Source organism: Malania oleifera, chromosome 3 (genome assembly GCF_029873635.1).
Source record: "Malania oleifera isolate guangnan ecotype guangnan chromosome 3, ASM2987363v1, whole genome shotgun sequence".
Taxonomy (NCBI): Eukaryota; Viridiplantae; Streptophyta; class Magnoliopsida; order Santalales; family Ximeniaceae; genus Malania; species Malania oleifera.
The window spans coordinates 96,325,871-96,397,959 of NC_080419.1; the positions used below are offsets into that span (position 1 = coordinate 96,325,871).

The window sequence follows — 72,089 nt, forward strand, 5'->3', positions numbered from 1 at the left end:
TTGAATTTATTTATTTTTAGAAAAGCTATCTTTTAAAAAATAATAACATTTTGTCTACAAAATTATTTATACTATTCATTCTTTCATATATGATATGTATATGCACTGCTACAACTTCAATAGATTCAAAATAGATTTTATAAATGTAATTTATGTAATTATTTTTCTATTTTTAAATCTAATTTTACTTATATTTATTTGATATAAATTTTAAAATTATTTGTTCTAACCTTTAAAAACAAAAATATTTTTGCCAATAAAATGATTTAGATTATCCATACTTTTGTAAATACAAAAATTATTTTATTACCTTTAGAAATGTTGGTTTGATGGTAATTTACTTTTAAAAATAAGAATACTTTTATCTACATATTAATTTACAATCACACCTTTGTTGATCTTATAGGTCATATACCATTTTGATTATAACAAATACTCTAATATTTAAGGGTTTGATGAGTTTGTGTGCTTGACCAATCGAACGTATCATATGGTGCACGCACATGGACTTAAAGAAGACGAAAACTCAAAATGTTTATTCATTGTAAATCATATTTATCATTTTGGGTCTGTAATAGTAATATAGGAACATGGTCTGCATTAGTTAATGTTTTACCTGCATGGTAGGATGGATAAGCTCAAGACCATAGAAAGACCTTAGGGATGGTCAACAGACACAAGATTTTTTCAGTGTCCTAAAAAAAAAAAAGGCCTAGAATGACCCTAAGACACTCACACGTACATGCATATATTTGGTTAAATTGAATAGGGTGATTGCATGATTAAAAAAAAAATCGAAATGTATGAAAAATACATGTTCGGTCGACCGTACTCTCAAGTACATTTCCTCCCTGTTGACCGAACCAGGACCGGGTCAACAGTTTGACCACTACCCAGTCGACCGAGCCCAGCTTAGTATATTCTACCCGGTCGAACAAACTCCCTAAGAGTCAATACTTTGACCACCTGGTCGACCAAGCCTAAAATGCATGCCAACGCCTTGGTCGATCGAGTTCCCACGTGTGGAACTTAATGCCACGATCGACTGAACTAACTAGTTCGAATCTTCCCAGTCGACCGAACCGCGCGAAAAATGAAAAATCACCTTGGAACCCCGGTGTTCGGTCGACCGAACTTACAGTTCAATAAATCCCCAGTTGACTGAACTTCAAGAAACTAGGTCAACCGAACTTGCCTCGGTCGACCTGTGCTCTCGAGTTGCCCCAATATTTTTGCCACAGTTAAATATTTTAAACGGGGTTAATGGTGTTAAAATGCTTTTAAACTTTCCTAATAATACTTTATGTGTCCTAAACGGTTATATTTTTGGGGAAGTCTATATATACCCCCTCATTTGCAAAAATTAACATGAGATTAGCAAAATAATTAACAAATATTAACTGAATCTCAAAAGGCCTATTTTTCATATTCAAGCCATATACTACTCCTCTTACTCATTCATATTGTAAATTCTTCTTTGTAAGAGTATTCTTGTGTTTATCTCACTAAACTTAAACTCTCTCTTACTTGTTCTGAATAAGATTTATTTTTTATAGAGAGCTTCAAGTTTTTCTATAAGACTTCATAAATAAGCCTTTCGTAGGAAAACTTCGTAGAGATTATGAGTTTTACATCACCACTGCAATACTCAAGAGTTCTTATTACTTTTTGTTTGTGAAACAAATTTTTACAAACCGTTTTCAAATATCCAGTGTGCTTATTTTTGAGAAAAATACTTTTAGAATATTTGCTTGTGAAGATCTTTGTTATTGTTCCTTTTGATTGATATTATCATTTTAATACAAAGATCAGATAAATTTTTACAAACCATTTTTGAATATTTTTTGTGGTTTATACTGAGAAATATTATTTGTTGAGATATTTGAAGTGTCATTGTGATCTTTGTTTGTGCATTGTGATTGAAATATTATTTTGACACAAAAATCCTATCACTTACACTCTCACGCACTAATAGTAATATTTGCATAAATATTTGAAAGTAAATGCTTAGATTACACTGAGCTTATCAAATCCTATTTCTTGGTAGTGTATTGATCATACTATGCGTATTGGAGTACATATCTGCTTTACATGAAAGCATAATCACTGTACTAATTTCTTTATTGAGAAATCTGTTGTATTCCAGGCGTGGCCTGAGGAGGCGATAATCCAGTTCGGAAGGATTATGTAGGTTGAGGTTAACCCTATGTTAATTGACCTAATTGTAAAGGTTGAAATCAGTCATGTGCTAATTGATCTGGTTGTTTAGGTGCCGCTCCACCCATTAAGTGAGCCTATAGTGGTAATCCTTGTACTTATTAGCCAAGGCGGAGACGTAGGCAATTTGGTCGAACCTCAATAACATATTGTGTGTATTGTTTAATTGAACGCATTTTACTTTTACTGCACGTGTATGTTTATTTATTGATTACATAGACTGCCTCTAGGTTGTGTAATACTACTGTTAAACCGATTGACTTAGGTAATAATTTTTTAAATTCTCAATTTACCTGTTGCACCAAAGCTAACAACCTTTGAGGAGTTGTCTGAGTATTTTGCAAAATGCACAAAAGCAAATAGGCAATAAATGTGGGTTAAATTGCTTTGAATTGAGGATGAAAATATAAAATAATTGTCCATACTATTTCAATTAATTAATGGATTGCAAAGGGTCTACATATGAATAACTCATAATGTATTTATTTACCACTACTCACATTTTTTAATTTATTACTTTTAAAATGAATAGAGGGAGAGTATAAGATTTATTTAATCTTAAATTTTAAAATGTACAATAATTAAGGAATATTGAGGAATCAAGAAAATAACAAAAAAATTATAAATTATTTTTAAATTTTAAAAGAAAAAAAGTTTATTAAATTTCTTATGTACCCTTGATTTTGTAAATTATAATTGTCAATTAACTGCATGGAAAGATGATTGGAAACTGCAGGTTGAACTTTCTTCTCTTTCGTAATACTATATAAAGGGGACATTATCTTTCAAAAATGTCAAATTTATACTTATACCTATCAATTATTATTCCAAAATATTTTTCTAACTGTTCACAACTATTCCAAAGTATCCTTATAATTATGTCAAATCTATCATTGTAAAAACTCATAATTATCTCCAAATACTCCTATAAAGACTATAATTATCTACAATTATCCCAAAATGTCCTTACAATATTTACTTTTTCTATTATTTTTTTAATATTTTTTTTAAAATAGAGAGCCGAGCATGCACATAGTTGACGCCCATGGCTAGTAAAAGACACAGAAGATTGTTAGTTCCAAGCATACAATGTACAACAAAAATACAAGGACCCAAGCCCACAAAAGGGCAGGATGGCAGATTTACTTGGAACAATGCCGCGAAATTCCATAGCTGCTTTAAATAGAGCTCACTATACTTGCGCCAAACTGCCCGAAACTCCTCACGGAACGTGTTCAAGCGTGCTTTCAAATTAGGCGTTCTGAAGCTTGCAAGAAGAACAGTTGCTGCACCCAGAGGGGAATTATTAGCTTGCAAAACATTCTCCCTAGAAATCAGTTGGGCAGTGTTGGGGAAAACAAATTTCAGGTCTTGAATTCAGATTTTGTGTGGATTTGAAATCTATTTTCTAATACAAATTTATATTATGTTATATTCAAATCCATCCAAATGCCTGAAGTCCATTCATTTATACACAAGGTCAAAATTTTATAATAGGCAGAAGTGCACAATACCTGGAAGACCAATGAGGAACGCCCATAGGACGTTGAGAAGACCACAAGAGATGAACCACAGAATGAAACTGGCTACAGAAAGAAATGTGGTATGACTTTTGATTAGTCAGCATGAACACAATAATGCATCTCCAGTATCAGCTTCAAGGACTAATAATAAATTGCAAAGACATTACATACCAGCTGAGAGTATGAATACAAACACCCAACGAGGCTGGCCACAAATGTAAATCATTTTTTTAGCTGAAGGACGTGGGCCTGCATATGATTAGCACACAAGACGGGCAAACAAGATGAGCAAAATTCTGTCCTCCCAAAGAACTGCGTAACTGGGACAAACTTACGTGTGAGGAGGCCTCATTTTTGCAGCTAGACGTGGAGAGAACTGCCTCACAATTTTTGTTACCTTCTCACCGAAAGTAGCTGCGAAGCTGCAACACAGATCGTCACTACCAGTAAAATAAGCTTTGCTTGCAACAAATTATGAAATCGTCATAAAGAAGATTAATATATCCACTGTGTAATACAAACCACAAATAACCATAAATCCTTGCATATGGAATTCACAGTACAGCTTTCACCCAATCATCAACCCACCAAGCTGGTTTGCTGACGGGGCTGCCTGAATGCAGTTCTAGCTCCGAACATTTTTAGCATGGGGCAGCCACACTCTACGCAAACATGTGCAGATGCACTGGACAGCAGCAATAGCCTGTAAGACTTTTATCTTTGCACCAGACAATGGACCCTTTCATTTTCCAAGAGCAATTGCAATTGAGAAATTTAATTAAGAATCACTACTTTTGTCAATGACTAGATATAATATAAATATGATTTATACATTTATACTCCCACCACAACATGATGAACATTGGAGAGAAAAATAAAATAAAAATCCCTCACTATGACACCATCCCTTTGAAAGAGTTAAAAGAGAAATGAGAGTGCCTTTAATTAAAATATTTTCTTCCATTATTGTTAAAGAAATATCAAACATGAGGAAGGATAAGGGGAAAAAAAAAAAAACAAAGATTTAGAAATTAGGGTAGCTGATAATCCAGCAAATATGGGGCACGTTATGCGGGGAATTGGCTTTAGAATACAATATTTTCGCTCCTGTTGATCAGGTTTTGTTTGATGATGTTAGGATGGTTGCTTCTCATTGTAATTCTGTTTAATTTTTTAAGGGAATCCTCCTTCACCCATATGTACGTATAAAGAATTGATTGCCCCCGAGAATAAACTTTCTTCCTTTTTTCGCACTGACATGGCTGCAGCAGTCTGAGAATAGTCCAATATTAAAGAACAAGATAAGTAATTCCATAGCTCTATCTCATTTTAGCATTGGAAGAAATGCAGTAACAGTCAAATGTCACACAAGTGCATGGCCACAATGGTATTCACATAAACCATGTTCTGTATAAACAAGAAACCACTTGAAAATATGAACAAAGACATTTCAATTTGCTTCTGCCAGTATGTAAGGATTCAATTGGTTATTACATTGAGACCAAAGCAAAGAGGAAAAGAACACTACATTCTACATTACTGCCTGCAATCCACTACTCCTGGACCAATTAATCCTTAGACCAGAGACCACAAAAATCTGCAATATCTGTTAAAACATTAGCGAAGATCTTCAGATGGAAATGAGATGGTATCATCTGGAAAGTGTAAATGAGATATAGGCACTTCTTTAAGCCCTACATTCATTCCATAAACAAAACCCTCTCCACCCCTCTACTTATCATCCTACTCAAATCCATCCATTACAAGACTCAAAGGTGGCAAAGTATCCTCCATTCTCACAATCAAGACTTAAGTTCCTCAACTATGACAAAAAACAAAACAAAAAAAAGAGCGAACGACATGCAACCCCCTAATCCACTTCCTCCACCTACTCCTGAACTGTTTCCTATCCAAAATCCTATCAACAAAACCTCCAATTAACAAGATCATAAACTTTCTCAAAATCTAGGTTCCAAACAACCCTTTCCTACCTCTCCTCCTCGCATCATCAACTAACCAATTAGCCACAAAAGCTGCTTCTAAAATCTGCCTCCCTCCAACAATCAGATCTGGTGTCAGCTAACACTTCACAAAGCTTATTAGCAAGAACTTTAGGTAAAATTTTGTACAACTAATAACCAAACTAACAAGTTTGAAGTCTCTTGACAACCTTATTGACGAAACTCCTTGAAAACCTTCATAAGATCACATCTATGGGAAAAGGGCCACTAAAACAGTTCTAGAAGTTTTCTCCTCCATCTCCAAGACTACTCTTCTCACTTCCTCCTCTTCAAACAGTTTCCATAACCATAAAGCCTTATCCTTAAAGATTAGAAACCAACCCAAACCTTTTGATCATGGGCCTGTCCTCACTCACCTCTGAGCATAATAACCTATAAAAAGTCTATAAGTTCTTCCACAATAAACAAACAAAAATCCATCTTGCATGTCTCAAAGGAAGATATGAGAAGCTTTTATACTTTGTTATTTCTTTTATTAGACTATAACCATCAAGTCAGTTGCGCCTGCAGATTAAACTTTATCCAAAAATTATTATTGATGCAAGCCCAAACACACTGTAATATTCCTTAAATAACTAAAAGAAATGTGATGAATCTAATTACCATGAAAATGAGATTGATCTATTCAACAAAATAAAGCCTTCCAAGTAATCCTGAAAAGAGTAACCTTTTTGCCAGTGCAGCTGATTGAATCTATGGCGTCCAACGCACACACGATCCCACGAACTCGTACTCCTGCCCCCCAAGAGCTCTGAACACTATTACTTTCATACGATAATCAATCACCACATAACTAGAAAATAACCAATCCATCCTCAATATAATATCAAATCCACACATGTCGTACACTACTAGGTTCCCCGATAGCAACCTTCCCTAAATAACCACTGGGTAGTTTCCTAACATCTTACTACAGATCGTTATACTCCTAGTCGGTGTAGCCACATACAACCATTCATTCAATACTTGGGTTTGAACCTCACACAATTTCACAAAACTAGCAGATATAAACGAATGAGTTGCTCCCGAATAAAATAAAACAACAACTCTATTCGAAAGCAATAATATGGCACATGTCACAACGTTCTCAGCGTGTTCTGCATCTGCTGGAGTAAGAGAGTACACCCTTCAATCCACTATTCTCAAAGAGATTCCTCCCCTTATCTACGTAGTAACGTCGGATCATCAAATCAGACAACAAACAGTGAAAAATTGAAGAGAGAGAGATCCTGCTGGTTCTAGAGAGAGAGAGAGAGAGAGAGAGAGAGAGAGTTTTGGCTTACTTGACTAAGAAGTAAATGAAACAGATATTTATAGCCCCTTTGACCTGACCAACTTCGTCGACGAGATGGTGCCATCGTCGACGAATCATCCATGCATTTCGTCGACGAACCGGCTCCTTCGGCGACAAACCCTATTCCGATATTTTACAACACGTTCGGTATCTCTTCGTTGGCGAGACTCTGAATTTCGGCGATGAAAAGTATGAGGGTTTTCGTCGACGAGAACAATGGTTTCGTTAATCTGCAAAATTTACCTTTTTACCCTTTTTCATTTATCCAATCTACATACCTCAGGTCAGGTTCTTACAATCATGTTAGAATTCAATATTTAAGAATTTATTTACTTTAATTTATTAGATAAATATTGCTTTGGGTTCTTATATTAACTTGGGTATGCTTTTTTGTTGAATTTTTATTTATTAGAATTACTTAGGACTTGATAGTTATAGGAAATAATTTTGTTATTTTAATTTTTAAATAATTACAAAAAATATAGTTAGTTTTTCAACATTGCAATGTTTATATTAAATACATAACAATAAGAAATTTTGACCCAATTTGCTTGCATAAGGTAATTTTGTTTTATTTTAAAATTTAAAGATAATTACAAAAATGCTAGCTTATTTTTTTTATTTACATAAAAATTTAGAAAACATCTTTTGAATAGAGGAGTATAAAATTCAAATCACGAGCTTTGATTTGTGTCGATCATGTATTGACTTTTTTTCCAAAACCCATAAAAATTAAAATTCAAACTTCAAAATCCATAATCTTGAATACCAACCTATATAATTTTAAAAAAAATAAAAAATCATTTTTTTAGTTATTTAAAAATAACTAAATGAATTCTTTATTTCTTACCTTTTAATACAAATATTAAAAGATTAAAAATAAATTAAAATATAATTTTCACAACTGAAAGGATCGTTAGATTCATTTTTTAAATTTAACATTTAATTCATTGAATTTTAGAAATTTCTCCTATTATTTCTTAAAATTTAAATTAATAAAAAATATATTTCACAACTAATTGAGGATTCAACTAGTAATTAATCTTAGGTTTATCATTGTCATCTTTATTGTAGGAGAGACGTGGTTGGGACAAATAAGATGTGTTTTGTGTAGTTGTTGATTGCATTGACCGAACAATAGGTAATCACAAAATATTGAGACGTAAAACGAAAGAACTTTAAATTCAAATATTGTTATGTCTTTTTTTTTTTTTTTCTTTTTCTTATGTGTTAATCTTCTTAGGAACCGGAAAAAAAAAAAAAAAAAAAAAAAAAAATTTTATTTCAAAGCTCATTCAATGAATTTATTTAGCGTGCAAATGATTATTTAGTACAATAAGTATTTCTTTAATTTTAATGACAACTTAATTAATTTTAATAGTGACCTTACTACCATAAAAAAGTTTTAATTAGTTAAATAGAAATATTGAATCATATTCATGAGTAGCTTAAATTATTGTTTAATTCGGCACAATAAAGATATAAACACTTTTTTTATAATAAGGAGAGATTTAAAAAAAAAACCATAATCTTATATTCTCATAATTAAGAAAGTAATATAAGTCTAAATAATTTCCAAAATATAATTTTATTACAGCTGAAATGTAGCACAAAATCGCCTTTACATAATTAATTAACCATTATATGTATAAATAGTTTTTTAGGAAAACGCTTTTTTAACAATTGAAATGTAGCACAAATTTGCCGTTGATACTTGTTAATGCTGAAATCGACTTTTTAAAATACATTTTCGTTATACCCAGCCTTTTATCTTGGGGTATATTTCGGTGGAAATGGTTTGTGCTACAACTTGTGGGTGCGGGGATTTGGTGTGGATTAGAGATCAGGATAGGCTGGCCAAACGGGTCATGACCCATTGGATAATCTGGATTCACCCGTTTAAAACGGGTTTGAGTTTTAAGAAGCCAACCCGTTTAATAATTGGACGGATCACGGGTCAATTTCTTTATAAACGGGTTAAGCTGGGTTTGGGCGGATCACCAATTTGGATCCTAAATGCTTCACCGTCAGTGCGTCACACACATTTCACGAGTTTTTTCCCGTTTTATTATTAAAAAGAAATAAATATAAAATAACACTTTGATTGGGAAAATTTTTCCCAAAATAATGCTCACGTAATCTCGCAGCTTCATGCTGCGAGATTTAAAAGCCCAGCCAATGAGAAGCTGACGCGTGGCACGGTTGCAGAGAAAATCTCGTAGTATGAAGCTACGAGATTTAAAGCCTCAGACCAACAGGGTGGTGACATATGACAGTGAGCAAATCTCGCAGGTTAGTCTTGCGAGATTTACGATTATAATTACTATTCTTTTTTACAAATTTAAATTTAAATAATAAACATTCCCTTTTAATAAATTTAATCATAACTTTCCCTTATAAATATAATTTAAAGTTAAATTTAAAAACGCTCGGATCGGACGGCCCTGGATCAATCCTGTAAAATGCATCGTTGCATCAGAATAGGTATATATATGAAAAAAAAAAAAAAAGGTGTGAAAGAGTCTCAAACTGCATACGACATCAACGCGACGGTCCAGTTGCATCGGCCGAGTGGGTCCTTCTCGGATACCTTGTGCGATTCTGTCATTCTTGATGACATATACTGCACGTGCTCCTCTTTCTACCTTCCCTAACGTCCATCTCATTGTGTATACGGGAGCTCCTTGGACGACCTTTATGTCGAGCATATGCTGGATTTTCCTGTATAGTCGGCAACGACGATGCTAGCCAGTACGCCTCTTGCATAATCGGCTGAAAATCCGCCACATATGTCGCATAATGTTCGGCGGTGCTCCAACAAGGCTCAACGTACTGCATGGCATTCAGTCGTGTCTCCGCACATGCAGCGAGAAGGTGGGAGCGTGGAAAGTGCAAGGCTTGCCACTTCCCACACGAGCAGACGTGCAAATCCTGAATGCGCAGGGTTTGCACGTTGTTTCCTTTATGAGGTCCCAACTGCACAGTCGTGATGCTAAAAGTACCTCTAGACCGGTTGAACGTCGTCACGCGATGTCCGGTCGCCTTCAACTTCCTTCTTTCCATCGCAAGTAATATATGAGAAGTTAATGCATTTCCTCCTGATATTGCATTACGAGCAGCCTCCTGTCGGCTGTTGAAATAATGTGCAACACGATAAAATGTTAGTTGCACAAGGGCAATGATTGGGAGGCTAGGAGCGCCCTTAAGGATGGCGTTGAAACATTCGACGAGGTTTGTCATCATGTTCCCATACCTTCTGCCACCGTCGTGGCACTGAGTCCACATATGAGGAGCGATCTGATCAAAGAACGTCTTCGCGGGTTCCCCACCCTCATCGAAGATCTTCTCCATCCACATGTTAAACTTTCTGACCTAATGCTTCCTTCCTGCTCGCTCAGCCATTCGCTTCAGATTGACACTGTGCACTTTCGTGCTGAAATTACTTACAACATGTCGAAGGCAAAATCGGTGGTGCGCACGCGGTGGCTGCCAATTGGGATTGTGAGACACTGCAGCGATGATCCCTGGATGCCTATCTGATATAAGGCAAATGTCGTCCCTATCAATAATAGAACAAAGACAACACAGAAACCAATTCCATTTGTCCAAACTTTCCTCTTGCACAATAGTGAATGCAAGGGGAAATATTTGCCTATTTGCATCCGGGCACGTCGTAATAAGGAGTTTTCCCTTGTACTTACTGTATAAGTGTGTCCCATCTATACATATCACAGGAGGACAGTGGAGAAAACCCTGAATAGATGTTGCGAACTCCCAAAAGACTGATACAAATGTTACGATATAATCGCTGCCTGGTATAGGTTTCCACCTCCACTTGACGACAGTACCAAGATTATAAGTGCACATTGCTTCCATCCACCTAGGCAAAGTCTGATAAGAATTCTCCCAATTGCCGAATACTTGGGCAATTGCCTTCTGTTTTCCTAACCAAATCTTCTTATATGAGATGGAATGCCGAAACGACGATCTATGAATTCTTTCAATGTAGCGATTGAGGTCGATGCATCACCCCTTATCATAGTCACAATCTCCCTAGCAATAAGGGACGACGTGATTTGGCTATGGTCTTGCGAGAGGAGTTCATTCAAGCATGTGTGCGGACCACCATATTGAGTGATTTCGAAGAATCTATGTTTCTGACGATACATCGCACGCAGTCTCCAACTGCATTCAGAGTTCTTACACCTAACAACCCATAATAGTGGGGTCGACTGCAGGACGTGGAAGTCATGGTGCGTTTGAGCGTGGTATATTCGCATAGCAGCTATCAATTGATCTTTCGACCCGAATAGCATCCCTTTACTCAATTCTGATGATTCATCCCAACGAGTTACCCGTATAGAAAGCTCGTCACCATGGGACAAATCTGCAGCATCTACGTCAATTACACCATACATAGGAGGTTTGTCCATGAAATCTGTCGTATACGTCGCATCGTTCGATTGACGAGGGGGTGGGTCGACATCATCGGGGAACTCGTTCGTCCCTTCACCAATTTCCTCCTCGTACGTGTCATCTTGTAAATGAACATCGTTCGTGATGTTCATCCCCACGTCTAGCGCGTTGTTCACTATTGCAAACAACGATCCTGGTTGTTATGTTGAAACTTCTTCACAAACACCATGATAATTCGTATGAATAGTAGTTCCTTCGTACGTCTGCAGCTCGAATGATGATTGTGGACATTCATTCATATCCACAACAGGCATCCCAACAACATCTGCATCTTCTTCCTCCACTTCAACCACGTGCTTAATAGATGTTCCCGGCTGCCCATCTGCGGCGACACCCATCTGAGAAATGTTTTCGACATACAGTTGTAAAGTCAAATATGTCGTCCCTACGCAGTGCGCATCCAACACCATGCGCAAACCGTAATCACTAGTTACGGGAACAACCTCATAGAAGATTGTATCATGATGCCCCTTAATCGGGTACCTTGCGGTTACCTGTAATGCATATTGATTTGGATCAATATGCAAGTACTTGTATATCTTCGTATGCAATTTAGTTAATTTACACCTATGACCAATTCTAATAGGTTGAACTGGCGGAATACTATAACTAACACTGATTTGTCTGGTTATAATGTTACCCCCTATATACAACAATACCAGAACCGGAATATTACTTGAACTTCCTGCCATCTAGATTGACGCCCGGGAAATATAAAAGACCTACGCAAAACAATAATTTTATGTATAAGTGATATGTTAAGTGAATAGTAAACAAAAATTATTTTCACTACGTTCATATGCATGCAATATTCTCTAAATGTTTCACTTGTCACTTTGAAAATAATCTTGCATGCAATTCTAACTTTTCTACGAAAAATCGTATCGAAATTTCGGTAGCATGCCGAGTGTAATTTGAACATTTACCCATTTTTACAATGACCCTTAAACGTTTGCAGACAATATAATAATATAGTTTAAGCATGCGAGAACCTATGATATCTACCAGCATACAATTCACATCACTGCATCAGCTATGCAGGAGGCATTTAAATTCGCGCTTAGAAAAAAGAAGACTTCTTAGATATAACATATAATATCTTTGAAACTTTTTGGTAAGCAAGCCTTCAATTAATGCGTGTGTCACAAATATTTATTTAATATTTATTAAAAATTAATTAACATTTTATATTTATATTATATAATAAAATTAATTATATATATATATATATATATATATATATGTATGTATATATACATATCTCAAATAAAGATTGCAAAGCTCCAAAACATCATGTGCCATTAAGTGTATATTAAATAATTAACTTATAATTCCTTCAACTTATATGCATGCCACTACCATATTCACATTGCTGCTAAACATTAATAAAAAATTGTTTTTAATATATCATTTATCTCCAATGAACTCATCTTGTCACTAATTTAGAAAGTTATTTTTGATACATAAGAAAAAAAATGAGATTCATTTTTCTATTTTTTTTTTTAAACAAAATTTGGGAGGAGTGAGAATCCACACATCAGTTATGATTAAAGTTTAGGCTATGTTGAATTTTAAATATAAATGAAAAAAATTTCTTGATGACAGTGACTTAGGGATGTTTATGGACTAGTTTATATATATATATATATATATATATATATATATATATTGTATTTTTTATGATGTCTAATATAGTAAGCTTATCGACAAATTTCAGTTTTATTTTGGACACATCGAAAATAAGAATTTAATTACTACTTTAACTTCAACAAGTACTTACAATTAAAGTAAGGTAAGTTTCGATTGTTTCAAATATGTATTTGTATTTATCATGTTTATTTACTTACTAGCTAATTAAGATATTAAGGACAAACATTTTAAAAGTAATTAGTTACTCGAGATAAATAAGGGATGTTATGTACACATCCCGTGTTTTCATTGATTAGTTTGGTAAAATTTTTTTTTGTGTATGTAATTTTTAGTGTTTGATATTATGAGCTCGTGGTGCCGTATTGATATTTAAAATTTAAGTAACTTCATTTAAGCCAATTGTCTTATTTAATGTAACCAATCCTTTTATATTTCAACATAATGTATGATAATCTTGAAATATATAACCCTTTTATTTGCATATATGCATGTCAAAAGAATAAATTTCTTTTTCGATTTGAAAAATTTTGATCTCCGTGAAAATAAAAAGTAGTATCTACAAATGTTGGGCATAGTTTGGTTAACTGAACAATGCCCTCGAACCGTTAACCGAACCAATATTTCGATTCTCTACAAAATGCGAATTGAAATCAGTTCGCTTAAAATGGTAATTGAAATTCGGTTGATAGATTTTAAAATTAATTTCCATGGTTAATTGAACCGAACTATTAAGTATAATTTGAAATTTTAAAGACACTACAAACAGTATTTTTTCTTTGATATTAATGAATATGTAAATTTAAAATATTCAAGATAAAATTTGAAGCATGAATATTAGATCAATATACTTTTTTTAATTTAAAATATTCAAGATTAAATTATTAAAAATTTACATGATATTATACATAATATGCATTATATATATTTATAGTATATCGGTTTGGTTTGGTTAATTGTGATTATTGAATGGGCCAAATACAAACGAAATTGATAAATGAAAAAAATTAAAATTTTGTGACCAAAATTGAACCAAAGAAATGGTTAACCAATTTTTCGATTTGGTTTGGTTTGATGTTGCGGTTCGATTTTTTATTATGAAAAATAGAATCTTAAGTAATATCAGTTAAGCAAATAATAAATAAATTTTCTAAACTGAAATATTCAAAACTACTCAAGTGATACAATTGAAATTAAACATTGAATTTCTAAAAATAGTAATAATAAACCTGGAAATGGAAAAAAAAATTATTTTCAAGAACTAAACAGGCCCTAAGTGTACAGCAATACCAAGTTCTACAAATCATTATGCACACGGAGTATATACACATACTAACAGAGACACAAACGTTAATGAAATTATTAATTAAAAAAACTAACCTTCCTCTAGATGCAGCAACGAACCCAAATAGTCAGAACGAAAATATGATATGAAACCAACTCAAAACATAAAATAAATCTCAATAAGTTAAATAATATTCACGTTTTTTTCTAAATAAAAAATAACATACCCCATCTTCGGCCCTTAAATAGCCTTGCCTTCGCCCGAACGGTCACCTGTCACCTCGAACGGTAACTTGCCACTTCGAACGATCCTCTGCAAGCTCAGCTCGAACGGTCCTCTGCAACCTTTTCTCCTCTGCGATATTGTCTTCTGAGAGAGCTCGGGAAGGATTTGAGCAGACGAAGCAAATCTCGCAGGACTATCCTGCGAAATTTACCACGTGTCACCACGCGGATGGATTTCAAGCGCAAATCTCGCAGCTTAGTCCTGCGAGATTTCCGCCACGCGTCACGTTCCAGTTTGATGCCTTATTAAATCTCGCAGCTCCAGGCTGCGAGATTTCGTCAAGCATCGCCACGCGTCACCTGCCCGCTGTTTCTCTCCTTACCACGCATCGAAGGTAGAGTGACCATGAGTTTAAATCTCGCAGCATGAAGCTGCGAAATTACGTGAGCATTATTTTGAGAAAAATTTTCAACATCAGTTATTTTATATTTTATTTCTTTTTTATAATAAAACGGGAAAAACTCCACATTTCACAGCTTCAGCCTTCAACTCCGTCAACACAAAATACCCGAAGGGCCCTAACCCGCGCCATGGCTCTCAGCCTCTCCTCATCTCTGACCTCTCAGCTCTCACTCTCTCAAATCTCAATCCTCTCCTCTCCTGAGTCTCCTCTCCTCTCATCTGGTGCGCTGCTACGTGCCGGACCTGCCGGTGCTGCGAGCCTACGAACGATCCACTCCACACCTTTAGCAGCTCAAGCCATCGTCTCCTCCAGGCTCCACGGACCACAGCCACAGGCATCTGTCATCCCCAGCTCCACAGACCACTTGAGGCTGCATGTATTATGCATATTTAATATTTATGACTCGGCCTGTTGGTGACCCGCCCGCCCGTTTTGCCAGGCCTAGATCGGGGACTGCTCACTGCCGCTGACTCTATTTGGCGCTGGTTCAAGCCATGGCGGAGATGCCTCACCTGTGTCATGCTTTAGTATCTTCCCTGCTTTGAACCAACGCCACCGCGACCCCCATCCCGACCTACTCTTATTCACCTTCAAAATTTGCCATCATTTCATCTCATAAGCTTCCTTAGTCGTTTACCGCTTCTTAAGCCGCCGGCAATTGAGTGAGAGATAACAAATCATTATCAGTTCCAAAACACTCTCTCTTTATGCTGATTTGCTCATCTAACTGAATCATCTCCACCGAATCCAGGTTTCAGAGTCAAATCAACATGTCGACTGGTATATCTCTCTCTCTCTCTCTCTCTCTTTCTCTCTCTCTCTCTCACACACACACACACACACACACACACAAGCATTTAAGTATTCAAGGGTGATTAGTGTTGAATCTTTCTTTGCCTCCACATCTGTTTCCTGGGGACGATTTCGGTGTGTCAGGTGTAGCGGCTTTGATGAGTGTGTGCTTGTGCTTTGTAAGTACTACGTAACACAGAGCGTGTGTTAATTCTATTGCGTTGACTGTTTTGTGGATGCAATTACAGGTGATGGCGGGTCAGGGAAAACATATGAAGAGGCACTGGATGCGATGTCCTCTTTGATTACCCAACGCAATCGTCTAGGTCCAGGCATGCTGAGCAATCGATTTAAGTCCTATTTCAAATATTTAAAGGTAATTTAAACTTCTTATTGGCTCCAATGGTATAATGTTATGCTGCACAAGTTTTCTCCGATTTGATGGTGTATAATCTGTTATATGCAGATGCTGGACTTGGAGGAGCCAATATCCCAGATGAAAATTATTCACGTGGCAGGGACCAAAGGAAAGGTAACAATACCTTCTCATTTGCTAAAGAAGCAGAGTGAGAGAGAGAGAGAGAGAGAGAGAGAGAGAAGAAGAAGAAGAACAAGTTGATAAAAAGAAAAAGAAAAAAAGGAAATTTTTTTGTTACACTTCATAAATTGAGCATATTATTTTCAATATATTGTCATTGTGTAAAATATGGCATGTTTATACCATATTGTAGAGTTCTTCAATTTGATAGGTCTCGCATAACATTGTACAAGTACCTCTTTTCGTGTTGTTGACCTTTCTTTATTATGACAAGTTCGTTTTGTATTCTGCATCGCGTGGTGTGATCATGCCTTGGGAGCAAAAACGAAATATCCATCTTGGTACCTCTTAATTTATTTTTTTTATCACGCCCTCAGATTTGTTAATGGTACCATTAAATTTTGATTCCATGTATTATATTTTGGTGTTGCTTCTTTCAAATTTTTTTGCTTCTGTAGCTCTATATAATTGTCAGCATTTGTGCCTACATAATATGAATATGTTTATTTAAGCTTGTTGTGTATAGTGGTAACACCATTCATCTTCCCTTTTGGGATTGAAAAGGGATCAACATGCACATTTACAGAATCTATATTACGCAATTGTGGTTTCCGGACTGGACTTTTCACATCTCCGCACCTCATTGACATTCGAGAAAGATTCCGCTTGGATGGGTGAGTTATTTATATTTTGTTAATTGATGTTTTAGACTTAGTGCTTATTAAAATTGACAAGCTAACTGGCCTAATATTATCTATTTATATCTTAAAGTCATGGAATGAACTCATTGAACATTAGCCCTTATTCTCAATGTTTAAGTATAGGTGTTACAGAAGTGTTTGATTTATGTGGTTTTTCTGATGGACTGTACTAATTGAATGATCTGTTCTGACTATGACTCAAACTGATGGCTTGACCTTCTCCTGGAACATGAGTCTCTTTTAGTCTATGCTACTCGTGGTCCTTGGGGAATATTTGGCTTTACTGAAATGTCTCTTATTTTTTTTAGGGCAAATGTCACATGTTCTTGTTTATGGTCTCGAGAAAACCTTTTTCTCAACCATTGGGGACTCTTGTTGGTTTCAATTTGCAAGATGTCTGCGTCATTACTTAAAATGTGGTTGTAAACTTTTCCATTATGTTTGTGTTGTAGCATTGATATATGTGAAAAGAAGTTTTTGGCTTACTTCTGGTGGTGTTGGGCTACGCTAAAGGTATGCTTCTTCTATTGACTTTCTTTTGAACTTTACTCAACTCTTGACCTTCATTTTGCCCTTATATATATATTTTTTGTTGTTCTTAAAAATTTTAACGTATTTTAATGTGCTTATAATTTATAATAAAGTTATTAGGTCGATTGTTGATTGTGGATTGCTTTCCTGACAAAGCATTTTTGTTGTTGCCCAAGTTAAAGCTTTAGGGCTAAAACTAATGCCTGGTCCAATCCAAGCCTTTGCTTGACTAGTTTGAGCTCTTATTCAGTTATTCTCTCATTACGGGTCTTGATTATGTCAGAATGAAGGGACTAGAAAGTGAAATATTTGTGATATTGTCTTAATTACTGATGGGGAAATGTAACTTTTTATTTTTTGATAGAAAAAGAAAATATATTCATTTTGAGGAAAGAATGTACGAAGAGGGGAATTCAATCCTCTTATAAAAAGAAGAAACCAAAATAGACTGGAAAACAATCAAAATAAAATCAACTTCCAATCTCTCTGAAAATCCATGGAAGACATCCCCTATAAAATAGCCAGCTGCAAAAGTCCAGAGAGTAATCAAATACTGAATCCTATCCCAAAGCAAAGTACCAGAATTCCTCTTCCCTGAAAAGATATGAGCATTTCTTTCCATCCTAATTTCCCATTAAACTGCAAAGATGCCGCAGGCATTTTATTTTGCTTTTGGACAATGAAATATTTTTTACTTGTTTTAATTTCAAAATTATTCTGTGAGGACTATCAGTGTGCTTGATGGGTTCATTGCTGATAGCATATGTTGTTGCTGATATGCAGGAAAAAACGAACGAAGATATACCAATGCCTACTTTATTTCACTTCCTTGCATTACTTGCATTCAAGATATTTGCAGCTGAGCAGGCCTGTGATGCTGTATTATTTATCATTTATTATTGTTTTTGCTAGTTTGTGGATCTTGTATTCATACATGAAGTGGAATTGAAAACTTTAACTTTATGTTGTTGCGCCATATTTCTATTCAGGTTGATGTTGCTATCTTGGAGGTCGGGATAGGAGGAAAGTTTGATGCAACAAATGTGGTATGAGAAATTGTTAATTGAGCAAGCAATCTAATTAATCACCTAACCTGGAAAACAATTCATTGGTGATATCATGATAAAATCTAACATTCTTTTAACTCACAATGATAAAATATGGTCATTGTGGTTGGAGGAGGAGCTTGTGCTGGGATGTCTAACATGATCATATTTTTAATTTTTTTCTTACATTTCAGGTTCAGACCCCTGTTGTGTGTGGTATATCTTCCCTAGGGTATGATCATATGGAAATTCTTGGTTAGTTTTCTATTTAATCTCTAATTTTATTGGTCACTGCTCGCCATAATTTTCAATGCATGACAATTATTATTGTCAGTGCTTGATCAGATAGGTTGATTAGTTCTTCTGAAATATAATAATACACAATCATTAGAGTGTTATAAACATGTTGCTTTTGCGCGAACCTTTTCTCAGTATAAAATGTGTAGCTGGTTCCAACCTATGTAATAAGGACTTAAATTGCTGGAACAGAAACCTTGTTCCCCCCCCCCCCCCCCCCCCTCATGTTTCTTTCAAGCTTCGTTGCAAAGTGGAATTTGCTCAACTGGTTGTGTGGCTGACCCAAAAGTTTTATGATAGGTCGTCGGTCAGATAGATACATTCACATGTTCAAAGTATTATGCATGCTCATATTGTTCAAAATCACATGCTCTAATAAATTTCTATGATGCTGTATATTTTGCAATACATAAAGGTGATCTTTGGGTTCCGATTCATAGAAGCTACTTTGAATATGATGCTGCTCTAACAAGAGGCTTAATGTTTTATTTTCTTTATATATTACTGGACTTCAAACAGGACATACTCTTGCCGAAATTGCTGGGGAGAAGGCTGGTATATTCAAGGTGTTCTTTAGAATCCCATTTTGTTAAAACATATAATGTATGCATATGGAAAGTGCTTCTCATATAGAACAAAATTCATTATCTTCTAGTAAATTCTTTCTTTTTTTTTTTTGGGTTTGTTCTTTCTCTCCTTCTTCAATGCAGCATGGAGTTCCGGCCTTTACAGTATCCCAACCTGATGAAGCAATGCGTGTACTTGAAGAGAAAGCTTCCAACTTGGATGTGAGCTGCATTGTTCTTTTCATCCTTTGGTTTGCTTTCACATAGTTGGAAAGTCATAACATATGTAATCAACTTGGAACTAACTCACAATGCCTTGAATCTTCTTACCGTACATTATTTTTTGTTTTGAACTATAATATAGTATCAAGTAGAGATGGATACCCAACCGAGGTACTGTATCTTGTATTCATCAAGGGAGAGAGTTGAAACATGTTCTTGGTAGTTGATTAAATCATAATTTTAAAACCTTCGCAAACCAGCTTGGGAGTTTTAAGCCCCGAGTCTATTCGGGGAGTTTAAGCAAGGGGATAGTCTCTTGGAATTTCCATTTTTGGAGAAATCTCAACGATAGAGAGATTGGTGAGTTGGCTTTTTTAACTAGTTAGCTTGATTCTTTTCATGTTCATTTGGGGAGTGATAGAAGGGTTTGGAGTTTAGATCCTAATGGGGATTTCTCTTGTAAATCTTTTTTCCTTTTATTTGACTCACAATCCTAATGAGGATCGTTTGGGTACATTCTTTGATTTGGAAAACTAAAGCTCCTTAAAAAATAGAGGCTTTTATTTGGTCTGTGATACTTGATAGAACTAATACTAATGATGTGCTTCAGAAGAGAAGGCCTAATGAGGCCCTATTCGGGATGTTTGTGTCCTTTGTTTGAGTAGCAAGGAGACTTGCTTACACTTGTTTCCTCATTGCTCCTTTACTTGGGCTGTCTAGAATAAATTATTTGGCATATGTGGTGAAGATTGGATTTGTTCCACCACTTTGAAGGCGTTTTGCTCCATCACATTTAGAGGGTTTGGATAAGGGAAGGATAGGAAAGCCTTTTGGCATTGCACTATGATGGCTGTTATTTGGTGTGTTGATTGGAGAGAAATGCCAGAATTTTCAAATGGGTGGCCATAGATAATAATTTGATTTGTAGTAGAGTGGTTTATCTTGCGTCTTTGTGGGTGTCAGCTAATGGCTGTTTACGTCATGTTTCTCTGGGAGAGCTGCAGCAGGACTGGTTGGTTCTGCTCCATTGATTTGACTCTCATAATATGATGATTTCCTGATGTAATTTTTTGTTATTTTTGTAAAGGGAGGATTTATTATGCTTCCAGTTTTCCTTGCTTTCCCCTTTTTCTCTTTTGTTGTACATTCTTATCTCTTCTAAAAAATTTCTTTGTTTATCTACCAAAGAAAAAAAAAAAGTCTACATGGACCAATTTTGGTTTTTTTTTTTAGCCATGCTTTCTATTGTAAGCTGGACTTTGTTGTAGGATTTTGAAACTTATGCTAGAAGTCCCACTTCCATTTGCCTGCATAAAATTATTCTAATTTTTATCATGCTGAATTAGGAAGGATCTGTAGCCATAAATTCCTAATGAGTTACTGAGTTAGTGGTGCTATTTGCAGGTAGATCTTCAAGTAGCACCTCCGTTGGATGCCAACTTGCTGAATGGTCTACAACTTGGGCTTGATGGTGAGCATCAGTATGTAAATGCTGGTCTTGCCATTGCACTGTGCTCTACTTGGCTTCAGAGGACTGGCCACATCGATATAACCTATCCTGACCACGTAAGCAAATTTAATCATATGAATGTTCTACTTCCCATGCCTTACTTTGGTAGTTTGGCATAATTAGTGCAATTTCTTGTTTCTGCTAGGGCACTCTACCGGAGAAGTTCATCAAGGGGCTGACAACAACAACTAGTTTGCAAGGGCGGGCACAGGTTGTCCGTGATCAGCTGCGTCAGCATATAAATATTGAGAATCCAGGAGATCTGGTGTTCTATTTGGATGGAGCCCATAGTCCTGAAAGCATGGAAGTCTGTGCAAAATGGTTTTGCCTGGTCACTAAAGAGGATAAACACCAAAAGAACTACTTGAATCATGAGCCACGGGTTGAACCCGGATCTTCAAATGAATTGGTTCATGGATACCCCGATGAAACTTCGAAGAAGAATTCCGCACAGGTGAAAGCTTAAATCTGTCACACATGTTGTTTTATGTTCTTCAGATGTTCTCTTATAAAATTTGGGTGTTACAGCTTGATGTACATTATTGGTCCACAATCTAATAGCTTAAGCTTTAGGTATGGTAATCTAACATGGTATCAAAGTTGATAACCAAGAGGTTTTCGGTTCTAGTCTTGTTGCTCACGTTTATTGTGCGGTGTTTTATTGATTTTCCTGTTATCGTGTGGGTATATCTCCATGTGCTATCAGGTTGCATGCGCAGGGGAGTGTTAAAGCTTGACATACATTGTTGGCCCACAACTTATCAACTCAAGCTTTTAGGTAAAGTGGTAATCTAACATGGTATCAGAGCGTATTTCTTCTCTTCTTCTCTCCACCTTTTAACTCTACAACAATACACATTGTTGCCTTGTTGGCCCCCAACCTAACAGCTTAAGCTTTTAGGTAAAGTGATAATCTTACATTTCGAAAGTAAATTTTGAAATGGATGTTTTCTAGCAAGGAAAGATTCAGCTAGAAACACTACTGAAAATATGTCAACCAATGAAAGTCCTACAACCTAACCTTATAATTGTGCCTGGAGTGCTGCGAGCAAGACTTCATGCTGCACTTTTATGAAACCTAAGTTGTTAAGTTTAATTAAACATTGTAACATGGGTATTCGGCTGTTAAGGCTGTAGTGCTTGATGTATTACAGTTCGACAACCTGTCAGTCATAATTTTGTGGGCAGTAACTATTATCATTTGACACGTAGGGGAAAACATTACTTAATTGTGGGAAATTGGGTGCATTAAGTTCCAAGTAAATAAAATAGCACAGAACCAATAAATCCACCAAAAATACATGCAATGGAATAAAAAAATTGGAGTGAGTGACAAACGACAATTTTTTAATGGTTTAGCCACCAACTTGGCTTATGCCCATTATCCAGGAAGCTTTTCACTATCAGCAGATCAAATACGCATGTGCTCAGTCTTCTTCTTCTTCTTCGGGTGAACATGTGCTCTGTCTAGCAATAACTCAACTGATTCTGGGCCCTAACCAACTTACAACATGTCAACAACCTAAGGTTCTCAATCCACTCAAAATGAAATGTAGCTCTCTTTCAAACAGCTCGGAAGAAGAATAAACTCAAATGCAGCAGGTGCTTCAGCTCAAAGTCTCACAAAAAAATGTATTATAATAAGGTGTAGAGTGAGAAAGAGGAACTCAAAAAACGTTTCAGCACTTTTTTGTGGTCAGTAGAAGATTTCTCGCACGAGCTTTAACATGTGCCATGTTCATCAAATTAGTTCCTGGATGATCCTTCTATGTTTGAACAAATACTCTTAAATACTGTTGGAGTCTCCATTGCTGGATGAGGATGTCCTGGAATTGCTCTCAAATCTAGAAAGAAGATGGAGGGAAAGTGGTAGTGAAGAAGAGTGCAGGGGAAAGGATTTAAGAGTGAGCATGGACACATGAATTAAAAGACTGGCTGGTCTTTTAACTCTGTAGCTGGGCTTGCAGAAGAGATGGAGAAGGGGAAAGGAGAAGAAAATTTTAAAACGAATAAGCAAATTAGGTGCATAATCTTGGAACATAAGGGGATTAAATGACCCTGGTAGAGGAGAATTGTCTAGAGAGATTGAGAGCTGATGTTTTATGTCTACAAGAAACAAAAGTGGAAGTCATGCATAGGCGCCTGACTCATTGCCTTTGCTGTGGAAGGAAGTTTGTTTGGCTCTAAGGAGGAGGTATTTCAGGTATGTGGGATAGCAGAGCAATTATCAAGGTGGAGTCAGTGGTAGGAAAGTGTCTTGCTTCTTGCCATTTCAAAATTGTAGAAGATAAAGTATGGTCCATATGATATGGTCCAGTAGTTTGATAAGAGTAGGAAAAGAATTTTGGAATATGGAACCTCTTTGTTTGCTCTGCTGCTGGCGGTGGGAAGGTGGGTGGGTGGGTGTGGTGGTGTTGGATAAAATAGAAGGGCTTTCAAAGGAAAGGAGAACACTGTACATTTAATGACTCAGATGTTCACTATTTTTTTTGCTTAGTATTTGGATTTTTTTCACCAGAACACAGTGATTAGCTTGATTGTGTATTCATGTGAGACCATTTGACCTCTTTTTGTACATGGGCTAGCATCCTATTGGTGCCTATTAATATACCTCTATTTTACCAATTGGGGAGAAGAAAAAACCAAAGGCTGTAGTAGCCATTTGAAGTCTTGAAAATTAGAGGCATTTGACAATCTGTAATTGCTCCAAAGATGTGCCCTATGCTTCAATAGATTGCACTTCAAAAATTCACATTAAAGGTTGGTTGTAGTAATTAATTTATTTCCTACTAAGTAATTTCAAAAGGTTCTCAAACAAGTTTCCAAGCTTGCAAAGATATTGTTTCAAGATAGAAATGAAAGTAATGAAAAAATATTTGCTAGAGATATTATTAATAACAATTTAAAACTAAAGAGTATTATAGCACATCTTTCACAAACAAGAGATCATGAGATTACCTGAATATCCTGAACTTTCCAACTATAAGATGTCTCATCAAGCTTTAGGTCACAGCATATTTTTGAATTTAGATGACATACAAGATATATTGCATCTGAAGTTCGTAAATTTCCAGCTAGATAATTATGCTAGGAATGCTAGGAGCAGTTGCTCAATACGGTCTCCTCATAAGCCCACTTATGATTGGCCCATTTGGTTTCATATGGGCTACCTATTTGACTCTTAACCATAATTTATGAAAAATAAATTTTAAAATGAAGAATACTAGGAGCATTTGCTCCATGCAATCTCTTAATGCACTCTCCTTATAATTGACCCACTTAGCATTTGAAAAAAAAAGGGCTACATGGTTAACCGCATAACTCTCAACCATAATTATGACAGATAATTTAATATTAAGTTGCATTGAGAATCCAAAACCATCTAAAGTGGTTACGTTCGATTATGCTGCAAGAAAATGGCCAAGTGGCCTAATTGCAACAGGATTGTATATGGAGAGTGTATTCAGCAACTCCAGCATTCTTTTAAAAAATTTGTACTGTTGAAGATCTAAAACTGTTCAACTTGGGGAACCCATGTCATTGTTGGAGAAAATGTTCAAGTGGGCCAATCATAGGGAAAGGCATGAAGAGGCATGGTGCAGCTGTTCCTCTTGCTTGCAATTTGAAAATATTCTTGTAATATTTAAATCAAATCAAATATTTTTCAAAAGAAATATTTGACGAAGTTTATCTTATGTTAAATGGCATTCTAAGATGGAACTGCACATAAACCTTATTAAACGCTAGATTAATAAGTTAGGATATAGGAAATACTTTGCTCACGTTTAAAAGTTGGAAGGATATTCCAAGAAAGCATCTAGCAAGCACGAAATGATCAACTAGATGTCTTCCTAGAAAGTTGTAACTAAAATTTAAAAATGCCAAGTCCTTGTGGCTATAATGTATAGTGAGACATCTCAAGTAGAGAGCGAGGTATCTCATATTAATGCTGCTTCAAAGGATTTAACATGCTTATAAGATACACAAATCTTTGTGGACACATCAATTTCATTAAACAGAAAAAAAACTAAGTTAGAGATCAACATTTGTTTCTCATTTTCTCTAATGACATCAATGCCAAAAGTGGGTGGCACACTTATATGATTTTTTCTGCCGAATAAATGCATTTTCATTTTGATGATGCAGCATTTTTATGATTTTTCTCCAGTGATACGTAGCTTAACAATTACATTAATTTTTCACTCACAACCATCAATGTTTAATATATTCCTCATGTCATGTGATGTAGTGCAGACAATACATATGTTTGCGTGTGCATTTTATTTCTTGTTATAGCCTGTGGATATCTTGGATGCATCACAAATCCAACTCCTGAAAAATTTGAACAAATTTCATGGATAAATGTTATATCAGTTATATTTGGCATAAATGAGAAGTAAGTCTGGGATGAATGAGAATGGCTGGGATACCAATGTTAATTTAAGATGTTCTTTGGGGAGACTATGGAGGTCCATTTCTTAGATTTATCCTTCTTTCACCCCTCACACTAAACTTGAGGTGGGTAGCTGTTCTCATATCCGCTTTTAGGAAGACCATTGGTTGGGAAATGCACCATTTTCCACTTCTTTTCCTTAGTCTCTTTCATCCAAGCTCCGAGCAAAATAAAGCCATTTCTCTCTTTCTTGGTGACTAGAGCAGTCCTTTGGTTTCCTGGAATCTCCACTTCAAGAGACCCCCCAATGATTGGGAGATTGTGGAATTGTCATCTCTGTTATCTTTATTGAATGAGAGTAACATTTCTTCGGGGAAGGATGTTCGTTCTTGGTCTTTGGACCAATCAGGTGTGTATTGTTGTAAATCTTTTTTTGAATTTCTGACTTGTTTCAACTCGCCTTTCTCACCCTATTCTACTATTTGGAAGGCCAAGGTTCCCCCGAAAATAAAGCTTTCACTTGTTGGTTGTCCTTAATAAGATAAATACTAACAACTTGCTGCAAATTAGGAGACTTTTGAAGGCTCTCTCTCCCAATGTATGTGCGATCTGTTGCTAGAACCCTGAGACAGCTTCTCATCTTCTTTTGCAATGGAATTTGCTTGGAGGATTTGGAATATGCTTTTTGTTATTAAGGGAATGAGCTGGATAGGTCCTTATTTGGTGGAAAAAATTGTCAGATATATATCCTCCGTAGGCTTTGGTAGAAGGAAGGATAGGGCAACTTTATGTGGTTTTTCTGCAGTTTTATGGGAAATGTGGATGAAATGTAATGCTTGGATATTTTCTCAGGAAAAATTAAATTGGATGTTGGTTTGGGAAAAAAATTTCTGTTCTTGGGCTCACTATGGTGAGTTGTTTATGGATTTTTCAAAGGGGCAAGCTTTCAGGAGTTTCAAAGAATTTGGAGGAACACGCTGACTTGATGATCTCCTCTTTTTGATGTTTTATCAGTCTATTTCGGGATTGTCCAAGTTAGTCTTGGGAGATATCTCGTTCTCCCTCTTGTAAATTCTTTATCTATTAATGAAATCTTTTTTTGTTATCAAAAAACTGAAACTTTATATCAACTACCATATCATAGGTAGCAGTTTATGGTTGTTGGTTGATTATTAAGGCAAAAGACACTGATCTCCCTTGAGGTTTGTCAAAAAGATGAACCTGTACTGGGTTTCAAAATATTCCACGGACCTCCACTAACATTTTAAAAATTCCATAGACCTCCCTTGACATTTGATTTTTGGGATACTTGTACCCATTAAAAAATTGTCTTTTGGCCAAATATAATGGGAAATTGTGTCCTTTTTAGCAAGCCTCAGGGGAGGTTTGTGGAATTTTTGAGATCTTAGGGGAGGTCCTTGTCTTTTTCCCAAACCTCAAGGGAGGTTTGTGCCTTTTACCCTTGATTGCTATTAGGGCAAGGTTTTAAACAAGCATGTTAATAGGATTCTGAAATTTGCTCTCTCCTGCTTATTGCTCTTGATAACTTTGCAAAAGAGAACATTGACCCATTAAAATTTGATAGTTTTTTTATTAACAATTTCATTAACGTGCAGTTTTAGTGAAAGCAATGAAGTATCATAAGATCCATCAATATATCTATATTTATAAACTTGAATTTTCTTCACAAATCAGTTACCCATGCCCATGCCATGTATGTTTGTGTCTATGTTAGTATGTGTATATACTTTGTGTGCATAATGAACTGTAGAACTTGGTATTGCTGTACACTTAGGGCCTGTTTAGTTGTTGAAAATAAATTTCTTTTTCCACTTCCAGTTTTCTAAAGAATTACAAAAATGGCACCTTGTTTTCTAGTTTTCTAATAGGAAAGCTGGAAAAATAACAAAAAGATGTTTTCCAACTTTCTATACAAATTTTGGAAAACTAGAAAACAATATGACATTTTTGTGATTCCATTTTAAGAAAACTAGAAATGAAAAATAAAAACTATTTTCCAGAACAGAACAGATTCTTACTTCTAAAAGTTCCGGTGTGATTTTACAAAATGGATAGTTCTGTTTTGTTTGTCTTCTATTTCCCAAGTTCCATTAAATTCTGGGTGGTGCTGAACTAAATGTGTTGAATAATTTGTGCAGATATTGCTGTTTAATTGTATGTCTGTGCGGGATCCTCATTTGCTTCTCCCGAAACTGATGAATACATGTGCTAGTTATGGTAAATATCTTCTTTGGAGATCATTAGATATTTTTATAAATGGCTAGTACCACATGTTGATGGGATATGTAAATGGCAGAACAAGTAGTTGGCGTTTTTGAAATTCACGCATGCTATTTGCTGTAGTAGTTCACAATCTTAATTAGCCTACCAGTCCAAATGAGGACAAAAAACTGAAGTGAAGAAACTTTCTAGATAAAATAAATGGCATTTGTGATGTTGATTGATTATCATGGAATTATAAGTATCTCAGTTCAATGCTTATAGGATTTATTATGTTGATCATTCATTATGTTGATTTGGTATTTCAGGAGTTCACTTCAGGAAGGCACTCTTTGTTCCAAATACGTCTTTGTATAATAAGGTTGGTACCCATGCCTTGCCAACTGATTCTCAAGTTGATCTATCATGGCAGATGACTCTTCAAAGAGTATGGGAAAACCTCATCCAAGGTGAAAAAGGTAGCACTATTTTTGTTTTTTTTTTTTTTTGTGTATACATTCTTTCCATTTTTTTATATGCCCAAAGACTAATGTCTTCTGTTATATGTTTCTTTAAAAAATAAATAAATAACCTAATATCTCACACATCACTCTTGCATCTCGGCCAAGGTTTTCTTTTATTTTAATTTCCTTGCTTGTACATGTAAAAAATTATTTAACTAATTTTTATTTAGTTGCCTTGTAGGTACAAAAAAATTACTGAATTTCATTTTGTTCATATATTTTGGGTTGTTACTAATTTTTCTCTAAATCAAGATGCTTGTGTGAAACAACTTTTTTTGTTTGGCTTGGTTGGGAAATTCAATCTTTTTTCCTTCATAGATGGGGGTACAAAGAATGCTGAGCAGATTTGTGAGGAAGGTAAAAATGATGCAGTAAATAGTGCTACAAATTGTAAGAACAGTGAAGTGTTTCCTTCACTCCCACTAGCTATTAAATGGCTCAGGGAGACTGCCCAACGAAATCGGTTTGATTGTTTACAGGTAATCCTCAGCGTCTTCTCGAGTAGCATTTGTGCACTTCAATGTCTTTAAGATTTGTTGTTCTTACTTGATTGGACAATAATATCCATCTGTAGCCATTTGAAAAACATGTTTATTGTCTTCTGGACAGTTGTCATAGAAACAATATCACTTAGTTGAGAGTTGCTAAATTGTTGTGTGTCTGGACCTTGAAAATCTTCAGACTCAAGAAATCTATATTAATTGTTACCGAACCAACATTTTTTTTCCTAAACATTAAATCCTCCAACCTAAAGTTTTGACTCAATATTTCCCATAGGATATATATATTTTTTAATTTGTACAAGTGGAGATTTAATACATTATAATTTTGTAGTCATTATTAATCTACCTGAGCAAAGAAAATCTCTTTGACATTTAGAAACACTTCAATTCTGTCTTAAATATATAGCTTTCATTAGACTTGTTACTATTTTTCATTAATGTATTATACCTCTGAAGGTAAATCAATCTAGGACCTTCTGATATTGGATTTCTAGTTGGGAAGAGTGACTGATTTGCAACGAGTGGGAGCACTCACATGGGTAAAAAGATTCTTCCAACTATGTAGATTCCAGAAACGGGTTCCCTGTTGTCATCTTGTTGTCAACCTCAAGAAATCGGTAGAAATAGTGGAAAAGATATAGCAACTGAATGTTTACCCCCAGAAGGAATGTATAGCAACTGAACAGTTTTTTTTAGATTAGGTGGCCAAGTACCTGCAGTAATATGTTCACTGTAAAAATCTTCTCAAGTCTTATATACGAGGCTTGTGATAAGTATATAGGGTTAAAGTACAATTTTTATAAGTACTTTGTAAATGATAAGTCTATTTCTTCATTTATGTCTACTAATTTACTACAAGTTCTTGTAAATGATAAGTGAGATAAGTACTTATTTATAAATGGCATCAAACAGGGCCAAATTGTCCAAAGAGTTGCTATTGAATAAAAAGATTAATCTGCAGAAAGTCAAAATATTTATTTTTGCACTTCTTGTTTCTGTGTTGATTCCATTCCTCATTTTACAACTATTGCCCCTTGCCCTTTTGGCCCATGCAAAATTATGCAGGATGCAGCCATCACCAGTCGCTTCATTGTGTTCTTTAGGCTGATGAATGAACCTTGCAGACTATAATTTGTTAATTTTACTCAATTTGCTAGTGGTTGAGACCAATGTTTTTAATTGTTGCTCTGGTTAATTTACTAGGTTCTTGTCACTGGTTCTTTACATCTCGTGGGTGATGTGTTGAGGTTAGTCAAGAAGTGAGGCATGGATGGTTAATGTCCTTTCAGCTGCTCGCACCTCCCTCCATGTTAGTCAGAGGTGAAATTTATTTCTGGGTCAACTTCCAGCCATAGAAAGTGCTAGCTGAAGTGCCTCCGGGATGCTGTTTATGAAAGTAGCCACCGAGTACTGCACAAGGAAGAGTTGGTTTCTGTGCAGTTCTGTTCATGAAGCTCGGTAACGATTACACTCTCTTAAATATATAGTTCAATTTGTTGTGCCTTACCTTATTTATGATTAATGGAAAATAATGATAGTTTAGTTCCAACAAATGATTACATAATACTTTGAGGGTCTGTAAAATTCTCGCTACAGTTTGTTCGAGGACAATAAAGCTGTGCTTGAGAAAATGACTGGTCCCCAGAACAATCTGGGCATTCTTTTTCCAATTACCAAGAATAAAGTTCATTTTTGAATTTTGTGCATATTTTTTTCTCATGTTTGCATCGGTTGTACTCCTCTCTTTTATCCTGGTCTATCCTAGAGTAGCATCATTTACAGAAGAAGATGGTCATTTACTTTCGTAAAGGTGACAGCTCTGTCAGCAATCTATGCAATGCTCAGCTATCTGAATTAGAGGGCAGATTGTATTGAGATCAACATTTACCCTCCAAAATAAAGTAAAAAATAGAACACTACCAATCTGTCTGAGAGAGAGAGAGAGAGAGAGAGAGAGAGAGAGAGAGAGACCGGAGCTGGTAAAATCCAAATTAAAGAATCATATTGATAACCTTGATGAATCATATCTGTGCATTGATATAATCCAATTACAAGCTTGATTTCATTAGTTGGAGGAAAAATTTTGTACACACCCGACAACCCAAACCCCTCTAGCAATTCTCACAGTTTTCTCTCCACATTCCCCTCTAAAACTGCCAGAGTCTAGCAACTGTAGTCATGTACAAAAAAGAGTCACTATATGAATTGCAATTTAGTGAAACACGAAACACCCAAATCCCACAATAATGCACTTCATTGAAAAGAGAAAGCATAACAATAGCATCAACCCCAAAATTCAAAGCAATTGACGGAGCTGTTTGTATTCTTTCCGTAGGGACTGAATCTCTTTCGTCAGCTTAGCTTGGTTTTCTAGAATTGATTTCATAATGCTTGACATTTCCATCTGCATATTGATTCCCGCTAGACCAATCCTTAAAAAAAATGCAGCGAAAATAGCAGAAAACCTAAAAAGCCATATCGAGAGAAACATACCTCCTGCATGTGAAATTGCCTCAATATTTCAATATGAAGGTTCCTCACATTGTCATGGATAAAACCCAGGAAGGATGCAAGTGTCTCTTCAAGAGTACGTTGAAACAGCTGAAGTGTAAAAGAGCTTCCTTGCCGAGGATGTGGCTGCACTGGGGCTTTCAAAGGTTCTGAGGTTCCTTCCTGTTACAAATAATGACTCAACAAACTGAATAAATCTAATAACAACAGCAGCATGATTAATTCTTCTGTAGACTAATTTAGCATCTTGTATGTTGAATGATAGTGCATAATCAAATCCATCTGAATTCATATATTTACCGTTGGAAGAATCCCTGGTCAGAGGCAGCTGATGTATCAGACCTCGACAATAAACTATTCAAAAGTTCTTCTCTGGTTTCAGCCCCCGTCTTCTTTGTTTTTGGTGAGCTTAGTGAGAGGGAAGTCCCATCAGCAAAAGAAGGGGTAGTGCTAATTCTCTCAGCATAAGTGGAAAATCTCTGAGGGAGGGTCAAAGAAGATCCCAATGATTTGAGGCTACCCTGACCAATGAGGCCTTTTGTACCTAGAGACACGGACATGGAACTGAAGGGACTTTGTTCTGAAATTCCCAATGAAGTCTCTTGGCTGGAAAGGGCATCCTTGGCACGCAAGTTAGCAAAGCTAAAGTTTGAACTTGTCAGCAAACTTGCACTTGTCAATGAGCTTGCACTAATCTGGCTTGTCGAAAATGTTAGATCTTGCAATCCAGAAAACATTGACCCTGATGTCAGTCCTCCAGATGTCAACATGCTTAAACGAGATGGCAAATTAACTGCCTGACGATGGTTGGCAAATTTATCGGATAATCTCTCACCACCCCAAGCTTCTGGGGGAGTGGTGGAATCATCGCTCTTGGAAGGTGGAGTTGTCGATCCCCACAGAAGGGAAGAAGATCTGGTGTCATCCTGCACAAGGTTATGAATCAAAATCATTGCACCAGAACTCCCTTAGAGATGAGTTCAGAATGGAGTTCATTGAGGCCATTGAATTGAGTCAGATAATGTACATGACACCCTTGGAATGACTAACAAATGAGCCCCAATTTTCAATACCAGGACATAGATCTGCCTATATGGTCCAAAATTTCATACAATGCACCATTTTTCAGAAGAAACTATAGTCTAGAAGTCATATTCATATCTTTATTGTTTGTTCAGGAGCAAAAATAAGGGAAACCAAAATTCCTCCAAAAAAGGTTACTTTAATTGACATTTGGAACGTTATACCCAGAAAACTGTACTCTTTTTTTTTTTATATTATTATTTATGATTAGATGATCACCTGTATGGCATACTGGATTACAAAAAAGTCTCACATATTTTAATTTAGCAAGCATGGTTTAGTATTATTACATGGTATTAACAAAAAAGGGTATCTAGGTTTAGATGAATATTTCGGACATAACATTCATTCAGCAGCATTAAATATAAATTGATCAGACCTGTCTGGATGTTGAGCTGGATTTCCGGTCAAATATTGGACGATCATTGCCCCCATCATCTGCAAAAGGGAATCTGCTACTGGGTGAAGGAAACAACAGGGAAGAAGGTCTTTTATCAGCCAATAAATGATCCTTCTGTAATGAACCCACTTGAAATGGAATCAACTCAACACAATTTGTAATGAACTCACGTGAGTGATAATTCCTTGATTGAGTGAATTACTTGCAAGGGAACGAAATTACAGAGATAAACTGAATTGAATACCTCAATGCATACAAGGAAATGGAAATAAGAAAGAACAGGTTGGCTGGTTCGAGAGAGCCACTCTCCAGAAACAGAAAAACAAATTGATTCCCAATTTTCTACTCCCCTGTATTCCTGCTGACCCCTAGCTTTATACATAACAAACTCTAACTACTATTCTGGAAATACCCCATGTGCTCTATTGCAGTTCGGCCCATGTGCTCTACTGTAGTATGGCCCAGCCCCAACCCTGCCATGCCTCGGCCCAGGGCGACTCGAGCTACAAAGAGCTGACCCGCAAGTGGCCGACCCGCCCCAGCTCCCCACTCGGTTCGGCTTCTTCTACCAACCTCAGCTCCGACCCCTCAGTCCGAGCTCCCCTGCACCCAGTCATTTCGTCCGAACCCTCAAGCCCTTTGTTCGAGCTCCCCTGTAACGAACTGCCTCTTCTGAGCCCTTCAACCTACCCTGCATCTTCAATCTGACGATCAGCTCGGACCCTTTCTGTTCGAGCTCCCCTGTAGCTAACCACCTCATCCGAGCCCTTCGATCTGCTCAGATTCCCTTATGGTCGGTATCTCCGACCTTATTCGTGACAATACCCTCCCCTTCAGAGCACCTTGCCCACAAGGTGAGGGAATTTCTCCTTCATCATGTGGTACCACTCCCATGTCGCCTCTTCCTTCTCCTGTCCCTCCCACCGAACTAGTATCTCTGTTGTTGGAAGGTTCCCCCTTTTTTTCATACGCCATTCTAAGATCTCTTCCGACTCTGGGCTGAGGGTTCCATGGGAATCTGTGGGGGGAAGCCGTGGGTTTACCCGAGCAGATGCCCCAAGATGTGGCTTGAGCTGAGATACATGAAAAACCGGATGGATCTGGGTTTCCTCTTGGAGTTCCAGTCGGTAGGCTACTTCTCCAATTTTTTGTACCACCCGAAAGGGTTCGTAGAATCTTGGTGACAATTTCAAGCTCCGCCGAACTGCTACGGTTGTTTGTCGGTAAGGTTGGAGTCGAAGGTACACCCAGTCGCCTACTGAAAACTTTCGTTCCCTTCTCTTTAGGTCAGCATACTTTTTCATTCGCTGCTGCGCTTGTTGCAAATTGCAAATTATGTTTAAGGAGATCTAGGGTGACCTCCCTATCCCTGAGGTACTCATCTACCATTGCCACCTTGGTGGTCCCCGGGATATAGCTGATCAGGGATGGTGGTGGTACACTATACACAATCTGGAAGGGGGTAGTTTTCGCCGAGGTGTGGTAAGATGTATTGTACCAATATTCATCTAATGGTAAGAGCTTCACCCAATTTTTTGGCATATCTCCCACAAAACACCTAAGGTATCCTTCCAAGCACTTGTTCACCACCTCTGTTTGGCTGTCCGTCTGTGGATGGTTAGCCGTACTGAATTTCAGTTGGACTCCTTGTAGACTAAAGAGTTCTTGCCAGACTTTACTTAAAAATGTGGTTCCCCTATCGGAGATAATTGATCTTGGCATGCCATGTAACTTGAAAATGTTCTGAATGAAACTCTGTGCTACTTGACTTGCCGTGTATGGATGACTTAGAGGTAGGAAATGAGCATACTTAGACAGCCGGTCTACCACGACTAGAATGACATCTTTTCCATGTGAAGGGGGTAAACCTTCTATGAAATCCATGCTAAGATCTGTCCACACCTCTCCTGGAATAGGAAGTGGCTGTAGTAAGCCTGTGGGGTAATTATTTTCTCCTTTCATTTGCTGACAAATGGGGCATTCCTTGATGAACTGCTTAACTTCTCTCTTCATGCCACGCCAATAGAAATCTCTTCTGGCTCTTTGGATTATCTTTTTATATCCCTCATGTCCTGCTACTGCATTGCCATGAACTGTTTGTAACACTTGTTGCTTGATCTGTTCATTTCGGCCTATAAACAGCTTACCCTTATAAAATAATAATCCATCCCTCAGAGTGAACCCTTCTACTGGTGTGCCCGAATGGATTTGTTGCTGGACATTTTGTATTTTAGTGTCATCAGCATATGAGGCTTTTAATTCTTCGATCCACCCAAGCGTGGGGATAGAAATAACCATTATACTCGCCTCATTGTTTGTTGCGTGATCGTCTATTGGGTTGAGGGTGTCACCTTCTGAATCTTTTCTAGATAGAGCATCTACTACTCGATTTTCTTGCCCCCTTTTGTACTGTACTATGAAATCATATCCCAATAGTTTAGTGATCCACTTCTGTTGCACAGGAGTACCCATTCTTTGTTCCAACATGAATTTTAAACTCTGTTGATCTGTTTTGATAATGAATGGCAGCCCTAAGATATATGGTCTCCACTTCTTAACTGCTGTCACTAAAGCTACCAATTCTTTCTCATAGGTTGACATGAGAAGGGTTCTGCCCTTCAGTGCTTGACTGAAGTATGCTATGGGTTGCCCTTGTTGCATGAGTACGGCCCCAATCCCCTTGCCTGATGCATCACATTCAATTGTGAATTTCTTCGTGAAGTCTGGTAGGGCTAGAACAGGGGGAGTAGACATTGCCTCCTTTAACTCCCTAAAAGCCTTCTCAGCTTCCTCGTTCCATTGGAACCCATTTTTCTTAAGTAAATTGGTCAGAGGTGCGGCTATGGCTCCATACCCCTTAATGAATCTTCTGTAATACCCGGTCAGACCTAGGAACCCTCTTAGAGCCTTGAGAGTCTTAGGTGAAGGCCAGTCAATCATAGCTTGTAATTTGTAGGGATCTGCTCTCACCCCCCCTACCCGATACCAAATGTCCTAGATACTCCACCTCTCGACAGCCAAATTTACATTTACTTCTTTTGGCAAACAGTTGTTGATCAAGTAGAATTTGTAAGGTCGTTCTTAGGTGGTTGAGGTGTTCTTCCATAGATTTGATGTACACCAGGATGTCATCAAAGAAAACCAGAATGAATTTTCTAAGATGTGGTCGGAATACCTCATTCATCAAACCTTGGAAGGTTGATGGTGCATTGGTCAGTCCAAAGGGCATTACGAGAAACTCGTAGTGTCCTTCGTGTGTCCGGAAAGCAGTCTTAGGGATGTCCTCTGCCCTTACCCTTATCTGATGATACCCGGATCTCAGATCCAGTTTTGAGAAGACCTCAGTCCCATGTAGCTCATCCAGCAGCTCTTCAATCACAGGCATAGGGAATTTATCCTTAATGGTAACCTGGTTCAGAGCACGATAGTCCCACACACATTCTCCAGGTGCCATCAGCCTTTCTTACCAACAAAACAGGAGAGGAGTAAGGACTATGGCTCGGCCGTATGGTTCCTAACTCCAACAGCTCCCGAACAATCCTTTCTATCTCCTCTTTTTGAAAATAAGGATATCTATAGGGTCTTACACTGATGGGAGAAGTTCCCTCCTTAAGGGTGATCCCATGGTCATATGACCTAATGGGCAGTAATCTCCTAGGCTCTGCAAAGACTTGCTGAAATTCCTCCAATAGGGAGGTTAGAGGCGGGGAGATGCTGTCCATTGCCTCTTCTTTTATCCCTTCCAATGGTTGTAGCAGGATTCCCTCTCTCTCCAAGCAAGAGAGTTTTTCCTCCACTCCTTCTTCCACTAACGCCTGGGAAGTGAGTCCTTTCAAACAAACAGTTTGGCCATTATGGTGGAACTTCATAGTAAGTTCTACAAAATTCCACATGATTTCGCCCAGCATACTAAGCCACTGAATTCCCAATACAATATCACAGCCCCCTAAAACCAGGGAGTACATATCAGCTTCAAATCTAGTCCCTTGCACCACAAAGCTTACTGCTGGGCATCTTCCCTCACACCGGATCTCTTCTCCATTGGCTACTTTCACCTTCACCTTCTCCCCACTATCCAAGGTCAGCTTAAGTCTCCTGACCAGAGCTGGATCAATAAAATTGTGAGTGCTTCCTGAATCTACTAGTATCACAAAGGATTGTCCCCTAACACAACCAACCACTCTCATTGTTTTAGAGTGAGGGGATCCCGTCAGGGCGTGTAGGGTAATTTCCACTTTGTCCTCTCTCGGTTGTTGCTCCACCCCTGCCTCTCCCGAACAATCATGCCCTACGAACTCAGGGGATTCCTCCTCTTTGTTAAAAAAGTTGAGCTCATTTCCTTCCAACAAGAAAAGTTTAGCAGCCCCACATTTATGCCCTGGATGCCATTTGGCATCACAATTAAAACATAACCCCTTGCTTTTCTTTTCTCTTATCTGCTCCGGGGAGTATTTGTGGACCTGAGTGTTCGGTTTGGCTGCTGGTTTGGTCACAGCCAGGTGATGAGATGGGGCAGAGTGCTTGGGTATGATATACTTCTTAGTCGCTAGGAGGTTTTCTTCTTGTATCCGTGCCTTGCCATAAGCCATGTGAACATTGATCGGGTTCAAGAGTTTCACTACCCACTTGATCTCCTCCTTTAATCCCCCCATGAACAAACTGAGCCGGTGGCCTTCATCAAGGTCTTCGACTCTATTGGATAATTCCTCGAACTGTTCCTTGAATGAGGTTACAGTAGAGGTTTGTTTAAGGTTGGATAACTGCTCCAACGGGTCGTCATAAGGAGCAACTCCAAACTGGGTGTGCAAGGCTCGTTCGAATGCCTCCCAACTCGTTAATAGACCAGACCTCTCCAGGTCCTGGAACCAGATTAAAGCCTTGTCCTCCATGTGGAAGGAGGCCAACAGAACCCTTTGATGGGGTGGAGTTTCATGAAACAGGAAAAAATCATTGACCCTATAGAGCCAACCTGCTGGATCCGAACCATTGAATCTAGGGAAATCAACTCTCACCGTTTTAGTTTGAATACCTGCTCTGTGTTGCTCCCCATTGAAGCTCTCATGGTGTTGGTATCCAAAGTCGTGGCTCGATGTCTCTCCTGGCCCTTCTTGGTCGATTTTCTGCTTGCCGAGATTCTTCACAGCATCGGAGAGAGCTCCCAACTGTTGAGTCACGGTGTTGAGTAGCTTTTGCTGTTCGGCTTGAGTGATTTGCTACTCTTCTTGTGATCTCCTCAGGGCAGCGATGGACTCCAACATCTGGTTCATGCGAGTTCCCTCTCCGATGGTGGTAGGAGTTTGGCTCTGATACCAATTGTAATGAACCCACTTGAAATGGAATCAACTCAACACAATTTGTAATGAACTCACGTGAGTGATAATTCCTTGATTGAATGAATTACTTGCAAGGGAACGAAATTACAGAGATAAACTGAATTGAATACCTCAATGCATACAAGGAAATGGAAATAAGAAAGAACAGGTTGGCTGGTTCGAGAGAGCCACTCTCCAGAAACAGAAAAACAAATTGATTCCCAATTTTCTACTCCCCTGTATTCCCGCTGACCCCTAGCTTTATACATAACAAACTCTAACTACTATTTTGGAAATACCCCATGTGCTCTACTGCAGTTCGGCCCAGCCCCAGCCCTGCCATGCCTCGGCCCAGGACGACTCGGGCTGCGAAGAGCTGACCCGCAAGTGGCCGACCGGCCCCAGCTCCCCACTCGGTTCGGCTTCTTCTACCAACCTCAGCTCCGACCCCTCAGTCCGAGCTCCCCTACACCCAGTCATTTCGTCCGAACCCTCAAGCCCTCTATTCGAGCTCCCCTGTAACGAACTGCCTCTTCCGAGCCCTTCAACCTACCCTGCATCTTCAATCTGACGATCAGCTCGGATCCTTTCTGTTCGAGCTCCCCTGTAGCTAACCACCTCATCCGAGCCCTTCGATCTGCTCAGATTCCCTTATGGTCGGTATCTCCGACCTTATTCGTGACACCTTCTTAGCACTATCATTATCATTCCACAGCTTATCAAGTGAAGGTGTAATTGGTTGAACCTCCGCAAGAGGGGAAAACACCTCCATGTCATCCTTGAAATTGTAACTAGAACAAGGAGGATTTATTCTTGTCAATGTTCCGCCTAGCCACAAAAGATTACGATGTGGTGTTTGCTCTGCTGTCGACAAATGAAGTGAGCTTGATGTAGATCCAACACTGGCTGATGTAAGGGAAGATGCCTCTACAGAGGGACCTGAGCGGCTAGGGTTCCGAAAATTAGGTACTGTGGTGGATAGGGAAATGCCTGATGAGATCACAGAAGGAAGTGGATCGAGCATGAGGATCGAGTCTTCAACAGCACCTCCCAAAAGAGCAGTCTCAGCAGAGCAATTACTTTCATTTACAATAATGGGTTTTGCTCTCTGCCAGCATAAACTTGTCACAGCCCGATGAAACTTAAAAATTAGCATTAACCAAGATGAGGATTTTAAGTTTAGTAGAGGAAACAAAAGAATATGTGTTGCAGCACATGGCTTTGAGGGCATTGTCCCCATGTGTTTGTGCTTTAACAGTTTAAAGATTTCTGTTAAGTCTCTTTTTACATTGCTTGTTTACTTTGAGCATGGGGAGTACGTTGTTTGGATTATTTTTTGCAGAAAATTAGATTGGTCTAGAAACTGGAAGTTCTTTTGGTTTCTTTTAGGGTTTTGGGAGTGTAAGGATGCCTGATTGTTTGTGGTTGTGGATGTGCAACGTTTTTTGTTTTTTGGGGGGTTTGGTTGAAAAAGAATGTGTGTATTTTTACCAGAAAGATGTTCACTCTATCGCTGCATTGCACGGTATATATATATGGTACATGGCTTTCATGTGGGGCTTTTTTTTTTCAGATGTCCGGCGGGACTAACGGGCCTTATTTTTTATTTTTTATTTTGTGTATTTTTATCACACACATGGTTTTAAATAACGGTCGTGACCGTTATGTAACGATTTTTTGGGAAACCAATACTGTTACACACCGTGAAATCAGTGAGAAGAAAAATCAAGGCTGTAGCAGTTGTCACGGACTGCAACCATTACATAAAGGCCACTACGGCTGTTACGTAAATGCTGCAGGGTTGTTGCACCAAAAAATTTATTTTATTTTTTACTTTTTCTTCTCATTTTTTCCCTCTTTCATAAATCATTCTCAATATACCATGTGGCGAAGAGAGGGAAAAGATTATAATGAGGATGACAGTGATACAAAATTTACTATTTCTTTGAATATTCACAAGAGATGCATTAATTAACAATTTAAAAATACTAACTTGTTAGGAAAATATTTTATTTTGATGATATTAGCAATGTGACATTTATGTTTTATATTTTTCAACTTCAATCTTCTTTCTTTTCTAACTATTTTATATTTATATTATTCGCATGTCTTATGTGCCTAATAGATTAATGGAGTATAATGTATTTTGTTTTATTAATCAATTTAGCACACATAAGAATTTATCATAGATAAGAACAATAAGAAGTATAAATACACACACACACACACACGCGCGTAATTTTTCTATCATTGGTGGTTTAAAAAAAAAATGTAAAATTGTTGCCCTTATCAAATAACTTAGTCGAACTAAAGGATCCAACATACACTAAAACTCTTTCTAAGAAGGGCTAAAACTTAAAACATGCAAGTACGCTAATATGCACAAGGTTGTGCGCGCTACAAAAAAATTCACGGCCATTACACCTGCTTCTCGTTATGTAACATTTGCTACTTCCGCTTCCCGTTATACCCGTTACCATTACGTTATGCTAACCGCTACCTCAATTTAAAACCATGATCATGCAGTTCTGAGTCTGAACCCATTGTTGGGGATCAATCGCCCCAGTCGGTTCACTACCCACCACTAGACAATTGCAACCAATTGTGTCCTTGGATCAAGTTCTAGCCTTTCATACGAGGGTGGAAGACATGTTTAGCATGATCATGCAACATAATAAAGATTCTGTAAAACATGGCCCAGGGGTTGTTCAAGCAAAAACGACACCTATGGGTAAGGTAGTGGTACCACATAAAGCAACCTTGAAAATTTCAAATCCGACAAATAAAGTAGAAGGAGCCAATGGTGTGGACATTAACAAGCAATGGCGCCCCAAGAACTTGAAGAAAAACTCAAGAAAATCGATCAATTGAAAAAGTTAGTAAAAGAAGTTCACAACCAATCCTTAATAGGGAAAACCTGAGCTAGATCTTCTGATCCCCCTTTACCAAGGAAATAATGGAGATCCCTTTGCCTAGTAAATTCAAGACGCCCAACACAAAAGGATACGATGGGTTGTCAAATCCCCGTAGACCACCTCGACACCTTCAAAATATTGATGCAATTACAAGGTGCACTTGATGCCATTATGTATTAAGCATTTATAACAACCCTGAAGGACTTTGGCCCACTTGATCAGCATTGTTTGAGGAAGAGGCGTTGGAAGAGTTCATGCGCTGTCTTATCAATGCAACTCTAGAAGTTAGAGTTGGCATGGACCACGAGGCTTTGTAAGATGCATATCATGCTGAGAAAATCTACTCAAAAAGTGAGCTTTACTCACCAAGATATGACCCACCTGATGAGCACCACTCACATAAGGCCCCAAAAATGTCTATTTGATGAGCAATGCTCATAAAGGATCAAGAAGCAAGCTCTGCTCAGAAAAAATTGGCTCATCTGATGAGCACTGCTATGAGCCTAAAAACTGTCCATCTGATGAGCACCAAGAGATGAGCATTGTTCGGTAAAAAATTCGTCCATTTGATGAGCACCGCTTATGAGGCTCAAAATTGTCTATCTGATGAGCACCACTCATGAAGCCTAAAAAAGCCCATCTAATGAGCATCGCTTATAAGGCAACAAGTGACGGACACTGATTGGCAAAAAATTGGCCCATCTAATGAGTACAACTCATGAGGCCTAAAAAAGCCTATATGATAAGCATCGCTCATGAAGCAACAAATGACGAGCATTGCACAGCAAAGTATAGGCCAATCTGATGAGCACCGCTCATGGGACAACAAGAAACGAGCACTGCTTGGTAGAGTATTGACCCATCTGATGAGCGGTGTTATTGAGGCTCAAAAATGCTCATTTGATGGTTTAATCCGAATCTTGTGATAATAAAAGGACTTAAAGTAAATGCAATATACTCTTGAGCAAAAATGGTAACTCTAAGATTCGAGAGTACAGGCAACTGATATAACCTAAAAGACACCCCAACATTAAACACGACATTAGCTTACGTACAATCAAAAAATAAAAAAGACATCTAGGATCAGTAGAAAGGAGGTAATGTCCATTAAATTAAAGCCAGGAGTTGGCACACCAATCTTTACTCCCTAGTAGCATATCCATAGTTAAAGTGCAACTCCTACAATCCAAATAAATATTCATAGGGAGATCAATAAGGTATTCTGAATGCCTATAAAAGGACTCCCTAAGGTAAGGTATCTGGTCTCATTCTCACTCACTTCTTTACTGTTACGATCATATAATCCTTCCAGATTCCCTAACTTAAGTATCAGAGTGATCCCCTAGAGTATACCTCAAGTCCTCCAAACCGTTCTTCCCCCATTCATGATAGGTGATTCAAGTCGTAATTGATCCAAATTCTCAAGAACAAATTTTGGCAGCAACAAAGGGCATTTATCTTTTTGATATTTATGAATGAACATACCAACATATTCAATTGAATACGGATCAATGATGTATGTCATTGGCAAATGATATAGTCTTGAAGACAAAATTGGAGGTTAGTAGAATCTAAATTGAAATTTTAAAAAGGCACCTTAAAATCCAAAGGTTTCAAGATATAGAAGATAGAATTCATGAAATGCAATTATAGTAATTTGGGAGAGATGATGAACAAATATTAAATTTGATGGTAAAAAATTACTGCTGGTAGTAGATTTCATTACCTTGGATGTATTATGATAGAAAGAGGATTGAACAAAACATTACATAGAGACAAAGCAAGTTGGTTCAAGTGCAGCACATCGTGCTTGTTGTGTGCTTGTAAAATTCCCCCAAAACTAAAAGGAAAATTATATAGGGTGTTTATAAGATCAAATATACTATATGAACCAAAATTATCGGCAACTAAGAAACATGTCTAGACTAAGTGTAACAAAAATTAGAATGGTAACATGGATGAGTGGTATAATTTTAAAAGCTAAAGAAAAAAATGAACATCCCTGGTAAGACAATGGTAGTAATCATCCAAAGAATGAACATCCCTGGTAAGACAATGGTAGTAATCATCCAAAGATAACAGATTTAGGCACCTTTCATGTAAATCAATAACACTCTGGTCCTCATGAGTGAAAAAGTGAACAGTGCATGTTAGAGTCAGGAGGGGTAGGAACAGACCTAGAATAACTTGGGCAGAGGTAGTAGGAACTTGACCACACTAATTTTCTGGAATATTTCCCTAAATCGCTCAAATGATTGAAACTAATTCATATAGCCAACCCCGTTTAGGAGGACTTAAGGCTTAGTAGTAGTTGTTCTTGTTTTAGTATTAAAAATTTTTTTAAATAATTTTCTTATTTCTTAATAAATTAATTTCCTAACAGGAAAATCTCTCGTTTTTATTAATAAATTTCTTTGCTTATCAAAAAAACAAAAAGACACATCTTAGCAATAAAACTAAAGTATGATTTTAAAAATAAAAAATTAGTGAAAATAAAAGTACAAATAAAAGAAAATAAATTAACGTACATTCTTAATATGATAAAGATGGAAACAAATAGACTACAGCAAGAAGATGACAGCACAATTCGGTTGTATAGAAGTAGAACTGTTAACAATTTGCTAATGCAATCATTAAAATGCATACTCAATGTCTACTATATGCATAATTTTTTTTATAAAAGAAATCCAAAATGTGAAATTTCTGAATAGAAAAAAAAATTAAATGATGACCAAAAAAATCATAGATCCTTTGATTGAAAAATGAGCATTTAACAGCTTCACCAGGTAGCTTGACTGATGGAAGCATAACAAATAGAAGGATTGAAGAATTTCACTTCTAATAACAGGAAAAAAAGAGAAGGCTAGGCAGATGAAGAGAGAGGAGGTGAGAGCAATTGGAAATCTTGCCTTCTCAAATAGAGATCATGAAGTGAGATTTGGAGGGCAGTCTACTTTAGTGAGTAGATATAAAAAGTTTTTTTTTTCCCTCAATATTGCTTTTAGTTAAAGTAGTAGAAAACATAAATATGTTTTACGCATGTTTTTGAGTAAGTTTGTAAAAAGACAAGAAGAAGAAAAAGCAAGATAGCGAGAAAAAAGCTTACTTCTGAACTACTATAAGCACGGAGAACCGTGAATGGTTGCGGTTTTCCACGCACATCATAGAATACTACCCGACCATTACTTGTTCCAGCTGCCAATATTAAACCATCATCTCTAAATGCCAATGACGAGAATGGTGCTTCATAAGAAATGCAAAATGACGATCTTCTAGCCCCTGAGTCAAAAGTGTACAACTTTTTGTCCAGACCAGCGCTAGAAATTATCTGTCATGGCAAAGCGGTTTTAGGGTAACAGATGTCGTAACTATTTCCTCAAATATGCTTGCACTGAAGAACTTTCACCATTAAAAGGAACACTTTCACTCTTCTTCACTATAAGATGAACCAAATATAAAAAATTATTTAAGGAAAAAAATGACCTTATCATTGGATGGAGAGAAGCTAACACCAGCAGTTGGTGCAGAATGCTGTTTTAACCAGGAAGCCTGTCAGATTTTTTTTTTTTTTTGGGGGGGGAGAGTGTTATCAATTCAATGTCCTAGAGGATCACTTATCACCTAAAAATATAAAATAAAACTGGAAACAGGAAAAAGAAAGGTCAAATATAAAATAAAGGTGGTGATGCAAAAAGGTCATGTAATAATGTCAATGACTCAATATCATAAATTCATAATGGTGTTAGATTCAACAAAAGCTGCATTAATAAAGCAGTTTGAAGAAATGAGTTCAGAATTCTCCTACTATTGTGTTATGACCAGCACATGATACTTCTTTCAAATATGCAAGCTGGCTACACACCATAAGTATCCATTCTTCTAAATATGTTCATTTCTTTAACAGCTATACTAACAGAATGTTTTTTTCAATAAAAAATGTATTGCAAACACTACAAACTTATTCCAAGTATCCAACCAACCTAATATTCTATAAAATTCATTATACACGAAAATTCATGTGAAATATAATCTATTCAGCCATGGCAATCTTTAGTGTCTTTATACATGGTTCCATGTAAGAGAATCTGTTACAAACCTTTGGGTTGCGACCCGTAGTATCCCACAAATGTACAGAACCATCATCACCTGCAGTCACTAAAAGGTGTCGGCTAATCCGTGAATAATCAAGCATTCTCAATAACTGATCTTAAAATTCATCACACAAACAATTAGCATATCAGAAACCTCATAGCCACAAAAGAAAAACCCAACACAACAGACCAAACAACCTGCTCATTAGGGTCCCTGAGCTCAGCAGCCCTTGCACCAGATGCAAGGTTGTGAAGAATGAGGTCCCCTTTTAGACTGATGAAAGCCAAATGCTCGTCTTTACAATTGTACATTGCACCTGTTATCGTATCAGTATGACCCCTCAACCATTTAATGCAACGTTTCCGCTGCAAATCCCATATTCTTACAACTTGACCAGTTCCCCCAGAACAAATATATCTGGATCCTTTGTTGCTAAAGCTAAGAGCAAATATAAACTCCTGCAAAATATTATTACTTTTTTTTAGAAAATGCCCAAGGAAAACTCAAGAAATAAACCAAGAGAACTAATTTCCATGGATGCATACAATTTTACTGTAAAAACAACTGGGAAATTGAAAAGACATATAATCATATGATTTTCTAGCATGAAACATATCATGGATTCTGGGATGTAGAAGAAGTAACCACTCCAGTTCATAATCTAGCTCTTCTATGCTGTGTTCTCACCTCCTATCCCAGAATATGCAAATTGGGATCATATGAGTCACTCCCCAAACCCAAATTTAGCTCCTCTCTTTATGGAGTGCAGTTTCTGAGAACCACCACGCATTTAAGCTGTATGTTGTTCAACATTCGGGGTAATTCTGACCGCTAAGACCAAATTTGGACCTCGTTAATCAAATTACATAACCTAAAATTGAGCTGCGGGCGTCGAAATTACACTTGTGCGAGCATTAATTCTTATTTACACTCACACTCGGAGTAAGCCAATCCTTACACGGAATCCAGCTCTCTCTCTCTCTCCCGCAACAATTTAGAACGAAATGAGACAAAATCTAGACAATGGAGACATTTGCTAATCATTTTGAAAGTATCTTGTTCACAAGAGGAAATTTGGATCAAATTGCTTAAAAAAACAAGAAATTTACACTCGTCGTTCCATAAATGAAAAGTACAGCCAAATAAAAAAAATAGAAAGCTCGATGTTATCGCCAGTCTCGGCCCCGGCAACTGGAACAGTCCCCATGCTCTGCCCATTCTTCCGCCACAATAATATTCTCTTATCATCTCCAGCACTCGCCACCACCAAATCTGCACCAATTCCATAAAATGGGAGAGAGAGAGAGAGAGAGAGAGAACTCACTGGTGTGGTTCCACTTGACCGGGGGAGGGTGAGTAGCTCAAGGTGCAGGGATTGCCAGGCTCCACCGACACATAGAGTAGCTTAACGGTGTCGCCGCCGGAGGCCGCCAGGAGCGCCATCGATGGATCTGCTAAGTTCATCATCATCATCACTGGTGTGGTCTTGACCGACTGCTATGTGCTTCTGTTGTTCTACCAAAACCTGATTATAAACTTGAGAGTTAAATTTAGATTTAGAGAATTTTAAATAAAAATAATATAATTTTATAAATAATTTACACAAATCTAAAGCTAATTTGATATTTTTGGAGATAACATTAATCATAATTTTGTAAACTAATGAAGATAATCAATCATCAACCATTAATCCTCTTTCGTTATTACTAGCAGTACACTTGTAATAATCCAGAAAAAAAGGTTATATAAGATTAATGGGGTGATTCTCAAAAAATGAAATAAAATAAATAAAAAGAAAAAATTAAAATTAAAATAAATTAAATAATTAATTAAAATTATTGAAATGTGAAAATGGGAAATATGAATATCGTAATGTAAATGCTGTAATATGAATAGTTGAAACATGAATATTGGAATGAGTATACTGAAATGTAAATATGACTTTGTGAATATTAAATTTAAGAATGAGAAAACGGAAATATTGTAATGTGAATACTACAATTTGGAAATTGAAATGTGGTTTATGAAATGTCAATATCGCATAATGATTGCGGGTATGTGGTAATGATAACCTTGATGGATGGTTATGGAAACCCTAATGATAGGTCGTGATATTGAGAACGGTACTGTTACTAGTGGTGTAGTGCAATTACACGAACTCTTGGAGCGTGTGGTGTGACAGTCGACTGAACTATTTAGTAGAGTTGTTGTGCCCCATGAGTTTGAATCAGGACTATTGGTCGGCCAGGCGTACTACAAACGCGAGATATATGATATGATATTTTGATCTAACTGGGTCGGCTAACCGCAGTTAGATCCAGCCTTTGGCCCGCACAACCTTAACCATGGGGGGAACCATAGCGGGGAAAGAAAGATCCTCAGGGTAGCCATGAGTTACAGACGCGATATTAGTACTAGATACTAATGATATTCATGAGCCGGATAGTGGAATGGAAACGGAAAGTAAAAGAATGATAAAATGGACTAAAATAAGAAATGAAAGAAATAGTGGAAATTGAGAAATAGCCACGCCTAACTGTTTTTACAAAAACATGTAACATTTACATACAATCATTCATTCCACACTTATTTGATATACATAAAATCATATCATTTTCAGTTCAAGAATACAGTTTAATACAAATATGGGTACGGTCATCTCAATACTACAGTTTTAATACAATATACGATTTCCCAAACAAAATAGAGATGATACTTGAAACCCCTAAATTTTCCTAAAAATTGTAACCCGAAAATCTTGCATTTTCCTCCGATAGATTTTCCCAAAGAAGTAACCAAAACAAACATACGATTGTAAACTACAGGTTTACCGATCCCAATTTCAAAAATAAATTGATATAAACAGAATCCCCTTACATTTTCCCGAATACCAAACTACGAACTCTACGGCTCCAAAACTACGAACCGAGACACCAAAACCTAAACAACCAAGAACAATACTTCCTTACAATTCTTGTATCTCATAATCAAATAATATAATTTACTAATAAAAATTCTGAATTTACTAGCATAGCATAATTCTCTTACCGGACTTTCTGAGAACTGTTTATTATTTCCCTGTTTCATGCTTGCAGCATTCGTAATTTCAATGTCCTGAAATTACACACCCACACATACACACACGCGTGCCCACACACACACACACACATGCCTGCCCGCGCCCCCACATGCACGCACGCAAAACTTGGTTTCCACGTATTTATAGGTGGATTGACACGTGGCTTCGTCGACGAGCCATATGTACTTGTTGATGAACCAATGGGTCCGAGTTACCACTTCTCGATATCTCTTCGTCAACGAAACACTGAACTTCATCCACGAATCTCACAGGACGTTCGTCAACGAAACCAGGGTGTTCGTTGACGAACTGTGCTTTGTTCCTTTTTTTTTTTAATTTTCCTTCTTTCTATTATTTAATAATTAAAATTTTTGGGTCTCTACAAAAATTGACTCAGATGAAGACAGTGTTTGCTTTATTTTTTCAAAGTACTCAAAATCTGAGGGAGATGAATCAGAAGAAGAAGTATTAGATCAATCTCCATTTCCTCTCAAGCAAAGTCAGTTAAGACTAGCCATGATGAGAGCAATAGATAAAACACCATAACTAGTTTCTTTAGCAGGAGAAGAAAAGGATCTAGTGCAAACTATAGAAACTGAAATCCCTTCAGAAAGTAAGGATTGTCAAGAGTGGAGGATGCCTCGAGCCAGTTGGGCTGAAGCATATCAAACCTCATGGATATCTTACAAAGAGACAATAAAGGTGATCGAAAAAGAGGTAACTGCAGAAGTATCTAGTATGGATGTAGGAACGTTCATAGTTCCATTACTCACAACACAAGAAGTTAAAAGATCAATGGATAAGAAGGCAAGATATATTCACTATGGAATCATTAATAAACTTGAATTTCCTCTTTCTCTTCCCTTTCTATCATTACTTGGTTTCCGCCACTTCTGATAGAAGACAAAGTAGGAATAAAATGGTTATCTAATATAATCCCTTCTGAAAATACCATAAACAACTGGTATCTCTTAAGAATTAAATTTCCTAGGAGAAAATCATCTGGTAACTCTGGAATTAAGCAAACTATTTTCTCCTCAAATACTCTACCATTTAGAGTTATCTGGACATTTCCTATTATTTTTCCAATCTGGAGTAACGCAGTGTTACCTACTGTAACTTGAAGATTTGCTGATTCCCAATTCACTTCTGGAAATCTGATTCGTGTACATGACCAAGTACATCCAGTATTTATAAGAGCTGCACATTATATCCTGCTGATAGAAATGTTTACAAGTGTTGCACATTCTTCGATTTTGGAACTTAAAATGGATGTTCCCATATATGTTACATGGGATTGGTCTTTTTCCTATCCTCCTACTTTTTGATGGTCTTAATTCAAATGGTCCAAATCCTTATGACCTTACTTCTGAATTAGTTTCTTCATCTCTAGATACACTCGCTCTACTAAGAGTGTAATCACTTAAAGGTTCTGTTATTATCAATTTATTTGCCTCCTGTCGTACTGACTCTGGCAATAGATTTTTTAATCTCTCTTCTGTTCTTAGGGTTACCCATATATGTGGCCAACTTAGTGCTCTTGGATATACAACTTGTAGTTGCAATCCTCTAACTGAGTCAATCTGATTCATTTCGAAGAGTTGAGTGAATCTACTAACTCCTTTTCTAAGAGTTGGCTTCCCCGTGTTATAGAACTTTCTAGTAAATTAAAAGGACTCGACTAATTAGATCGTTATGAAAGGGGAAGGAAGAACTAAATTAATAAAAGATCAATACCTGTTCTTCTTTCTTATCTTCTCTGGACCTCCACAAAGCTAAGATAGGGTAATCTTCCAATCCTACTATTATGCTGGTGCCTATGTGGTGCCTCTACGCCTCTCTGTTAGGCTCTTTTAGGCGAGATAGGACTTCAACCTACACAACAATGTTTACTAGAAAGGAAAATATTTTAGAGAGAGATATTTCTTGAAACAAAATGAAACTTTTATTAATTTTTCCTCTCTGAACAATAGGGTCGGAGTTCCCTTAAATAGGCTAATGCCTGCTCTCAAGGGATAAACACAACCTCGCTTTCTCCTTGATTTGACTTAAAGTAAAGATAAAAAGAAAAGATTCCTTCTTTAAAAAAAAGCTAAATCTACTTTAATAAAGAAAAGAAAAAAGTAAAGGGACAACATACTATGTCTGTTGACTCACCCTTTACAAAAAGACAAGACAAATGGAATCTCTTTTAATAAAGCTGATATGACTTGTCGGAACATCCTTTCGACGAAGCCTGAATATGACACGATTTAGGATGAGTGTCTGATATGACACTACCGATTAGTCCTATTAGTCTAGCTTGGGATATGATGAAATTCTAGACTATCATCTGGACTGTACAACTGGCAAAGATTTTGTTTATCTTCAAAGATCTTTTAGGGCTTTGATGATTTCTTCATCTTTGTCCTTTCTTGCTAGTTCTGCTAAGACTAGTTGGAGATTACTCTTCATTGCTTGTGTTGACAAAAGATGATATTCCCAATCTCTGATTTGATTTACTACCTTTCTTGCCTCAGTTGCATATTAGGCTAAACTGGCTTCTTCAAATTGCTGGAGATATTTTCCCTCAATAGCAATAAATGTTTCAAAATTTACAAAGAACACACAATCCAAAGCAAACCTTGCTTCAAGGAGATAGATTTCCCATAGATTCTGAACTAAGTCGTAGAACTTTCTATGTTTTTGGAAATAATCCCAATCTGGTTCTTCTTTAGGAAAATTTGAAATCTGTCCATCCTTCCAGACCTTTGGAAAAAGGTTCCAAAACTTTCCCTATCTTTAATTCTATTGGTTCAATGTATGTTGTCCACCATAACCTTCTTGGATTAGTGAAGTTTAATACATATTTTACCAATGCTGGTAGAAAATTAAAGGCCTGTCCTGTTTTACTGAAACCGAAGAATTGGACATCTCCTAGCCTTAAGGCTTTCTGAACTGCAATTAGATTCTCAGGGTTAAAGCTTCTAGGAATGTGTAATTTTGGAATACACAATCAACTTCTCATCCAATACTGTTTTAATTTTGAGTACTCCGAAATTCCAATTATCGCTCTGGTAGTAAACTTATATTTTTTAAGTTGTATATCCATTTCTACCTTTAGGATAATCTGTTGATGAATGAGTGCTGCCATATTTTCCCTATTGATTACTTTGTAGTTATCAGAAATAATTGCCTCAAATTCTTCAATTATTTCAACTACTTCCTTGAACTTGATAGAGAATTCATCGTTTTCTACACTTACTGGTTCTTCTAGAAATCCTTCCAATGATCTTCTCTTATCTTTTGAAATTTCTAGAGTCCTTCCCAGAAAATCTTCAATACACAAATCTACTTCTTTAACCTTTCTGGTTTCTAAGTAGTCTTTATCCTCGTTGATCAAGTTACATTCCTGCATTTCTTTGATTGCCAATACCTCTTCCCTTTTAGTATTTCTAAATTTAGGATTCTGGGTATATTGTGTGCTGTAATGCCTGTACTGGCTACAGATAAAATACTAAATATAACTTTTATCTTTTTTCACTTCCTTGCTGCTTTCTGCAACTATGTGAATAGACTTACTGCTTCTTGCAGTTCTACTTTCTGCATCTCGAACTAGGATTGGCTTACTGCCTCTTCCCCTTCTTCTTTCTTTCCTCTTGGAAGCTAAATGAGATACTTTTTTTCTTCAACAAATTTTACAACTAGAAAATCTGCTGGTTTGTGAATTTGTTGACAAAGAATGCATCTAATTTGGCTGCTAATACTAGCCATTGAATCAGCAAGCATTTAGATATCTTGTTAGACAGTCTATAATAATATTTTCTTTACCCTCTATATATTCTACTTACAAAGAGTAATATTGCGATTCATTCCTTCATCTAACTAATCTAGCTTGCTTGAATCGTCTCAATTTAATTCCCCTGAAATTCTTAACATAGGAACTATCTGTCTCGATGATAAAATTCTTTCCTAGAAACAATTCATTGCAACGAATGCTTTTGACTACAACGAGAAGTTCTTTCTCGTGTACTGGATAATTTAGTTCTGTACCACTAAAACATCCACTCCAATATCTACTAAGATGTCCTATTTTATCAATCTTTTTGATTTTTAAAACATATCCATATGTTATATTGGATGCATCCATTTCTAGAATTATATCTGATTCAGTCCCATCTAGGTATTCCAATCTTGGAAGATCCTGAATCTCCCTTTTGAGGATTCTGATTACTTCAATGTCCTCCTTCTCCCATTTCCATGACTTTTTACTAGAAATATTTTCTTGTATGGGGTACAATTTTTCTGCAAGATTCTGGATAAACCTTTTTGCGTAATTTAGAACTCCCAAAAAGCTCTGGCACTGTTTTTTATTTGTGAGTTCATTAGGAAATTGCCATAGCTTTTCTGCTATATACGACTGGAGCTCCTCTCCACTTCCTTGGATTTTTAAGCCCAAGAAATCAATCTGGGATTTAACCCATATGGTCTTTCTTTCTGAAATAACCATTCATTCTCTTATGAACACCTCAGCCACCTGCTTAAGGTGTTTATAATGCCCCTCTAAATTTCTACTGAAGACAAGGACATCATCGATATAGATTGCCACAAACTGTGACATCCCTTCAAATGCTCTATTCATTCTTCTTTGAAAAATTCCTAGAGCGTTCTTTAATCTAAATGACATAAGGATTCTTGATTTGGGAGATTATAACCATCATCCTTTGTGGTTTTGTTAAGCTCCCTATAATCAATCACCATTCTGGCGTTACCTCTAACCTTTTCAAGGTGATTTATAACCATAAATGCTGCACTCCTGTGCTGACTTTGGCTATGTTGAATAAGTCCTAATTTTAATAATTCTGGAATTTGTTTCTCAAATTGCTATATCATTAACTTAGGATAAGCGATCCCTCTACTACGAATAATCGTGTACGGATCCTTAAGAGTAATGTCAGCCTTAGGCATAGCCTTATGCCATAATGCTTGAGGATTATCTAACCAATTTTCTAAAAGCATAACCTTGACTTCTTCTATCTGGCTATTACCTTCTATTGTTCTGCTAACACTTAAGATTTCTCCTTCAACCCAATTTCTCTATTCATTAAGCTTCTCTTGATAAACTTGAATTTCCTCTTTCTCTTCCCTTTCTATTTTACTTGGCTTCTGCCACTTCTGATAAAAGACAAAGTAGGAATAAAATGGTTATCTAATATAATCGCTTCTGAAAATATCATAAATGACTGGTATCTCTTAAGGATTAAATTTCCTAGGAGAAAATCATCCGTTAACTCTGGAATTAAAAAAAGTATTTGCTCCTCATATACTCTACCATTTAGAGTTATCTAGACATTTCTTACTATTTCTCCAATCTAGAGTAACGCACTATTACCTACTATAACTTGAAGATTTGTTGATTCCCAATTCACTTCTAGAAATCTTATTCGTGTACATGACCAAGTACATCTAGTATCTATAAGGGTTGTACATTCTATCCTGCTGATAGAAATATTTACAAGTGTTGCCCATTCTTCGATTTTCACTAGAAAAAATTAGGGTATTAGTGACGATTTTAAAATAGTTGCTATATGTGCCGTTACTACTAACTTTTAGTGACGAATTCAAACTTTCGTCACTAATAATGGAGTATTAGTGACGGATTATAACCGTCACTAAAACCCTAATACCATCACTTTATAGTTTATAACGACTCAACTCAAATTTGTCACTAATAAAAGAGGTATTAGTGACGAATTTCTAATTCGTCACTGTTAGTAGGGTATTAGTGACGAATCAGAAATTTGCCACTAAAAGTAAGGTATTTGTGAAGGACTAAAATTCGTCACTAATAGAAGGGGTATTAGTGAAATTCGTCACTGAAAGTAAGGTATTTGTGAAGGACTAAAATTCGTCACTAATAGAAGCGGCATTAGTGACGAATTTCTAATTCGTCACTACTAGTAGGGTATTAGAAATGAATGTGAATTTTGTCACTAAAAGTACGTTATTTGTGAATGATTCAAATTTGTCACTAATAGTAGGGTATTAGTGACGAATTTGAATCATTTACTAATAATTAGAAAAATAAAAAGATCTTTAATACTAATTTTTTTAATCATCAATTCTTATATAAAAATCTATAATTACATTTTCGAATACATAAACTTAAACCATAATTACTACAAAATTCGTAAATCATTCAAAATTTCGAATTTAAATACAAATTCAATTAAAATAAAGAAATAACATATGTTCAGATAACAAAAATTATTTAAAAATATTCAAAATTTAAATACAAATACTTGTACAAATTCAAATTAAAATACAAAAAACTCCATTTATTCAAATAACAATAAAAATTATAAAGAAATAGTCAAAAGTTGTATCTGATAACTGTAGTGCATGCATGCATGACATCGTGCTGATGTTATGACAGCTGTGAATCCTACAAATTAAGAGTCATTAAAAAAAATTTAGTATACAAATGGAGGAGAGCTGGCACTTAGTATAATCAGCAAAAATAATTATATGATATAACAAATTCGCAAAGATTTCATAATCATGCATATTACATAATTTGTACGGAAGTAATATCAATAATGAAAAATGTAACGTTGCATTTAAGATCTAAAATGCATGCTCTAGAATGCAACATAAGATTAGTTTATGGGGGATTTGCACAATGACTCAATGAGGTATTAGCATTGTGTGGGGAAGGGGATGCAGCAAATAAATCCAGTCGGGGACACGTGTCCATTAGCATACTTTACTGTTTCGTAGACAAGCATTATTGTTCTACTTGAAATAAAACTTTAAATAGTGATCGTGGGGTTTGTAGAGGAGGGAAATGGGAAGATTCATGGAGAAAAAGGTCATGAACTAGCATGAGCAAGTGTGTATCTTTTCAAGTCTTAATGAGAAAATATTAGAATTAAGTAAAATATGTTAGTCAAATGGAAATGAAATTGGTCATTTGTTTGGTAGCTGAGAAAATCATGGAAAATAAAATATACCCTAGGTGCTTTCATCGGTGATCTCGTGCATTGACCATTTATTTTTCGCTTTCTTTTGTTCCTTTTTACAGTGACATTGCAACCCATATGTCTAGAAGAATCCCTAATTTGTGTCACATCTTGGCATTCCTACGGATTTTCAAAACTAGAAATTTGAAGCATAGATGGAGGGAGGGTGAATGTGGCTACGTGGACAATATTTACATTTACTTATCCACTTGTTAGACGAATCTAACTTAGAATTTGACCTTATTTGCACAATATTTTAATTAAGGACTGATGGAGATGTCAATCAAATAGTTATTACTTTAACATTCATTTTATCATAATTATAGGTGTTTTTTTTTTTTGAAAAAATTTTAATGAAAATTCGGCAGCATACCGTCTGTAAATTAGACATTTTTCCATAAAACCTGCACTTGATTGGTTCAAATAGATCATTTATAAGAAGTTCAAGGAATACGAGAACCTATATCCATTACCAGCATGCAATACACATCAACTACATCTGCCACGTAGGAAGCATTCTAGACTAGCACGCAATCATGTAGCCTTTAACAATTCACGACAGTAATATATGTATCCATTAAATTCAAAATATAAATAGTAGAAAACAGTGGATAGTATTGAGTTCAGTGTAGTATTGTTATTCATCTAGACATTTGGACATGAACGTTATGAGATGATGAGAGCATTTAATTTAAATAATTATGAAAATGATGCTCCCTCTAAGTTATGTATATATTCAACTTATGCCTTTTCAAATTTTTAAATCCTCAGCCAAGTATTTATAATATTTTCAATGATTTCGGCTCGGCAATAAATGTTTTAGGCTCATCGAACCAAAAACATATAAATGAATGCTTATTTAAATGAACTAAACCTATATTATCTCATTTCTTATGATTCCTAACTTTCACTCATCATTTTAAAAATATTTTAACATTGAAGCTTATCATAACTATCGGTGTACATGGTTTTTTTTTTTTTTGGAAAAATTTTAATGAAATTTCGGCAGCATGCCGCCTGTAAATTAGACATTTTCCTATAAAACCTGCACTTGACAGGTTCAAATAGATCATTTATAAGAAATTTAAGGCATGGGAGAACCTATATCCATTACCAGCATGTAATACACATCAATTGCATCTGTCATGCAGGAGGCATTCTAGACTAGCATGCAATCATGTAGCATTCAACAATTCACGACAATAGTACATGTCAATTAAATTCATAATATCCGACAAGTAAAGCTATCATTTGTACAAGATGAATAGCTATCATATGAAAATTTTCCAATTGAACAAGATATACAACTATAATAACTTAAAAAAAATGTACGCATTATGCAACCATATCAAGTAATTAGAAATGACAACATCCAAAAGCAGGATGAATCCATAAGGAAGATGCATTTAGAAGGAGCACATATCCATAACGACGGTCCGTTCAAAAGGAAGCCGAATCGAAAACGATGGAACTTTCACAAGGATGATGCATCCAAAAAGTGCAACACTAATGGAACTTTCTGAAACAAAAAAGATTAAAAAATAATATTATTCTCAAGTCATATCCATTTGTAATATTAATTTTTTTCAATATTCATGCAAATTATCTATAACTACATAATATAAAAATTGCCCCAAATATGAGACTTTAGTTCTTCCCTAAATTTGTACTTTTCTTAGAGAATACACGTAATTCTATCTCCCCCCCCCCCCCCCAAAAAAATTGGACCCCATTACTGTCACCCCCTAACACTCAGCTTAGTGAGTTTTAGTGTCCGAGTTAGAATGAGGTATAAAGCTCTTTAGAGGAGCTAGTATGAGTATTCGTTAATCAATGAAAATTTTGCTATATTATAACACAAAATCATAAAATACTTTTGCACAAGTACTTTGTTAAGTTATAAGTACCATACATACCTTCTAATCAGAGGAGCCACCCACATCATCTAGTCGAGATTGGCGCATCATTTCCTCAAACTGCGTTTGCCTATCCATCATGGCTTGCATTTGGGCTTGAAAGCTAGAGACCATGTCTTTCAATTGTGCATTCTCCATTTCCATCATCTACATCCGTCGTGCCATCTCCTGTTTATCATACTTGACCTCTTGACATTGTCGTTCCATCTCTACACAATTCGCCGCACCCATGGAAGATGATGCTGTTGGGGTGATGTATCCACTTTCAAGACCTTTCACCCAGCCCCCCGCTCATTGCCCAAGCACCTGGGAAGTGATCTCGAAATCTGTAATGTGCTAACTCCCCTCTGAAACAGGTGCATCCCTCAGCTCAACCATCTGTGCCTAATTTCAGTTATGAAAACTATAAAAAGGAATAAATAAGACTAAAACTTTTATGTTTTGAATAAAGTAATAAACTATATCTTTTGTTTCACTTACATGTCTGTCCTACGCACCCTCGCACCACTCCCCCGATCGCCTTTGGTGTGTTCTCTGATAAAGATCCGGCAGCGGATCCTCTGCGCCAGTTTCAGGATCATGCTACATTATCATATAAGACATCATTAGTATTATGTCATGTAATGGTCAGATAGTTTTATATATAGTAATTACCTGGCGATGATTTACGAATAGCCTCGATCCACCGCAATGCGTCGTAGGGAGTTTGCTACGGTTTGCAGCATTTGTTTCACATAAGGCCTACAAGGAAGATGTAATGATGGTTTATTAGTGACATCATTGTGAAAAATTAGTGATTATAATACAAACACATCACCTGATAGCGTGGGTCGCGGAAATGGCGACACACCACCTCCCAATCCTCTTGAGATATCTTATCGTATGACCGCGCTTCTACTTCATCTCCCATTGCTTGAAAATGGGAGCGCATTTTTGAGCGACAACTCTTAAATTTATTACACAATTGGACATCGACCGCCCTCCTCACATGGTCATCCTCGAGGATGTCCATATCAAACTCCTCCTGCATATATAGGTAATACAATTACAATGTTAGACAATTGTTAATTGGCTAGTATATTAAAAGTAAAAAAATATTTAAATTAAAAAAAGTTTCATAGGGTTTGGGAACTTACCAAAATGCGCATGTAAAGAACCATGCGTTGCTCCTGAGTCACCTGCGGCCAGCTGAATGCGGTGACTGAAGCATACTATTGGCATATAATGCCAAACTCCCTCGTCCACGTGGTGCACCAATCGTTCAGTGGGGTGGTGTATCCTGGAGGAATGTCGATTTGAATCCGTTGTTTTTTCCTATCCAAGTGCTTCTTCAACGACATGTTCTTCGTTGCACCACGGCCTGATCTGACCGTGGACGTAGATGCTGAAAGCAGAGTTAGTTTAAGAACAACATTATAATCATACACATGAATAACTATCATCAATAGTTGACATGTAAATAAATTAATCGTATCCATACCAACACTGATCATCACGGTCGACAACTCACCCTACGTATCAGTCGCATAAGTGGTATCCATGTCTGGCTGAGGTGTTGATGGCTCAGACAATGGTGCTGCCGCATCAGGACCAACAGGCTCCATCGGTCTCGAGGATGTTAGATCATCCTCATGCGATGTACTTGAATGCCTGAAAGGAAGTCTCCAACGTCAGCCTCTTGGTGCCATATCTACAAATTAGTAGACAAGTAAATATAAGAAGTATGAATATTAGATGGATGCATCATACATATATTTTAAGTTATTTACACATATCAGATACATAGTGACAAAAATAACATGCTTACCCCCTGATACATCCTTAATATTAGTATCATCCTCACTTTCTAAAGTTTCTTCCTCTTCACTACAGTACTCAACCCCTGCTTCTTCTTCCCCATCAATTTCCTCATCGTCGATGAAGTGAACGTCTACAGAATGTTCAATTGTAATGTCAGCAGTCCTTGCATGATCTGCCGTGGCACCATCCTTATGCAATGGTATAGGATCGGCGCCTTCTTTGACAACATTTGCAGCAGATTGCGCTGCTGCACTGATAGATGGCTCATCTTCTTGGAATGCAGTCTCACTAGCACTCATCTCACCATTTGCAACTTCTGCAATAGCGTACAAATTTCGGGGAGGAATCTTTTGGGCCACATGCCATTCACCCTTCAATTTGGTGTCTTTAATGTAAAACTTGTTTTGCTTGTGTCGCAAGCATGAAAGGGTCATTTTGATACCAGGTTTTGCTAAAATTGACACTAGTAAAGTAGGCATCAGTGTTTATCCCAATATTTTTATTGCCGATGTCCCACCAGGTACACTTGAACAGGTGGACGAGTCTGTTCGCTCCATAGCTAAGCTCTATAATGTCATCCAGCACACTAAAGTAGTCAATTTTTTCATCTCCTTCTGTGTCTAACACCGCAACCCCACAATTTTGGGTTCTTCTATGCAGTTCGAGGTACTTTGTATGAAATCATAACCCATTGACAATGCAACTCCTGTAGCGGTTAACTTATTGATTGAGGCCACATGCCAAAGCGTACAAATCTTTACTTGCCGTTGGTTCCTTATTGTAATACATGACTTTCATCTATTAAATAAATAGGAGTTTAGAAGAATAAACAATCAATAGTGAAAACATACATTGTTTCTCACTCAAGCAGTATTTGTTACTTACACGACTCCCAAACCAATTGATAAATTCCTTCTTATATCTTTCGTCAACATTCCGTTCATTTTGGGCCAGGAGTTTAACTTTATGTTTGCTATATGCAATAGTAGTACATGTTAATGTCAACTAAGTATATAATTATGCATATGTAAATACAATGCAAAATAAGGAGTTTGGAATCACGTACTCGATATATGGAACAGTTTCATCACAATTATTGAGGACGTAAAAATGAGCCTTTTGTAGGTCGTCCATATCAATGAAATCGTAAACTCGTGCACCGAGAGGCTGAACATTTTCTCGAAATATAGAGTTCATGGGTTCTTCATATTCGGCATAAATAGCATGAACGTTTGCATTTCACTCCTCACAAGTGAGCATTGTGTCAATATCATGTAGATACAATGAGCAAAATGTAAGACATTCATTGTCAATGTATGCCTCAATGATTGAACTTTCCGGTCGTGCCTTATTGTGCACATACCCCTTCAAAGTGGACAAGAACCCGTGCACTTTACATAGCATTATAGACTTGTAGACACAATAAAGAAAAAAAAATAAAAATAAGGAAATCACGTGACCATTATACAAGGACTTTATAATTTACCTCTCAATAGGATACATCCAACGATATTGAACCGGTCCTCCAATTATGGCCTCCCTTGGTAAATGGACGACTAGGTGGACCATCGCATTGAAGAATGCTGGCGGAAATATGTTCTCTAGCTTGCATAATATGATCACGATGTCTCCCTTGGTAAATGGACGGCTAGAAGGATGTGAAAGTCATGACTTTTCATTCCTAGCATCTTCCTTTCCTTCGTGTTTATGCATCGAGTTATGTTCGATGCATATCCATTAGGGAACTTCACTGATTTCAACCATTCAAAGAATTTATTTTTCTCATCCTTTGAAAATGTGTAACAAGCTGATGACATAAGAATTTTGTCCCCATCACGAAACAGGTGTAGCTTAGGCCGTATTCCTATATCTTCCATATCCCGGTGAGCATTTGCGGTGTCCTTTGTCTTCCCATTTATATCAAGCAATGTACCAATGACACTCTCACAAATGTTCTTTTCGATGTGCATGACATCCACGTTATGGCGTAGTAGAAGATCTTTCCAATATGGTAACTCGAAAAAGATGCATCTCTTTGTCTAATTCAACTCCCACTCAGCGCGTTTTCTTTTTCTACTGGTCGGTGGTTTCCCAAATTTCACATCTCTGATCAACCTTAGCTAGTTTAATATCTCTTCCCCACTTAGTTTCTTTGGCAACAACTTTCGTTCAGGTTTTCCATTGAAACTTCTGACGCCACGAGTCCTCCAAGGATGTCCATTTCGTAGAAAACGACAATGACACATAAAGCATAACTTGCGGCCATGCTTCAAGGATAAGGACCCAACATTCTTATTACATACTGGGCATGCTAAGTAAGCTTTTGTGCCCTAACCTGACAGGTTGCCGTATGTGGGGAAATCATTAATTGTCCACAAGACTACAACACACATCTAAAATGTTGTCTCGGTTTCCACATCGAATGTCTCCACTCCTTTTTCCCATAATTCTTTCAACTCGTCAATTAACGGACGCAGGTAAACATCAATATCATTACCAGGTGCCCTCGATTCGAGAATGAGTAGAGACATATAAATGAAAGGTTTTTTCATACATCGCCATAGCGGCATATTGTATGACATCATCATAACTAGCCACATGCTATATGGGTTGTTCATGTTACCGAAAGGATTGAACCCATTTGAAGTAAGACCAAGTCTGATGTTGCGAGGATCACTAGCTAACCACAGATACATTTTATCAAACTCGGCCCAAGCTTTGGAGTCCGCTAGATGGCTAAGGGTGTTTCCATCTTGAAGGCGTTTCTCTTGATGCCATCTCATATTTGTAGCAGTCTTTTTGCACATATACAATCGTTGCAGCCGCGGGATTAATGGACAATATCGCAAAACTTTTTTGGGGATCTTTTTACCTTTCTTCTGATTAGTTGTATACCTTGGTTCACCACATTCTGAGCACTCATTCGCATTTCATGTTCACCATAAAAAAGTGCACAATCATACCTACACGCATGTATTAGAGTGCAACTGAGACCCAATTCATGCATGTATGTCTTCACCTCATAAAAAGACTTGAGAAGTGTTTCACCATCAGGTAGTGCTGCCTTGATGAGGCTTAAATGCATGTTGAATGCGCTCTAAGATAACCTATGCATTGTCCTTTCATGAAGCAACTTTATCAGAAACTCTAATTTTGAGAACTTTTTACAGTTTGGATATTGAGGCACCCATGCATCCCTCATGAGATTAGCAAATGGTTTATCGAGTCGATTCAATGTACTAGCATTGCAAGGTACGGTACTTGCTGAAGTAGATTCATCACTAATACGCAACACAGACACATTGCTCATGTCCATTGCAATCCCCCTTTGCAAGTCACCTAACATTTCAATTACCCCTTCCAAACAGGTATCACCACCTACTATATTTTCCCCCTCATCTTCATCGTAATCATCATCGCTCTGAACTGCGTAATCTTCACCGTGGAACACCCATGTTGTGTACATTTTCTCCATTCCAAAGTCTAATAAATGTGAATGGACCAAATCAATGTGTTTGAATGTTATGTTCTGACATTTCTTGCAAGGACACCTTATTCTACTTGCTTTTTCTGCACGAGGACGCGCAAACTTTATAAAATCATGTACCGCTTTCACGTATTTTGGCAAAAACCTACCCTGAGCGTTCATCCAACTCTTATCCATGTTCATTAATTATCCTATAACATGTTCAAGTAAATTATGTTCATTACATTCTCATAATGTTTATAACGCATGCATCGTGAATCTTATAATCAACCATCATACTCTAAACGGTACGAATCTTATGCCATTCAAGAATGTTGCATTTACATTGCGATCAATCGCTCAAATTCTTTCGTCGTAGTTGTTATAAATTTCAGCAGCATCTCTCCATGTCTCTCCAAGTACATGAGATGGGGTAAGTGAACATGTTGCTAGTTTTCTATCACTAACAAATTGTTATGACACCCCACTATGCACCCAGAGAACACAAGTAGAGACACACTGGAAATATATGATGACAATTGACAAAGCGTGAATGATGACAACAATGTAAATACAACTTCCTGAACTGTCCACATTGGATAATCCAAGAATGGTTGAAATACAAACATTACTAATCGTAAGTGAAACAAATAATTAACATGTTCAAGTGATTATTAGTCAACATAGTATGACTAATAATCCATTGAAATATAACAATTGATTTGTCTCACATGTTTGATTAGGTATGAATGTATGGAACCGTTCTTGGACGGGTCTAAACTTCAATGAATACATGAAATGACAGTAATTAATTTGACATTTTACTTCATATGACATTTAGTTCTTGACCTTTCACTGTACACTTAAGATTGTTGTTCTTAGTCAAGTCTTTTTTATTTTCAATTATAAGCCTAAGATCGTCTCTTCTCTTATGAATTTCAACACGTGAGAGACGCGAGTTAGAATGACTTTAAGTTTTAACTGATCATGCATATATTTCTTTATACATAGTTTTATTATGGAGAAACTTAATAAAATTTCGGTAGCATGTCGTCTGTAAATTGGACTTTTCCCAAAAAATTCCTATACTAAAACTTGATAGATTTAAGTAAACAAATCATAATAATACGCATCATGCAGATACCAATGAGTTTGAGCATGCGAGAACCTAATTTCACTACCAGTATGCAATTCACAATGTACTGCATCAGTCATGCAGTTAGTATTCAACACAAGCATGTATTTCAGTATTTCAATTTACAATAGAGATTAAATTAAATGAAAGAGGTCATCAATAGGAAGTCAATGGTTCCTCTTGTGCACAAAGTGAAGACATCATGATTCATGTCATTGTGTCATAATTCCGTTTTTGTTTACTCTTTAATATTGGAGAATGCTATGTAGTCTTAGCCACTAATGGAGTAAATGGCAACTTCTTAAGTCACGCGGAGTGAGTTTTGGGGTATGAATTTTTTTTATAAGATTGAGAGAGTGAGTGAGAAAGGGAAGCACGTTACGAACACAATTCTTTAAACTGGTTAAGAACAAATTTTGAAAATTCTGGAAATTTCCAAGGAGAGAGAGAGAGAGAGAGAGAGATAGAGAGAGAGAGAGAGAGAGTATGTGTGTGGAAGGGGATGAAAGTGAGGGAGTTTCTCGGTAGATCAATCGCTATGGCTCCTTATAATAATAATAATAATAATAATAATAATAATAATAATAATAATAATCCTGAAATTTAGACCACTATGAACCTTTTGCTTATAAGATATTAAGGACATACCAAATGGAATAAAAATAAATTTTTAGTACTATAATGTAATATTTAAAATTGCTCACTTTTTGTTATGTATTTTTTTAATATGTATATATTCCATTTTAGTATTTAGAAAATGTAATATAATTTATATAATTTAATCTTATTAGTTAACATTTTATTTATTGTTTTTTTAACCCATTCAGTATGTTCTTTAATGAAGATAATTTATTAGTTTAAGTAAGAAATATTTTTACTAGAGAAAATTACAAATGAAATTTAAATAAAAAAAATGCTCATTTCATTTTCAAGTCATGCCTAAACTTCTCAATATGAATGCAAAGAATGTTTTCTTCATATAAAAGTCTACTTGATTTTTCTTAATATAAAAATAAAAATAAAATTTGATGACCCCAAGGCTAAATTCTCTTACCTTGTCAATTTGAGTTCTAATTCATACTTGGCATAACGATTAAATCCTACAAATTAATGCCATTATTTCATCTTGATACCCAACCGTCTCTTTCTATCTTGGCACATTTTTCAATCATAACACTTAAAGATGAGCTAATAATAATGAAATCTAGTGGTCTTTTTTTTTTTGTCCTTTTTGGGCCAGAATCAATTAAAGGGTCAAGTACTTGTGTTACAAAAAGAATAGATAAAAGAATGTGCTATTGGTATAATAATAATTTATCATTAACGTTCCATTATTTCTCACATTAAAATATTTAATTTTTATTTTTATTTTTTGCCCTCCTTTCTTTAAGAGAAGTCCTAATTTCAAATTTTATTGTGTAAGGAAATTGATTTGTCATTGGCCGTAAAACCATTTGACTTAAAACTTTCCTTATGTAAATTAATTTCTAATTACCAAAGAAGCAAACTTATGATCTAAAGCATAATCAATTTTCTTCTTTAGAAATTATTTATTATTTAAAATAAAAACAAAAACATAATACCTACAAAAAGGTTTCTTTTAGGAAAATGGAAGGTTTGTTCCTTTTCTCACAATAAAATGAGGTAAAAAAATAATAATAATTAGAACTTGATCTAGAAAAAAAAGAGGACTGAAACTTATAAAAAAAAAAAACTCAAAAAAAAAATATAGATTAAATTAAAAAACCAACAAGCCCTTTGGATCCCCTAGTGCGGCACCAAACCTACGAATCAGCGTCCTTCCCTTAGGTGTCTTTTTTTTTTTTTTAAAAGAAGAGCGGCACCTCCATTTATTTATTGATAACCCCTCACTTTTGGCGGAGGAATAGTTACAAGATAATCAATGAGAGATAACAAAAGACAACACGTTAAAAATCTCCTAAAGAACAACACCAACATCCAGCCAAAAATCGAGATACAAGACCAAACAAAATAAAACAAAACAAGACCTACAAAACAAACCTCATGCAACAAAATAAAACAAAAGATAAACAACATAAAGCATAAGCTAAAACCAAAAGGAAATCAGTTAAACATACATCATATAAGCCGTACCCATCTTCTCCAATTTATACAAATCATTGCTAACTCTAGGGAGTTGAGTACTATTTGTAAACAAACTATTCCTCCCCATAGCACCTTGTCGAGCCAAGACATCTGCCACTTTGTTCCCTTCTCTATACCAATGATTTATTGAAAAATCTACTCCCTCCAATAAACCAATAAGTTGCTCCCAAAAATCCCACAAATTCCACAACGAGCACTTCTTGGCTCTTATCCAATTAACTACAATATTCGAATCACATTCAATATCGATACAAGTATGTCCCAAATGTTTGCAAATCTTTATTCCCTCCAACACAGCTCTCAATTCAGTTTCATTATTTGAACAAGCACTATTTTGAAAAACCAATCACAAAAGAACTTGTATGGTCTCTAAGGATGTCACCACCACTCGTCGGTCCTGGGTTCCCCAGGCTGCTCCCATCCAAATTTAGTTTCAACATCGCTTACCTCGGTTTTAGCCATCTCACACTTTGCATAGTTTTAATTCTTTTATTTACAATTTGCACTTCCATATTCTGCAATATCTGAAAATCCGCATCCTTTAACTGAACTATTTCTGTCACGTTCCTACTCAAAACCCCCACCCAATACGTAATGGAGAGCCACACATCAGTACTACTCTCTAATTTTCCTCCCATTCTAGCCACACATCTCCTTCTCCATAGCCTCCAAACTACTAAACAAGGAATCAAGTAAAACCCTAGGTCTCGCTGATCAAGTAAAGTCCGGAATGCGGACACGACTTTCGTGCATCAGTTGGACGTTCGGCTAACCCGACCCCTGAGACACATCTTCATTACCATCCATGATCCCCGCTAGCTCACAGAGAACTCTCACCATCCACGGTCCCCGCTGGCTCACAGAGTAAATTCTCACCATCCATAGATACCGCTGGCTCTGTGAGTGTATCTACTTAGAATTGAACCCCCGATGCTCCTTCTTACGTGCTGATGCCTTTCCACTGCTCATACCCGTGGGGGCAATTAAAAAAAAAAAAATCATACTTGACTGGAAGCTAGGTTGCAGCGGGGGTTGGGAGGCAGAAGTGGGTAGCGGCAGCGGTTGCTGAGGCTGCGGCGAGGCTGCGACGGCTGCAGCTGCTGCTGCGGCGACTGCAGCTTCGAGGGTAGGGAGACGAGCGCCCAACAGGGAAGAAGGAAGGTGTAGGTGGTGAAGAAGGAAGGAGGGAAAGGAGGAAAGGAAGGAGGAGGGAAAGGAGGGGGATCGGGGAGGGACGTTCGGGAGGGACGAGCGCAGTAGGCGGGAGGATTTTAGGAAAGGAGGGAAGAGAAGGAAGAAGATTAGGGCAAAAGTTATAAAAGAAGTATTAGTGATGAATCTAAATCCGTCACTAATAATGGACTATTAGTGACAAATCTCCAAATTTGTCACTAATACTCTGAACTATTTTTTATTTTTTTTAAATAAAGGAAACATTCGTGATGGTTCCCAAATCCGTTATTAATAAAGGACTATTAGTAACAAATTTTAATATTCGTCACTAATACTCTGAACTAATTTATTTTTTATTTTTTTTAAAAAAACGAAGCATTAGTGACGGTTTCCAAATTCGTCACTAATAAAGGGCTAATAGTGACGAATTTTAAGATTCGTCACTAATACTCTGGACTAAATTTTTTATTTTTTGTAAATAAAGGAAGCATTAGTGACGGTTCCTAAATCCGTCACTAATAATGGACTATTAGTGACAAACTCCATATTCATCACTAATTCTCTCAACTATTTTTTTTTTAATTTTTTAAAATAAACGAAGCATTAGTGACGGTTCGCAAATCCGTCACTAATAATGGGCTAATAGTGATGAAATCCTAATAGTTTCGTCACTAATACTTTTTAATTTTTTTGTAAATAATAGTAGTGACGGTTTTTTAACCGTCAATAATAAGTTCCTTTTAATGACAGAAATAATTCGTCACTAATACCGCACAAATCATCGCTAATATTTTCGTGGGATAAATTTTGCGGGAAAAATATTTTCCCGCTATATTTTTGGGTTTTTAATGACGAAACTATTAGTGACGGTTTCATATCCGTCACTAATAGTGCCGTATTAGTGACAGTTGTTGAAATTGTTACTAATACCCTACTTTTAATGATGAAATTGAATCCGCTACTAATTGTTTTGTCACTAAAAACCAATTTTTTTGTAGTGTTTGGCACTTAAAATGGATGTTCCCATATATGCTACATTAGATTGGTCTTCTTCCTTATCTGTGTAGATAGGAATTCTTATGTTTCTCTGACCAACTATCCTCCTACTTCTTGATAGTCTTAATTCAGATGGTCCATATCTTTCTGACCTTACTTCTGAATTAATTTCTTCATCTCTAGATACACTTGCTCTACTAGGAGTGTAATCATTTAGAGGTTCTGTTATTATCAATCTATTTACCTCTTGTCGTATTGACTCTAGCAATAGATTTTTTAATCCCTCTTCTATTCTTGGGGTTACCCATATCTATGGCCAACTTAGTGCTCTTAGATTTACAACTTCTGGTTGCGATCCTCTGACTAAGTCAGTCTAATTCGTTTTGAAGAGTTGGGTGAATATACTAACTCCCCTTCTAAGAGTTGGCTTTCCCGTGTTATAAAACTTTAAATATAATCTAGCAATGAGTCCAATGCACCTCCTATCTGGACTGCATTTTAACATATTCTTCTAGTCCCTCGTGTTAACTCTGATCTGCAGAGTTTTCTCCACACTTCTATTTTGAAAATCAATATGTAAATCTGGTATTACTTTTAACCAGGATGCTCCTGAATGTAAGTTAGGCCTTGCTCCTCCTATTAAGGACCTACCAAAAGTACCAATGCTTCCGTTCATTACTACAACAAGGATAGGAAGATCTTACCCTTTTCTTACTAGTGGATCAATCCCAACTTGGATGATTCCATAGTGGATATATCTTGCCTTCTTATCCATTGCTCTCTAAATTTCTTGTGTTGTGAGTAAAGGAACTATGAACGTTCTTGCATCCATATTGGATACTTTTGCAGTCACCTTCTTTTTGATCACCTTTACTGTCTCTTTGTAAGGTATCCATGAGGTTTGATATGCTTCAGTCCAACTGGCTCGAGGCATCTTCTATTCTTGACAATCCCTACTTTCTGAAGTGGAAGGGATTTCAGTTTCTATAGCTTGCACTATATCCTCTTTTTCTCCTATTAGAGCAACTAGTTCCAGTGCTTTATCTACTGCTCTCATCATGGCTAGTTTTAACTGACTTAGCTTGAGATGAAATGGAGATTGATCTAAGACTTCTTCTTCTAATTCATCTCCCTAAAATTCTGAGTACTCTAAAAATATAGAGTAAACACTGTCGTCATCTGAGTCAATTTCTTCTCCCTAAATTGGTTCATAGAGAAGTTCTAAAGAGTTTTCCATCAAAATACTCTTGAGGCTACCCTTCCTTTTCTCTGCTTCGGGACAGTCATTAGCCTTGTGACCCTTCTTGCCACAAAACCAACAACAGTTACATTCTAAAAGAGATTTTCCTTGCGGGCATTTAGGATATCTTCCATATTCCTTCTTGAAAGATTCCTTAACATCATTTCTAACCCTGCTGGGTCTTAGGTATCTCTTTCCTAGACCTTTAGGCTCTTCCCTAGAGCTACTCCTTTTTCCATATCTTTTCCAAGATTTTCTTTTTGGTTTTCTTTTATGGCATTGACCTCCTGCACAGTTAGATTCTACCTTTCTAGGTTTCTAACTATTCTCTAGTCACATCCATATCTGTCTGCAACCCCACTTGTCTTAGGGCGACATGCTGAATTCATGAATGGCATACTTTTTATGTCCTGTAAAACGTGCCTCTGCATACAGTAAAGTTTTATCATCTTCCTTACTGTTTCTGCTCATACTCCGAGAGTATATGATACTTCTGTATCTCTCTCTAATCTTTGTTTTACAACTTGGGCTATCAATCCTGGCCAACTGCATGGTAGTTTCTGCACAAAGACCTCTTTGGCATAGGATTGGTCCTGGGGGCCTAATTGATAATACTAGTGTTGAAACTCACAAATGTATTCTTCAAAATAACACATATCACATATTTGAATTTTTGTGATTGTCATTTTGGCTTTCTCCACTAATTCATCTCCCCTATCCACTAGCGAATATCCTACAAACTCTTGTTTGAGGAAATATGCTAGAATGACGATTACTTCATCTGGGGTTTTGATAGTGTTTAGGATTATTGCACTCACATCCGAGTTTCTCTGCAATATTTCCCAGAAAAATCCTGCATTTCCCCTCAGGATAGATATTACAAACTTATAAGCTCACTCTACGTTCTAAGTTTCTATACCATGATTTAAAATATTGTATCTAATATCCATTGTCCATTTCACAGTGTAACCAAAGTATTGTTGCATATTCTGGGTACTTCTTCTGGAATACTTTTCTTTCCTCCTGAATTCTTCCATGCATTCTAGCAGGACACTGGTACATTACATAATTATGTGATATTGAGGAAATGACAAACTGGGCTAAAGGAGGTGAGAGAGAACATTAATTTAGATGGCAAAGCTATGCATGTGTCCTCGCGTGGGTGGGCCATGTGCCAATCCATAGTGTCAGTTAGTTTCAGCAAGTGTACATAGATACCTAAGCTGAGCCTGAGGTGATAAGTTGCATGGGCTGCCTGTACAATTTTTCCCAATGCAAGTGGACGTGCAGTCGACCTAGATGTTTATATTTCTCAATAGGGCCGTCAGTCGTGCATATTAATTTTGCCTTTTCTCATAAAGAAACTATTTTTCAAGTTGCAACTCCAATTGGGCTTTGACATTATTATTATTATTTTTTTGAATATCGTCGGGTGTCCACAACTGTCAATGCACGTCTGTTTTACGGTCCGTACATACCGGTCGTAACTAGTCCCACGTCCCGTGATGGCTACCCCATACCATCACGAGGAGGTTAAATCAGGAGCCAGCCGCAGGAATTGAATCCGGGATGTCAGGATTAGGCTCACCTCGTGAAAGGAAATTCCAAAACCCGCCCTGCCAACTGAGCTTGGCATGTGGATTGAGAGAGAGAGAGAGAGAGAGAGAGAGAGAGAGAGTGGGAGGTGGGGAATGGGGAAAGGGAGGTTTAATGAGAATTAAATAGGAAAATGGCGTTGTCTTGGTATTTAAGGAGTAGGGAATGAATTCATGTGGCAAATTCAAGCTAGTAGTGGACATTCCACGTGATGCCCTGAGCCCATCTTTTAATGGATCGTCCTCTGTTCCCCTAATAATAACAATAATAATTACAATCAATCATTCTCATCCCCAGCCTTACGCCTCTTCCAGAAAATCTAGTTCATATATAATTGATGAGGGTATATTACAACATAAATATATATATAACTTCACATTCTCTTATTTATTTTTCCTAGCATAACTTCATCACTCTCTTTTATTATTATTTTCATTTTCTTGGTTACGAGAAACTAGCATAAATTTTTTCTTTTTTCTTTTTAAATTGGTGGTGTCCCAAATCCTTTAAACACTTCACTAATCTACTAGGATAATGGGTTCACCCCTCTACCCTTCTCCACTTAAACTATTAATTTGATTGTTTACTTTACAAAAATAAAATGAGATATAAAAATAAAATAAATAATTAAATGTAGAATAGGCAAAAAATAAGTGACAATTCGATTTTATCCATTATTATGATCTAATTTGCATTATTTTCAGTTTGATGGAACTAAATCGGTTGAAATGTGATGGAATAAAAATTTTAAAAAATAATATGATTGAATAATCTAAGTAAAAATTATAATTTTATTTTAATAATTTTTAGTCATCAAATGTATAATTATGATAAGTTAAATCCTTCATCTTGGTGAAATAGCAAGACTTGGGTGCCCTAAAATTATATGAATAAGCTAATTATTCGGCCCTTTTATCCTCTTTAAAAACTCTTCAAAAACCAAGAAGCATGAAAGGGTTTGAGACTTTTCAATAGCCTCTTGAATTGTAACTTTGGTGACCCTAAGGTCACGCGTTCGATACCCTCTTGAAAGTTTATCCTAATGAATTACTACGAATGCATCAATGTGTGGCCGGCTTTCATCCCCCCGAGTTACGTTGGTATCATACCACAATGTCCAAAGTGGCGCAATGATGGTTGAAGTCCCCCGGATTATTAAAAAAAAAAAAAAAAACTCTTGAGTTACCAATTATTCTTTACAGCTGGTATATACTTGGTTTTTTTTATTTTATATTAGTTGTGGGTGCATACTA

General features: G+C 36.6%; 1 protein-coding gene and 1 pseudogene across 2 annotated transcripts; one reads left to right on the plus strand and one right to left on the minus strand.

The window, feature by feature from the left end:
* Positions 1-15,249: 15,249 nt before the first annotated feature.
* Positions 15,250-30,700, plus strand: LOC131152355 (folylpolyglutamate synthase-like). 2 transcript variants are annotated; one of them, XM_058104192.1, is made up of 16 exons: positions 15,250-15,931; positions 16,192-16,319; positions 16,410-16,475; positions 17,046-17,155; positions 17,635-17,695; positions 18,497-18,580; positions 18,703-18,759; positions 18,954-19,014; positions 19,576-19,622; positions 19,767-19,844; positions 21,249-21,410; positions 21,500-21,808; positions 27,907-27,985; positions 28,297-28,446; positions 28,810-28,970; positions 30,198-30,700. In XM_058104192.1, the coding sequence occupies exons 1-16, from the start codon at positions 15,922-15,924 to the stop codon at positions 30,255-30,257; spliced, it is 1,623 nt and encodes a 540-aa protein (XP_057960175.1). In that variant the 5' UTR covers positions 15,250-15,921; the 3' UTR covers positions 30,258-30,700. The 2 variants fall into 2 exon arrangements, with proteins under 2 accessions (XP_057960175.1, XP_057960177.1); XM_058104194.1 differs by having other exon boundaries at positions 28,297-28,437.
* A 339-nt stretch (positions 30,701-31,039) lies between these two features.
* On the minus strand, positions 31,040-46,931 carry LOC131151444 (protein NEDD1-like; annotated as a pseudogene).
* Between the last annotated feature and the right edge of the window lie 25,158 nt (positions 46,932-72,089).

Bases quoted from the DNA above. Each gene is read 5' to 3' on its own strand.
- LOC131152355 (XM_058104192.1), top strand. The intron at 17,156-17,634 runs GTGAGTTATTTA...TTTGTGTTGTAG, and splicing joins GAAAGATTCCGCTTGGATGG to CATTGATATATGTGAAAAGA. The intron at 19,623-19,766 runs GTGTTCTTTAGA...TCTTCAATGCAG, and splicing joins AGAAGGCTGGTATATTCAAG to CATGGAGTTCCGGCCTTTAC.